The sequence below is a fragment of the Pleurodeles waltl genome, chromosome 7 (genome assembly GCF_031143425.1).
Source record: "Pleurodeles waltl isolate 20211129_DDA chromosome 7, aPleWal1.hap1.20221129, whole genome shotgun sequence".
NCBI classification, from domain to species: Eukaryota; Metazoa; Chordata; class Amphibia; order Caudata; family Salamandridae; genus Pleurodeles; species Pleurodeles waltl.
In genome coordinates, this window is record NC_090446.1 from 343,355,148 (window position 1) to 343,427,236 (window position 72,089).

The window sequence follows — 72,089 nt, forward strand, 5'->3', positions numbered from 1 at the left end:
GCCAAGAGTGACGGCTCACTGGGCAGAACCAGCAGGGTGGACTCGAGCTATGGTGCTGGCCAGTGAAGTCAGTCTCAGCAGTTGTAGGAGAATGCCAGGCACCGCTGGTTGGGTTTTTATTGGGACTGAGATTTTGGAGTGACAGGGCACGCCACAAAGCCCAGTAGTCACCTTGACGATGTCTTGCAAATTGCGTGTTCATGGCAAAGGTTAGCTGGCCACAGGGCAGTGCAGGGCAGCAGAGCAGCAACTGTGGGAATAGGCAGCACTGTGCCAGGGCCGTCCTGGTGGCCGCAGCAGCCTGTACTCCTGGCAAGGTCTCTCCTGGGTTCAGAAGCAATCTAACAGGGTGAAATGCATGGGGGAAAGGAGGGGCACACCACGCCAACCCTGGAGACAGCAGTGGGGCCAAAGGGCTGCAGGGCACCCACTGCAGGCCAGCCAAAGGGCTAAAAGGTGGAGGCAGTCCCTCTCAGTGACCTAGCCGGTCACAGGTCAGCCCCACAGCAGAACAGTCCCAGGGTGGTTCCTGGCGAGTCCTTACAGTCAGGGTCAAGACTGATTTCCAACTGGCTGGGTCCAAAATGGAATGGCATGGCAAGAAAAATAACTGAGGGATTAAACCTAGATCTGTGCCTGGGGATGAATGTTTGATTGGCTCTGAATTCTGTCCATCATCTGTTGTTTTTGCATTTGTCGCCCCAAGTGGGAAGGGTATGTGCAGATGTGGGTCCCATGATTGCTATGCCACCCGATTCAAGCTAGCCTGTCTGATGAAGGGTGATACTCTGAAACCGGTTCTAGGATGTTTGTTTTTGGGCCAGGGAAGACCTGGCCTTGCAGTTTGGGCTGGACTGTTCCCATAGGGAATAGGGACAAGACTGATTTGCATATGACTGGGTCCAAACTGGAATGGCATGTCAAAAAGAAATGATGTATTAAACCCAGATCTGTGACTGGGGTGAATGTATGATTTGCTCTGCAATCTGTTGTTTTTGCATTTGTTGCCCCAAGTGGGAAGGGTATGCTCAGACGTGGGTCCTGTGCTTGCTTTGCTACCAGATTCAAGCTACCCTGACTGATGAAGGATGATACTCTGAAACCGGTTCCAGGATGTTTGTTTCTGGTCTAGGGAAGACCTGGTCTAGCAGTTCAGGTTGGACTGTTCACATAGGGAACAGGGTCAAGACTAATTTGTATATTTCTGGGTCCAAACTGGAATGGCATGGCAAGCAAAAACAGTGATGGATTCATCCCAGATCTGTGACTGGGGGTGAATGTTTGATTTGCTCTGCATTACGTACATCATCTGTTGTTTTTGCACTTTCTAAAAGTGGCATTTTTGTAATGGTAAAAATAAATCCACCTACACCAATGAGCAGCATTTCTCACTACCATTACAACCATACTAAACATACCTATGCCACCTCTCATAGATTAGACAATACCACTTAGACATAGGGAAGGGCATTTCCAATGCAATTCTATGAAAGAAGCAGCACTCACAGTAGAGAGAAACCAAATAGGCTGTTTTTCATTACCAGGGCATGTAGTACATAAACACATATTTCCTACCTTTTACATACACAGCACCCTGCCCATACGGCTAGTTAGGGGCTATCTAAGGGGTGAGTTATATGTACTAAAAGGGGAGTTCTAGGCCTGGCAGGTAAACTGAGATGCCAGGTCCCTGTGGCAGTAAACTGCGCACGCAGACCCTGCGGTAGCCGGCTTGAGACAGGTTTGAGAGACCACTTCCGTGGGTGGCAGAAGCTGCGCTGCAGGCCCATTACTAGTATTTAATTTACAGGCCCTGGGTATAGCGATACCACTGTACAAGGGACTTACAGGTAAATTAAATGTGCCAACCAGGTATAAGCCAATTATATCACGTTTAGAAGGGAGAGCACTTGCACTTTAGCATTCATCAGCAGTGGTAAAGTACCCAGAGTCCTAATGTCAACAAAAAGGGTTAGAAAAAAATAGGAGGAAGGCAAAAAGTTTGGGCATGACCCTGTAAAGGGGGCCAGGTCCAACACTTTTCTACTGCACGACACTCCATCCTACACCACTCTACTCTACGCTATTCCACTATATGCCACTCCACTCTACATCACAACACTACACACTGTAACATTCAATGTTATTCAACTCTACACAATTTGACTCTACCCTACTCCACCGGTGCACTCCACATACCGGTGACTACAGGCACCACTGGTCCCGGAGATGTTTTGGCTGAGGTGCTACTTTGGGACCTATAAGATGGACGGGGTGGGGGAGGTGTGGGAAAAAGGTCAACGGTGGACAGGAAAAGTTTTTGGGACACACTGTGACGGGTAGCTGGAGGGGGTTTGGGAGTGGAGGAAGAGGTGGTAGTTGTAGGAGGTGTTCGTTTGCTGACTTTGGGTGAAGGTGCATGCGCTGGAGGCTGTTGTGAGGTGGATGGCTGTTGGGTGGTTGTGTGCCTGCCTTTGTGTATCGTGGGAGGGGGCGTCACAGACACACTGGGAGAGGACACAGGGGACGTGTGAATGGTAGTGGGGGTGGTGACTGCACGTGAACGGGGTGTGGTGTTGGGTGTGCTGGAGAGGGACGTAGTGGCTGTAGAGGTAGTGCATGCAGGTGTGAGTGTAGACGAGACTGGGAGGGAGGAGGGAGATGACAAGGAGGGGGACACAGTGGAGGCAGTGGATGTTGGTGTGTCTCCATGTGTGTGTTGCTTGCGTGAGTGCCTGTGGGATGTGTGGTGCTTATGTTTTCCTGAGCTTCCCTTGTGTGTTGAGTTGTGTGCAGGCTGGTCTGATGGTGTGCTTGGGATAGGCAGAGGTACAGGGGATTGGGTCTGGGTGGAGGAAGTTGGAGGGGGGAGGCTAGAGATGGGGACAATGGCTGCCATCGGTGCTGAGGCCAGAGTTTGAAAAGCTCGGTGACGGGCCGCCTGACCAGAATGAATGCCCTCCAGGAATGCATTAGTTTGTTGCAACTGCCTTTCTACACCCTGGATGGCATTCAAAATGGTAGACTGCCCAACAGTGAGGGACTTGAGGAGGTCAATGGCCTCCTCACTGAGAGCAGCAGGGGTGACTGGGGCAGGGCCTGAGGTGCCTGGGGCACAGGTGATGCCCACCCTCCTGGGTGAGCGGGCACGGGGCGAAGGCTGAGGGGCTGCTGGGAGGGCGGTGCTGGTGGGGGGGTGGCGGCTGTACCTGTAGATGCGGGGGCACAAATGTTGCCGCCACCACAAGGGAGCTCCCATCTGAGGACGAGTCTGTGTCGCTGGTGTCAGCTCCTGTCCCCGCCGTGGAGCTCCCCTCGCCCTCCGTCCCACTGGTGAATTCCGAGTCCGTAGTCTCGCCCTCCAGGGCCATGTGGGATGCAGCTCCCCCCTGCTCCGGTGCCACTGCTCCTCCGCCTGATGATGCTAATGCACACAAGAACAGGGAGACCACAAAAAGGGGGGAACGACAGAAGAAAGACATGTTGAGTGCATGGATTACCGCTACCGTTGGCGGACACGACAGATGCAGAAGCCCCCAGCACTATGCCGCGCTCTTGGGCTCCACTGTTCAATTCCTGGGAAATGGCCTACAAGGCTATGGACGACATCTGCACACATAGATGACACAGGGGCATGACTACCTGTACTTGGCACTCTACAGAGGTTGGGTGGGGTGCCACATGGCCTGCCTTACGGAGGGGCCTTGCCTATGGAACTCGCCCTGGCCTAGGGAAACCCACAGCCCTCCTCCCCCACCCAGACACCTCCACTGGGCGCAAAGTCAGCAGAATGAGAGTGTACTCACCCCCTTGTGTCTGCTGTGATGCCCTCAAGTGCCCGTCCAACTCTGGGTAGGCCACCGCCAGGATCCTGAACATCATGGGGGTCATGGTGTGATGGGCACCCCTCCCATGTTGGGAGGCCATTCCCAGCTGAGCCTCCGCCGTCTTCTTGCTCCAGCGGTGAATGTCCTCCCATTTTTTCCGGCAGTGGGTGCTCCGTCGGTGGTAGACCCCCAGGGTCCGGACATCCTTGGCGATGGCACGCCAAATATCTTTCTTCTGGTGGACGCTGATCTACATGAAATGTACAGGGGAAGAAGAGAAGTCATTACCAACTGCACCATCAAAGTGATTAGCCCCCATCCCTACCCTTGCCATGTGGCACTTGCATTCACCGTCTTTCATGCACGCAGCACTCTGCCCCCTTCTTTCTTACATCCAGCCCTCTCCACACAGGCATAGTCCATACAACATGCTCCCTGTGTACTTACCTGTTTGTCTGGAGGACAGTAGAGTAGCGTGTACTGGGGGAGGACCCCATCCACGAGCTTCTCCAACTCCTCCGATGTGAAGGCAGGGGCCCTTTCCCCAGACACTCGAGCCATTGTCTCTTCCAGACCGAGGTCACAGCAGCACTTGCAGTCTAGGTCCTCTCCTGTCGAAGATCAAGTATAGAGTGATTAAACAGATAGAAAATGGCAAGTCACGTCCACGGTGGTGCGTACCGTCACCATCGGTATACATCGTCATTGGCTCCTGGGACCCATAGGGTCCAATGTTAACCAATGCAGCATTGCGCCGCAGTCTTCGACCGCCTACCACAACGGTGTACAACGCCAGCACAGTTACCTCACATCCCATTGTCCCACTTTACAGGTCAGGCAGCTGCCATTTCAGGGACCCACATGGCTTCATTTTCAACTGCGTCACACATACCTAGGCCTAGACTCAACACACATACAGGCCACCTTTTGGGTATGATTGGTGTTCTGGGTAAACTGTGGGTATGTACCTTGGAGTTGTTTGACTCTGTGCTCGCTGTTGTCCTTCATAGGCACCGTCTGCTGGGACATGTGAGGAGATGGTGGCATCCTCCGGTGTACTGACCTGTCGACAATGGAGGTGCGACATTTGATAATCACCTACAGGCTTGACCGTGCCACAATCCAGGAACTGTGTACCCAGTTGGCGCCAGACCTGATGTCAGCAATCCGCTATTATGACCCACAGTTCGGAATCCGCCAAAAGTCAGACACCCACACAAGTCCGCCACACCAAAGGTCAGTGATAAACTGGCGAAAACAAATCCTCCACCATCACACCAACAGAAATACGCCCACACTATCACGACACACAAATCCACGCGGCGGTCTTTCAACCGCGGTATTCCATTGGCGGTACACACCGCCGTGCTCAAAATACACACACTCTTACAAAACACTACCACATTGGACAATTCACAATACACACACCTGGTACACATACACACACCACTCCCACACACCCATTACAATATAAAATACACACCCACATCACCCACAAACCCCTCCGAAAAATTTACCGAGAGAAGGCCAGAGAGAAACACCACCAGCAAGAACAACAGCATCCACAGGCACACAATACCATCACCCACATAACTTCCACGCACCTCACACAACACACCACTAAATATCACCCCACTTATCACTACACACACCACCCGCCATATCACCAACACCACCCTATGGCACGGCAAAGACACCCCAGGTTCTCTGAGGAGGAGCTCGGGGATCATGGTGGAGAAAATCATCTGGGTAGAGCCACAGCTATTCGGATCACAGGTGCTGCACAACTCCATAGCTAGGAAGATGGAGCTATGGTGAAGAATAGTGGACAGGGTCAATGCAGTGGGACCGCACCCAAGAAATAGGGATGACATCAGGAAGAGGTAGAACGACCCACGGGGCAAGGTGCGTTCCGTGGTCTCAAGACACCACCTTGCGGTTCAGCGGACTGGCGGTGGACCTCCACCTCCTCCCCCACAACTAACAACATGGGAGGAGCAAGTCTTGGCGATTCTGCATCCTGATGGACTCGCAGGAGTAGATGGAGGAATGGACTCTGGTAAGGCAAATCTTAACTATTACATCCCCCACCCTACTTGCATGCTATCACATACCCCCACCCTCGCCCTCACCCCCATCACTCCAACTCCTCAAAAATGTCCCAATATCACAAACCACACATCCTAACACCAAGCCCTGCATGCAAAAACAAAGCATGGACACCCATCACCAAAGCATGGCCACTGCACATACCCATACACCCCCCTAAAACACCATCACACAAGGTCCCACACAGGAATGCAAGCACTGGGGTACACGGTCACCCACCCATTGCACACCATGGCACACACAGATGCAATAAACATCCTTTTATACCCCTGCAGGATCCCTACCCAACGTCCCCGGAAAGGAGGGTCCACACATGCCCACACCACCAACAGAAGAGGTCCACAGTGATGACAGCAGCTCTGTACAACTGGATCCAGATGACCAGCCCGGCCCATCGGGGACCTCTAGACAGTCAGTTCCCCTGACACAGTCACAGGCCACCACAGAGCTTCCCCCCTCCGGAAACACCAGCACAGCACCCACCCAGCGGGCCCATACCTCTGTCCCCAGGACACGTAAATCAGCAGTGTGTCCACCACTACAGGGAACCCAGGCTAACCCACCACCCCAATAACAACAGGGACCTGGGGGCAGTGGTAGTGGGCACACGGTCCAGGGGACAGAGGCCCAGGAACACAGGGGAACTAGGAGGGCTGCTGTATGACAGGGGGAGGACAGGCCAAGGGAACCCACTCTCCACAAGGCCCTCTCCAACATCATGGGAGCCTACCACCATTCCCAGGAGATGATGGCAACGGTACTGGCCAAGTTTCAGGAGACCCAGGGGCTGCAGGAGGAACAGTATTTGGGGTTCAGGGAGGAACTCAGATCCATCAATTCCACCCTGGGCACCATCAGAGGGGTGCTGAAGGAAGTCATCGACACCAGGAGGGACACTGTGGCACAACAAGGGGCCCCTGACACTAGCCTGGACAATGAACTGCCCACCACCTCCGCCGGCGCTAGTGGACAGGAGGCACCGCCACAGGACCACCACACCAGCATCCCACACCCTGCAGAGGGAGAACCACCCCGCAAACGGTCCCTGAGATCCAGGACAAAGACAGAGAACGATGCCAAGACCCAGCCAAGAAATGAGACCACCCTGATTGTCATCCTTCTGTCCCACCTTGTCACCCTGTCCATCCTCAAACTGCCCCAGCTCCACTTCCTATGCCCATTTGGGCAATGCACCTGTGAGACTAATAGACTGGACCTTGACATGGACATTCCTCCACCATCACCCCGCACCATTTTACACTCTCATTCTGCTGATTCAGCTTGCAGTGGAGGTGTCTTGGTGGGGGAGGTGGGCTGTGGGTTTCCCTAGGCCAGGGCGAGTGTGCTAGTTAGGTCCCCTTCTTCTGGAAGACCCTGTGGCACCCCACCTGTGTACAGTGCCAAATACACCTAGTCAGGCACCTGTGGCATCCATGTGTGCAGATGTCGGCCATAGCCTTGTAGGCCATGTCCTAGGGATGGAACAGTGGACCCCAAGTGCACGGCGTAGTGCAGGGGGCTTCTGTGTCTGTCGTTTCCGCCAACGGTAGCGGTAATGCATGCACTCAACAAGTCTTTCTTCTGTCGCCCCCCCCCCTTTTGTGGTCTCCCTGTTCTTGTGTGTATTAGCATCATCAGGCGGAGGAGCAGTGGCACCGGAGCAGGAGGGAGCTGCCTCCTACATGGCCCTGGAGGGTGACACTACGGACTCGGAATTCACTAGTGGGACAGAGGGCGAGGGGAGCTCCACGGCGGGGATAGGAGCTGACACCAGTGATACGTTCTCGTCCTCTGATGGGAGCTCCCTTGTGGTGGTGGCTACATCTGTGTCCCCCGCATCTACAGGTACAGCCACCACCCCCCCTACCAGCACCGCCCTCCCAGCAGCCCCTCAGCCTTTGCCCTGTGCCCACTCACCCAGGGGGTTGGGCATCACTTTCGCCCAAGGCACCTCAGGCCCTGCCCCAGTCACCCCTGCTGACCTCCTCAGGTCCCTCACTGTTGGGCAGTCTATCATTTTGAATGCCATCCACGTGCAGTCACCACCCCCACTACCATTCCCACGTCCCCTGTGTCCTCTCCCAGTCTGTCTGTGACACCACCTCCAAAGATACACAAATGCAGGCACACACCCACCCAACAGCCATCCACCTCACGACAGCCTCCAGCGCATGCACCTTCACCCAAAGTCAGCAAACGAACACCTACAACCACAACCTCTTCCTTCACTCCCAAACCCTCTCCAGCTACCCGCCCCTGTGTTCCCAAGAAACTTGTCCTGCAACCCTTGACTTCTTTCCCTCACCTCCCCCACCCCGTCAGTCTCCTAGGGCCCGACTCTCCAGGTCCCAACCTAGCACCTCAGCCACAACATCTCCGGGACCAGTGGTGCCAGTAGTCACCGGATTCTGGAGTGCACCAGGCAGCATGGCAGCCAGTGTGGCAAGGAGTTGCAACACGGACAGTCCCCCACCTGTCAAGCATCAAAAGTTGGCCAGTGCCCGGTGGGAGAGGGGGACGACTCCAGCTACCAAAGCTGCTCCCAGGGGTACAGGTGGGAGTGTGGAGTCAGCTGCAACACCTTCCAAGGTGGGGAAGGGACACAAGAAACTCAGCAAGTCTGGGAAGAGCAGCACGGCGGAGAAGACCGCCATCAGCCCCGCTGCCCAGTAGGCAACCGCCATCATCCCCGCTGCCCAGGAGGCCACCGCCATCAGCCCCGCTGGCCAGGAGGCCACCGCCATCATCCCCGCTAGCCAGGAGACCACCGTCATAAGCCCCGCTGGGCCAGAAAGGACCGCCAGCACCAGTCCCGCTGGGCCAGAAAGTACCACCAGCACCAGCCCCGCTGGGCCAGAAAGGACCGCCAGCACCAGCCCCGCTGGGCAAGCGAGAACCACCAGCACCAGCCCTGCTGGGCCTGAAAGGACCGCCAGCACCAGCCCTGCTGGGCCTGAAAGGACCGCCAGCACCAGCCCTGCTGGGCCAGAAAGGACCGCCAGCACCAGCCCCGCTGGGCCTGAAAGGACTGCCAGCACCAGCCCCGCTGAACCAGACAGGACCGCCAGCCCTGCTGGGCCAGAAAGGACGGCCAGCACCAGCCCCGCTGGGCCAGAAAGGACCGCCAGCACCAGCCCCGCTGGGCCAGACAGGACCGCCAGCAGCTGAGTCACTGCCAAGGACCCCGCCGCAACAAGCACCGCTGAACAGGACACTGCCGCCACAAGCTCTGCTGAACAGGACACTGCCGTCACAAGCACCGCTGAAAGGACACCGCCGCCACAAGCACCGCTGCCAAGGACACCCCCCAACAAGCACCGCTGAACAGGACACCACCGCCACAAGCACCGCTGCCAAGGACACCACAACCACAAGCACCGCTGGCCCATGAGCACCAAGGCCACTGATGCTACTGAGTCCGCCACGAGCAGGATGAAGCACTCTGGGCACAAAGCCCCCTCCAGAACCAGTGGAGAGATACATCCACTACCTCTGTCCTTGGCAGGATGAAGCACTCTGGGCACAAAGCCCCCTCCAGATCCAGTGGAGATATACATCCACTACCTCTGTCCTTGTTAAGATGAAGCACTCTGGGCACAAAGCCCCCTCCAGAACCAGTGGAGATTCACATACTCTACCTCTGTCCTTGGCAGGATGAAGCACTCTGGGCACAAAGCCCCCTCCAGAACCAGTGGAGACTGTTATCCACTTGTGAAACTGTGTCTTTGCACTCCCCAGGATTGAACAGTGGGCAAACCACCCACTGTAGAGACTTGAGAGACTGTGGCTTTGCACTCCCCAGGATTGAACAGTGGGTAACCCACCCACTGTAGAGACTTGAGAGACGGGGGTGAGGGTGATTGAGGGTTCCCTTTCCATCCTGCGAGCTGCCCAGAAAAAGAAAAATTGGCCCCAAAGGTAGGTTACTGATATGAGGGGTGGGAAAGAGGGGAGCCAGTACACCAGCTAGGCTCTGCTGCACCCTCATGGAATCTTCTCATATTGGGGGTGTCTCCAGCAAGGAGATGACAGGGGGGCCTCCTTGGACCTTCCCGTGCAGAGGGCTGAAAAAGGGACCACTGCACACAAAGGTGTAGTGCAGCAGCACTAGGAGAGGTGGCTCCTGGAGGCCACCGCCATCAGCCCCGCTGGTCAGGAGGCCACCGCCATCATCCCCGCTGGCCAGGAGACCACCGTCATAAGCCCCGCTGGGCCAGAAAGGACCGCCAGCACCAGTCCCGCTGGGCAAGAAAGTACCACCAGCACCAGCCCCGCTGGGCCAGAAAGGACCGCCAGCACCAGCCCCGCTGGGCAAGCGAGGACCACCAGCACCAGGCCTGCTGGGCCTGAAAGGACCGCCAGCACCAGCCCTGCTGGGCCTGAAAGGACCGCCAGCACCAGCCCTGCTGGGCCAGAAAGGACCGCCAGCACCAGCCTCGCTGGGCCTGAAAGGACTGCCAGCACCAGCCCCGCTGGGCCAGACAGGACCGCCAGCCCTGCTGGGCCAGAAAGGACGGCCAGCACCAGCCCCGCTGGGCCAGAAAGGACCGCCAGCACCAGCCCCGCTGGGCCAGACAGGACCGCCAGCAGCTGAGTCACTGCCAAGGACCCCGCCGCAACAAGCACCGCTGAACAGGACACTGCCGCCACAAGCTCCGCTGAACAGGACACTGCCGTCACAAGCACCGCTGAACAGGACACCGCCGCCACAAGCACCGCTGCCAAGGACACCCCCCAACAAGCACCGCTGAACAGGACACCACCGCCACAAGCACCGCTGCCAAGGACACCACAGCCACAAGCACCGCTGGCCCATGAGCGCCAAGGCCACTGATGCTACTGAGTCCGCCACGAGCAGGATGAAGCACTCTGGGCACAAAGCCCCCTCCAGAACCAGTGGAGAGATACATCCACTACCTCTGTCCTTGGCAGGATGAAGCACTCTGGGCACAAAGCCCTCTCCAGATCCAGTGGAGATATACATCCACTACCTCTGTCCTTGTTAAGTGAAGCACTCTGGGCACAAAGCCCCCTCCAGAACCAGTGGAGATTCACATACTCTACCTCTGTCCTTGGCAGGATGAAGCACTCTGGGCACAAAGCCCCCTCCAGAACCAGTGGAGACTGTTATCCACTTGTGAAACTGTGTCTTTGCACTCCCCAGGATTGAACAGTGGGCAAACCACCCACTGTAGAGACTTGAGAGACTGTGGCTTTGCACTCCCCAGGATTGAATAGTGGGTAACCCACCCACTGTAGAGACTTGAGAGACGGGGGTGAGGGTGATTGAGGGTTCCCTTTCCATCCTGCGAGCTGCCCAGAAAAAGAAAAATTGCCCCCAAAGGTCGGTTACTGATAAGAGGGGTGGGAAAGAGGGGAGCCAGTACACCAGCTAGGCTCTGCTGCACCCTCATGGAATCTTCTCATATTGGGGGTGTCTCCAGCAAGGAGATGACAGGGGGGCCTCCTTGGACCTTCCCGTGCAGAGGGCTGAAAAAGGGACCACTGCACACAAAGGTGTAGTGCAGCAGCACTCGGAGAGGTGGCTCCTGCAGGCTCTCTCTTGGGAAGGGGCCCAGGACCAGCCCACACGATAGCTGCCCACGTGTTTGAGAGGGTACCAGTAATGAAGGCCCTTCTCCTCAAATAAATATGGGTAGACGGTCTTTGGATGCGTTTTGCCTCAAATAAATATGGGCAGACAGTCAGTGGAGGCATTTTGCCTTAGGGGATTACAGCTGTGTCCCCAGCCACGCGTTCTGTTCTCTAGCAGCCGGGAAAGGGCATTGTGGATGGCCAGTGCTGTGGCTCCCATGATGAGGGCGCGGGGAGTCTGCCAGCCCCCAATGGTGCAGGCGGTGATGGCGACTCCTCAGGTCGAACCTGGCCGTGCCCCAGATGCACCAACCTGAGTGGGTGACAGCCATTGAAGGGAGCTGTGCCTTAGGGGTTCCGGAGGGTGCAATTGGACTGAGAGTCCCCCTGCCAAGAGTGATGGCTCACTGGGCAGAACCAGCAGGGTGGACTCGAGCTATGGTGCTGGCCAGTGAAGTCAGTCTCAGCAGTTGTAGGAGAATGCCAGGCACCGCTGGTTGGGTTTTTATTGGGACTGAGATTTTGGAGTGACAGGGCACGCCACAAAGCCCAGTAGTCACCTTGACGATGTCTTGCAAATTGCGTGTTCATGGCAAAGGTTAGCTGGCCACAGGGCAGTGCAGGGCAGCAGAGCAGCAACTGTGGGAATAGGCAGCACTGTGCCAGGGCCGTCCTGGTGGCCGCAGCAGCCTGTACTCCTGGCAAGGTCTCTCCTGGGTTCAGAAGCAATCTAACAGGGTGAAATGCATGGGGGAAAGGAGGGGCACACCACGCCAACCCTGGAGACAGCAGTGGGGCCAAAGGGCTGCAGGGCACCCACTGCAGGCCAGCCAAAGGGCTAAAAGGTGGAGGCAGTCCCTCTCAGTGACCTAGCCGGTCACAGGTCAGCCCCACAGCAGAACAGTCCCAGGGTGGTTCCTGGCGAGTCCTTACAGTCAGGGTCAAGACTGATTTCCAACTGGCTGGGTCCAAAATGGAATGGCATGGCAAGAAAAATAACTGAGGGATTAAACCTAGATCTGTGCCTGGGGATGAATGTTTGATTGGCTCTGAATTCTGTCCATCATCTGTTGTTTTTGCATTTGTCGCCCCAAGTGGGAAGGGTATGTGCAGATGTGGGTCCCATGATTGCTATGCCACCCGATTCAAGCTAGCCTGTCTGATGAAGGGTGATACTCTGAAACCGGTTCTAGGATGTTTGTTTTTGGGCCAGGGAAGACCTGGCCTTGCAGTTTGGGCTGGACTGTTCCCATAGGGAATAGGGACAAGACTGATTTGCATATGACTGGGTCCAAACTGGAATGGCATGTCAAAAAGAAATGATGTATTAAACCCAGATCTGTGACTGGGGTGAATGTATGATTTGCTCTGCAATCTGTTGTTTTTGCATTTGTTGCCCCAAGTGGGAAGGGTATGCTCAGACGTGGGTCCTGTGCTTGCTTTGCTACCAGATTCAAGCTACCCTGACTGATGAAGGATGATACTCTGAAACCGGTTCCAGGATGTTTGTTTCTGGTCTAGGGAAGACCTGGTCTAGCAGTTCAGGTTGGACTGTTCACATAGGGAACAGGGTCAAGACTAATTTGTATATTTCTGGGTCCAAACTGGAATGGCATGGCAAGCAAAAACAGTGATGGATTCATCCCAGATCTGTGACTGGGGGTGAATGTTTGATTTGCTCTGCATTACGTACATCATCTGTTGTTTTTGCACTTTCTAAAAGTGGCATTTTTGTAATGGTAAAAATAAATCCACCTACACCAATGAGCAGCATTTCTCACTACCATTACAACCATACTAAACATACCTATGCCACCTCTCATAGATTAGACAATACCACTTAGACATAGGGAAGGGCATTTCCAATGCAATTCTATGAAAGAAGCAGCACTCACAGTAGAGAGAAACCAAATAGGCTGTTTTTCATTACCAGGGCATGTAGTACATAAACACATATTTCCTACCTTTTACATACACAGCACCCTGCCCATACGGCTAGTTAGGGGCTATCTAAGGGGTGAGTTATATGTACTAAAAGGGGAGTTCTAGGCCTGGCAGGTAAACTGAGATGCCAGGTCCCTGTGGCAGTAAACTGCGCACGCAGACCCTGCGGTAGCCGGCTTGAGACAGGTTTGAGAGACCACTTCCGTGGGTGGCAGAAGCTGCGCTGCAGGCCCATTACTAGTATTTAATTTACAGGCCCTGGGTATAGCGATACCACTGTACAAGGGACTTACAGGTAAATTAAATGTGCCAACCAGGTATAAGCCAATTATATCACGTTTAGAAGGGAGAGCACTTGCACTTTAGCATTCATCAGCAGTGGTAAAGTACCCAGAGTCCTAATGTCAACAAAAAGGGTTAGAAAAAAATAGGAGGAAGGCAAAAAGTTTGGGCATGACCCTGTAAAGGGGGCCAGGTCCAACACTTTTCTACTGCACGACACTCCATCCTACACCACTCTACTCTACGCTATTCCACTATATGCCACTCCACTCTACATCACAACACTACACACTGTAACATTCAATGTTATTCAACTCTACACAATTTGACTCTACCCTACTCCACTGTTTGCCACTACAAAATATGACACTACACTCTACACCACTCCACTCTACACTATTCCACCTTACTTCACTCCACTTTACAATACCCAACTCTACGCCACTCCACAGTACACTATTACCCTGTACATCACTACACTCTCCTTCACTATACTGTACCCTGCTCCACTCTACAAAACTTCACAGGGAGGTTCCTCTCTACAACACTCCATCCTATATCACTAGTCTGTATTCCACTCCACTCTACACCACTCCACTCTGTGCTATTCCATTGTATGTCACTACAGTGTACCTCACTCAACTCTACACCACACTACTCTACACTACTACACTGTATGCCATTCTACTCTATGCTATTAGACTTTATTCCTCTCCACTGTATACCAATCCACACTCTCCCACTGTAGTGTATTCTGCTAACTGTATGCCACTCAACTCTACATCATTCCACTCTACACCACTACACTCTACTCTCTTCTAATGTACATCACTATACTGTACTAGACTCCATCTATGCCTGTCAAATGTACAACACTCCACTATATGCTACTTCACTTTCTGCCACTCCACTGTACATTACACCACTCTACTCTGCTACTCCACTGTATGCCACTCCACTCTAACACATTCCAGTGTACCCCCACAGCAACACATTCCATTGCACAGCTTTCCATTGTATGCTGCTCAACTGTATGACACTCAAGTCTACAACACTCCACTGTATGCTACTGCACTATACCTAAATACTCTCTACACTGTTCCACTGAGTACAACTCTACTGCACAACACTCCACACTATGCTATTCCATTCTATATCACTCCACTCTATGCCACTCTAGTATACACTATTGCACCATACCTTGCTCCACTGTATGTCACTCCACTCTTCCCCACTATACTCTAGCCCACTCCACTCTACACCACTTCACTCTAGGCCACTCCACTCTACTCCGCTCAACTCAAAGCCTCTCCAATCTATGCCACAGCACTGTACACTACTCCACTCTACGACAATTCACTGTATGCTATTCCACTGAACATCTCTCTATTCTACACCACTCCACTGTATGCTACTTCACTGAAAGCCAATGCACTCCACACTACTTCACTCTAGCCTATTCCACTGCAGGACACACCAATCTGTGTCACTCTACCGTACATCACTACACTATGGCGGTCATTACAACATTGGCGGTAAAAGCCGCTTACCGCCGTGCAGAAGAACGCCAACACACCACTGCGGCCGCGGAAATCCGCCACAGCTATTATGACCCACAGCTCGGAATCCGCCAAAATTCAGACACCCACACAAGTCCGCCACACCAAAGGTCAGTGATAAACTGGCAAAAACAAAACCTCCACCGTCACGCCAACAGAAATACGCGCACACTATCACGACACACAAATCCACGTGGCGGTCTTTCAACCGCGGCATTCCATTGGCGGTACACATCGCCGCGCTCAAAATACACACACATTTACAAAACACTACCACGTTGGACAAATAGAAATACACACACCTGATACACATACACACACCACTCCCACACACACCCATTACAATATAAAACACACACCCACATCACCCACAAACCCCTATGACCAGAATTACAGAGAGTAGGCCAGAGAGAGACACCACAAACAACTACCAAGCATCCACAGGCACACAATACCATCACCCACAGAACTTCCACGCACCTCACACAACACACCACTAAATATCACCCCACTTATCACTACACACACCACCCCACACATCACCCACACCACCCCATGGCATGGCAAAGACACACCAGGTTCTCTGAGGAGGAGCTCAGGGTCATGGTGGAGGAAATCGTCTGGGTAGAGCCACAGCTATTCGGATCACAGGTGCAGCACAAATCCATAGCTAGGAAGATGGAGCTATGGCGAAGAATAGCAGACAGGGTCAACGCAGTGGGACAGCACCTAAGAAATAGGGATGACATCAGGAAGAGGTGGAACGGCCTACGGGGGAAGGTGCTTTCCGTGGTCTCAAAACACCACCTTGCGGTTCAGCGGACTGGTGGCGGACCCCCACCTCCTCCCCCATAACTAACAACATGGGAGGAGCAAGTCTTGGCGATTCTGCATCCTGGGGGCCTCACAGGAGTAGATGGAGGAATGGACTCTGGTAAGTCAATTCTTAACTATTACATCCCCCACCCTACTTGCATGCTATCACATACCCCCACCATCACCCTCACCCCCATCACTCCAACTCCTCACAAATGTCCCAATATCACAAACCACACATCCTAACACCAAGCCCTGCATTAAAAAACAAAGCATGGACACCCATCACCAAAGCATGGCCACTGCACATACCCATACACCCCCCTAAACCACCATCACACAATGTCTCACACAGGAATGCAAGCATTGGGGTACAAGGACCCCTACCCAATGTCAGCGGACAGGAGGGTCCACACATGTCCACACCACCAACAGAAGAGGCCCACAGTGATGACAGCAGCTCTGTCCAACTGGATCTAGATGACCAGCCCGGCCCATCGGGGACCTCGGAACAGTCGGTTCCCCTGACACAGTCACAGGCCACCACAGAGCTTCCCCCCTCTGGAAACACCAGCACAGCACCCACCCAGCGGGCCCATACCTCTGTCCCCAGGACACGTCAATCAGCAGTGTGTCCACCACTACAGGGAACCCAGGCTAACCCACAACCCCAACAACAACAGGGACCTGGGGGCAGTGGGTGTGGGCACACGGTTCAGTGGACAGAGGCCCAGGGAAACAGGGGAACTGGGAGGGCTGCTGTGCGACAGGGGGAGGACAGGCCAAGAGAACCCACTTTCCATGAGGCCCTCTCCAACATCATGGGAGCCTATCACCACTTCCAGGAGACGATGGCAACGGTACTGGCCAAGTTTCAGGAGACCCCGCGCCTGCAGGAGGAACAGTATTTGGGCTTCAGAGAGGAACTCAGATCCATCAATTCCACCCTGGGTACCATAGTAGGGGTGCTGAATGAAGTACTCAACACTAGGAAGGACACTGTGGCACAACAAGGGGCCCCTAACACTACACTGGACGATGAACTGCCCACCACCTCCGCCGGCGCTAGTGGACAGGACACCCCACCACAGGACCACCACACCAGCATCCCACCCCCTGCAGAGGGAGAACCACCCCGCACACGGTCCCTGAGATCCAGGACAAAGACAGAGAACGATGCCAAGACCCCCGCCAAGAAATGAGACCACCCTGAATGTCATCTTCTGTCCCACTTTGTCACCCTGTCCATCCTCAAACTGCCCCAGCTCCACTTCCAATGCCCATTGGGCAATGCACCTGTGAGACTAATAGACTGGACTCTGCCATGGACATTACTCCACCATCACCCCTCTCCATTTTACAACCCCCTCCAATATTGAGAACTAAAATAAACACCCTTGAAGCACAAAACAATCTGGAGTCAGTCTGTGATTTTGAAATAGTGTATTAGCAATTACAGTGTCAAAATCCTCTTTCAAATGTAATGTCAACATACCTATGTCACACAGCTCTAGTCCATGAGGAAACAAAGCAGATGTCACACAGTGGGACCCACATCTGTGAAATCGTAAGGGAAAGTGACAACTCAGTGACCATACACTGGGTGAAAACGACAGACAGTAGAGTAGTGTAAAGTACATGTAGTAGGCAGGTTTGTATTCTTATCTGTGTCTCACTGGAAATATTGCAGGTTCACAGAGTTCCTGTTGTCGATGTCCTCTTCTTCTGCTGCCTCGTCTTCATTGCCCACAGGCTCCACAGCTGCAACAACACCTCCATCTGGACCATCCTCCTGCAGAAAAGGCCCCTGTCGTCGTAAAGGTAAGTTGTGAAGCATACAGCAGGCCACGATGATCTGGCACACCTTCTTTGGTGAGTAGAATAGGGATCCACTTGTCATATGGAGGCACCTGAACTAGGCCTTCAGGAGGCCAAAGTTCCGCTCTATTATCCGATGAGTTCGCCCATGGGTCTCATTGTAGCGTTCCTCTGCCCTTGTCCTGGGATTCCTCACTGGGGTCAGTAGCCATGACAGGTTGGGGTAACCAGAGTCACCTGCAAATGGCGAGGGACAACTGTTAGACACACACTAACCTGTAGGGATATCCCCAGACCCAGACCCAGACAACCATTCCCACTGACTTGCTTCCAGGTGCTCACCTAATAGCGACACACGTGTGCCTCTGGAGTTGCCCCATCACATAAGGGATGCTGCTATTCTGCAGGATGTAAGCGTCATGCACTGAGCAAGGGAATTTGGCATTCACATGGGAGATGTACTGGTCTGCCAAACACACCATCTGCACATTCATGGAATGATAACTCTTGCGGTTTCTGTACACCTGTTCACTCCTGCGGGGGGTGCCAAAGCCACAGGTGTCCCATCAATGGCGCCTATGATGTTGGGGATATGTCCCAGGGCATAGAAGTCACCTTTCACTGTAGGCAAATCCTCCACCTGAGAGAAAACGATGTAGCTCCGCATGTGTTTCAGCAGGGCAGACAACACTCTGGACAACACGTTGTGAAACATAGGCTGGGACATCCCTGATGCTATGGCCACTGTTGTTTGAAATGACCCACTTGCAAGGAAATGGAGTACTGACAGCACCTGCACTTGAGGGGGGATTCCTGTGGGATGGCGGATAGCTGACATCAGGTCTGGCTCCAACTGGGCACACAGTTCCAGTATTGTGGCACAATCAAGCTTGTAGGTGATGATCACATGTCTTTCCTCCATTGTCGACAGGTCCACCAGCGGTCTGTACACCGGAGGATGCTGCCATCTCCTCACATGTCCCAGCGGACGGTGCCTATGAAGGACAACAGCGAGCACAGAGTCAACCAACTCAGAGGTACGTACCCACAGCTTACACAGAACACGAATCCTAATCCGAAATGTGGCCTGAATGAGTGTTGAGGCAAGGCCTAGGTATGTGTGACGCAGTTAAAAATTAAGCCATGTGGGCCCCTGAAATGGCGGATGCCTGACCTGTAAAGTGGGACAATGGGATGTGAGGTAACTGCACTGGCGTTGTACACCGTCGCGGTAGGCGGTCGAAGACCGCGGCGCAATTCTGTATTGGTTAACATTGGACCCTATGGGTCCCAGGAGCCAATGAGGATGTACGCCGGCGGTGGACGTGACCGCCGTTTTCTATCTGTTCAATCACTCGATACCTGATCTTCGACAGGAGAGGACCTACACTGCAAGTGCTGCTGTGACCTCAGTCTGGAAGAGACAATGACTCGTGCGCCCTCCCCCAGTACACACTACTCTACGGTCCTCCAGACAAACAGGTAAGTACACTGGGAGCATGCTATATGGGCTATGCCTGTGTGGAGTGGGATGGATGAAAGATGGTGGGGGAGATTGAGGCGTGCATGAAACGACGGTGAGTGCATGTGCCACATGGCAAGGGTAGGGATGGGGGCCAATCAATGTGACGGTGCAGTTGGTAATGACTTTTCTTTTCCCCCTGTACAATTCCTGTAGGTCAGCGCCCACCAGAAAAAGGATATTTGGCGTGCCATCGCCAAGGACGTCCGGACCCTGGGGGTCTACCACAGACGGAGCACTCACTGCCGTAAGAGATGGGAGGACATTTGCCGCTGGAGCAAGAAGACGGCGGAGGCCCAGCTGGGGATGGCCTCCCAACGTGGGAGGGGTGCCTGTCGCACCATGACCCCCCTGATGTTCAGGATCCTGGCCGTGGCATACCCGGAGTTGGATGGGTGCTTGAGGGCATCACAGCAGCCACAAGCGGGTGAGTACACTCTCATTCTGCAGATTTTTCGCGCAGTGGAGGTGTCTGGGCGGGGGAGGTGGGCTGTGGGTTTCCCTAGGCCAGGGTGAGTTTGCTAGTTAGGTCCCCTTGTTCTGGCAGACCCTGTGGCACCTCACCCCACCTGTGTACAGTGCCAATTACACCTAGTCAGGCTCCTGTGTCATCCATGTGTGCAGATGTCTTTCTTCTGTCCCCCCCCCCTTTTTGTGGTCTCCCTGTTCTTGTGTGTATTAGCATCATCAGGCGGAGGAGCAGTGGCACCGGAGCAGGAGGGAGCTGCATCCCACATGGCCCTGGAGGGCGACACTACGGACTCGGAATTCACCAGTGGGACGGAGGGCGAGGGGAGCTCCACGGCGGGGACAGGAGCTGACACCAGTGACACGTACTTGTCCTCTGATGGGAGCTCCCTTGTGGTGGCGACAACATCTGTGCCCCCCGCATCTACAGGTACAGCCGCCAACCCCCTACCAGCACCGCCCTCCCAGCAGCCCCTCAACCTTTGCCCTGTGCCCGCTCACTCAGGAGGGTGGGCATCACCTTCACCTCAGGCCCTGCCCCAGTCACCCATGCTGCCCTCAGTGAGGAGGCCATTGACCTCCTCAGGTCCCTCACTGTTGGGCAGTCTACCATTTTGAATGCCATCCAGGGTGTAGAAAGGCAGTTGGAACAAACAAATGCATTCCTGGAGGGCATTCGTTCTGGTCATGCGGCCCTTCAGCGAGCTTTTTAGACTCTGGCCTCAGCAGTGATGGCAGCCATTGTCCCTGTCTCTAGCCTCCCCCCTCCAACTTCCTCCACCCAGACCCAATCCCCTGTACCTCTGCCTATCCCAAGCACACCTTCAGACCAGCATGCACACACGTCAACACACAAGGGAAGCTCAGGCAAACATAAGCACCACACATCCCACAGGCACTCACACAAGCATCACACACATGCAGACACACCAACATCCACTGCCTCCACTGTGTCCCCCTCCTCCTCGTCTCCCTCCTCCCTCCCAGTCTCGTCTCCACTCACACCTGCATGCACTACATCTACAGCCACTACTTCCATCACCAGCACACACACCACCACACCCCGCTCACGTGCAGTCACCACCCCCACTGCCATTCACACGTCCCCTGTGTCCTCTCCCAGTGTGTCTGTGGCGCCACCTCCCAAGATACACAAACGCAGGCACACACCCACCCAACAGCCATCCACCTCACGACAGACTCCAGCGCATGCACCTTCACCCAAAGTCACCAAACGAACACCTCTTACAACCACAACCTCTTCCTCCACTCCCAAACCCCCTCCAGCCACCCGTCCCATTGCTCCCAAGAAACTTTTCCTGTCCAACCTTGACCTCTTTCCCTCACCTCCCCCACCCTGTCCGTCTCCTAGGGCCTGACTCTCAAGGTCCCAACCTAGCACCTCAGCCACAACATCTCCGGGACCAGTGGTGCCTGCAGTAACCGGAATCTATAGTGCACCGGCCACCAGGGCAGCCAGTGTGGCACGGAGGCACATCACGGACAGTCCTCCACTTGTCAAGCATCAAAAGTTGGCCAGTGCCTGGCGGGAGAGGGGGAAGACTCCAGCCACCAAAGCCGCTCCCAGGGGTAGAGGTGGGAGTGTGGAGTCAGCTGCGACACCTTCCAAGGTGGGGAAAGGCCACAAGATGTCAGCAAGTCTGGGAAGAGCAGCACGGCGGAGAAGACCACCATCATCCCCGCTGCCTAGGAGGCCACCGCCATCATCCCCACTGCCCAGGAGGCCACCGCCAGCACCAGCCCGGCTGCCCCGGAGGCCACCGCCAGTACCAGCCCTGCTGCCCAGGAGGCCACCGCCAGCACCAGCCCTGCTGCCCAGGACAGGGCCGCCAGCACCAGCCCCGCTGGGCCAGACAGAACTGCCAGCACCAGACCCAGCCAGACAGGACCGCCAGAACCAGCCCCGCTGGGCCAGATAGGACCGCCAGCACCAGTCCCGCTGGGCCATGAAGGAGCACCAGCCCTGCTGGGCCAGACAGGACCGCCAGCACCAGCCCCGCTGGGCCATGAAGGACCGCCAGCACCAGCCCCGCTGGGCCAGACAGGACCACCAGCCCCGCTAGGCCAGACAGGACCGCCAGCAGCTGAGCCACTGCAAAGGACCCCTCCAACACAAGCGCCGCTGAACAGGGCACACCCGCCACAAGCACCACTGAACAGGGCACCGCCGCCACAATCACTGCTGAACAGGGCACTGCCACAACAATCACCGCTGCCAATGACACCACCGCAACAAGCACTGCTGGCCCATGAGCGCCAAGGGCACTGATGCTACTGAGTCCGTCACGAGCAGGATGAAGCACTCTGGGCACAAAGCCCCCTCCAGAACCAGTGGAGTATCAAATCCACTACCTCTGTCCTGGGCAGGATGAAGCACTCTGGGCACAAAGCCCCCTCCAGAACCAGTGGAGAAAAACATCCACTACCTATGTTCTTGGCAGGATGAAGCACTCTGGGCACAAAGCCCCCTCCAGAACCAGTGGAGACAAACATCCACTACCTCTGTCCTTGGCAGGATGACGCACTCTGGGCACAAAGCCACCTCCAGAACCAGTGGAGAAAGGCATCCACTACCTCTGTCCTTGGCAGGATTAAGCACTCTGGGCACAAAGCCCCCTCCAGAACCAGTGGAGAAAAACATCCACTACCTCTGTCCTTGGCAGGATGAAGCACTCTGGGCACAAAGCCCCCTCCAGAACCAGTGGAGTATCACATCCACTACCGCTGTCCTTGGCAGGATGAAGCACTCTGGGCACAAAGCCCCCTCCAGAACCAGTGGAGAAAACACATCCACAACCTCTGTCCTTGGCAGGATGAAGTACTCTAGGCACAAGCCCCCTCCAGAAACAGTGGAGAAAAACATCCACTAACTCTGTCCTTGGCAGGATGAAGCACTCTGGGCACCAAGCCCCCTCCAGAACCAGTGGAGTATCACATCCACTACCTCTGTCCTTGACAGGATGAAGCACTCTGGGCACAAAGCCCCCTCCAGAACCAGTGGAGGAAAACATTCACTACCTCTGTCCTTGGCTAGGGATGAAGCACTCTGGGCACAAAGCCCCCTCCAGAACCAGTGGAGAAAAACATCCACTACCTCTGTCCTTGGCGGGATGAAGCACTCTGGGCACAAAGCCCCTCCAGAACCAGTGGAGACAAACAGCCACTACCTCTGTCCTTGGCAGGATGAAGCACTTTGGGCACAAAGCCCCCTCCAGAACCAGTGGAGAAAGGCATCCACTACCTCTGTCCTTGGCAGGATGAAGCACTCTGGTCACAAAGCCCCCTCCAGAACCAGTGGAGACTGTTATCCACTTGAGATACTGTGGCTTTGCACTCCCCAGGATGGAACAGTGGGCAAACCACCCACTGTAGAGACTTGAGAGACTGTGGCTTTGGACTCCCCAGGATGGAACAGTAGGCAAACCACCCACTGTAGAGACTTGATAGACTGTGGCTTTGCACTCCCCAGGATGGAACAGTGGGCAACCCACCCACTGTAGTAGAGACTTGAGAGACTGTGGCTTTGCACTCCCCAGGATGGAACAGTGGGCAAACCACCCACTGTAGAGACTTGAGAGACTGTGGCTTTGCAGTCCCCAGGATGGAACAGTGGGCATGTGGCCCCCTAGTGTATTTGGCATTGTGCACCTCAACTGGCTGAGGTGCCCCCCCTTTCCCTTCCCCCTGAGGTGCCTGTTTTATTGCTATCTGATGCCCCTGCAGTGTTCTCTCCGTCATTTCGGGGATTTAGTGTGGGCCTCGCCCATATCGTGTGGGCCCAGTGTTGCACGGACTTCAATGGAGCACTACCTGGACTACTATTCTTGGTGTATATTTTGTGTATAGTGTACATATATATTTTTGCATACTGGATTTTAATATATTACAATGGTTACACTCATTTCCTTTTGTCCTTGCATTCTTCCCGGGGGGTTGGAGGGTGTAACTGTTATGTATCATGCTTTATTAGTGTGTGTGTTGTCGTGGGTGAGGGTGGGGGTGTTGCGTGTTGCGTGTGAGTGTCCCTGATTTTTCCCTCTCCCCTCCCCTGTGTTGTAGGTGCAGTACTCACCGTGGTTTTCGCCACTGGCGTTCGTGCTCCTGGTAGAGGAGCAAGATGATAAGGCCTGGCAGGATGTGGAGTTCGGGTTCCATGGCGTCCGGATTCCTCGTGGGGTGTGTAGAGGTGAGCGTTTTCCCTTTGAAGTCCTGTTTCCGCTGTGTTTTTGTTCGTGGTGAATCAGCCCTGGAAAAGGTGGCGCATTGGTAGGTTGTGATACTGTGGGCGGTACATTGTCCTCCGCTTGTCTGTTTGCGGTGACCACCAAGCTGTTTGTTTGTACCGCCATGGCGGTCGGAGTGTTAATGTGGCTGTCTTTGTTGGCGGTTTCCGCCACGGTCGTAATTCAATTTTTTTTACCGCCGGCCTGTTGGCGGTCTTACCGCCGCTTTAACACCGACCGCCAGGGTTGTAATGACCACCTATACGCCAATAATAATCAATGTTATTCTACTCTACACTACTGCACTGTATGCTACTTTACTGTATGCCACTACCATCTGCCCCACTACAATTTATTTTACTCTATGCCACTCCAGTCTACACTATTCCACTGTACCCACTACACTGTACCTCATTCTACTCTACATCACTCTAATCGATGCAACTCGACTGTATGTCACTCGAATCTGTGTTAATCCACTCTACTTCACCCCACTCTTCACCACCCCATCATTCCCCACTCCATTGCACGCTATTCCACTGTATGCCTCTCCAGTGTACAGCACTTCACTATGCCACTCCACCATATACTATTTCACTATATGCCACTACACTGTACTTCACTACATTCTGCGTGCGTCACTCCACTATAATTTACTCCACATTATGACTTTCTGCTCTGTTCCAGTCCACTGTTTGCCACTCCACTCTTTGCTATTGCAATGCATGCTAGCCCACTAACACACTCCAGTGTATTCCACTGCATTGTACACAACTCCATTGTAAGCTGGTCCACTGTATGCTACTCAAATGTATGCCAATCCAGTTTACACTAGTCTATTGTACACTACTATACCTTACTACACTTTACACAACACCTTCAAATGATTACAGCTCATCCACCGACGTACAGTGTATTCAACTCAGTAGTCACACACCATTAGATATAACTTGTGCCTTCATCCTGCCCTGCTTATACCCTTTTATATTATATCAGTTCTATCATCTAAAATAATATTATTTACAATAATAGTTATGATGTCACAAATCATATCTCTTGTAAGAACATAATGCATGGTAGAGTGGCGAGTTATAGGTAAAATAGTGTGACTATCAAGTTGACTACACTATGTATGAAAGTGTGCAAGTTATAGTCATTTGAAGATCTTGTGTAAATTATAAATCGGAGGTATACATCTAGAAATTTTAATTCTTGTCTACTTTAACTTATGTTAGTAGCTGAAGAATAGATAAAGTTATATAAATTTGAAGGTGGTCCATAATTTGGAAATTTAAGATGTAACTACAACTGAAGAATTTCTAACGTTTGTATGTGGTCTGTATATAAAGTGTAAATAAAGTTTTCCTAACTATAACAAAAGTTTAACCTTTTGTATAAATATATGTGTGTATGTGTGTGTATGTGTGTGTTCGTGAGTTTGTGTGTGTGTGTGTGTGTGTGTGAGTGTGTGTGTGTCTTTGTGTGCGTACATGTGTATATAGATAAGATATATAGATCTATATGAAATAAAGTTACACATGCCTTACATTATAAGAATATTGCAAGTCACAGAGGAGTTTCAGAGCCATATAGAGGAACAAGGCCGAGGGCCGAGTTCCTTTATAAGGTTATGGAATTCAGAGGTGGCTTGCCTTATCCTTATCATGTACATCTAGGGGTAATTTCTCCCAAAAATTACATGGTGACACCATCACCTTTCCTGTAAACCACTTAAAACCTTGGTGTCTCACTCTTTCATATGAAAGAGCGAGCATTTCTGAACAATGAAGAATAAAAATAAATCCTCTGGTGCAAAATTAAACACAGCAAAAACCTTTTAGATGTTATACAAACAGATATAAACAATTCAATACAAGTTAGTTTTTTTTTTTTTTTTTAATCTCTAGAAGCTCAGAATGTGTAGAAATATACAGAAAGATACCTGCTTTGTATTATCTAAGGATTGCAATAATATAAAGCTATTCTCTCTGCTTGTCATTATGAGCTATTAAATTAGATCAGAAGAAAGAAAAGCAATGTTCAGTTTTCCTTGCTTTAAACAGCTGCTTCAAATCTGCCCTGTGACCCGACCTGCCTCTCACCTCAGCTACTGGCTCTGGCAGCAGGCGTTGTGACATCAGAACTGGACTGTAATGGCTTATATTGGTCAAGTTCTGGCATCTTTTCTTTATAATCAGTGGCTGGGTGTGTCATAAATCATTGATTATAAAGGATTTCAAAGTTGCCATTTATTCGGGGATTATAGAATATGTTACACAGTGGAGGTTACCATGGTGTAGTTATATTAGTTATAGTTAGGTCAGAGTTTCTACAAGAAGAGCATTTTTTGTTTTGCTGACTTTGCAGCCAAATATTCACAAAAGTTTTTTAAAAAAGGTCACTCACCTCAGCTCCTTCCTGTAATCATTTGGACTGATCTGTCAAATGATAAAGAGAGAAAAGTGGTGTCCCAAAATGTGTTTTTTCCATGAAATTTGCCATTGGACTTTTAGAAAGCATTTAAGAGAACAGCTAAACCGAATTAAACCAAACTTGGCAGAGAGCTAAATCTTTATTTAGAAAGTGTGCTTTTTGTGATTTCATTTAAATCTGTTCAGCTGTTTTCAGAAATGAAGGCTCAAAAGTTAGTATTATTTGGACAGTTGTTCCTGCCGGAATACTGCGGTACTCTGGCAGTATAGTAGTTCATAAAAATAGAGTGAACCCACTGGCTGAGAGGGATTTTTCCCCACCTAAAGAAGAATCTGATTGGCTGGTTGCGACTTAATCAGAAATCTTGCCTCTGCCGTTATATGTCAACTTGGTCCTTGTGTCTTGAAGTTATAAAAAAGATACAAGTGGTCAGTGAAAAGGTACCCTGACCCCAGACCTGTCCACTGCCAAAATTATTTTTGTTTTTGTGCTGCATGTCCTGCGTGTCTCCTGAGGGCCCAATGCAATACCGCAAGACTCTTGTGGAACCAAGCCCCACCCTCCCATCCTGTGGGAGTACCTCTGTACATAGAAAAAAATTAAAAATGAGAGGTAGGTGTCCATGGGGACTTGCATGAGTGTGGGGTTACTCAGCAATGGGACGTTGAACACCCACAACAGTTGGTGAGCTTTGTGGGAGGGTGTAAACCTCCCTTGGGGCATTGGTGTATTGCCTAGATGCAGGCCAGCCTGTGTCCAACCCTACACTGTTCATAAAGTGTAAAGCTTTACTCAGTGAGGGAGTGGGGTCTGTTAGTGAAGAAGTTGGATGAACATGACAAACCAATGGTTAAACTGGAATTATAGTTAAATATGTTCAGGGCCACTGGAATTATGTGATTCTGCGGCCGCTGCACTTTCGGCATAGTTATGGATTTGGTGCATTTGCCCCATAATCCATCATCATCTGCATAATCTGCTTATTCTAACAAAAAATTATTTCTAATTCAAACAGATCACAAAATACTAAAACCACATCAACCCATCTTGCTGTATGATGTAAACCCATTTGCAAAGGTAGACTGGTCACTTTTCTTTTGCTTCCTGCTGTATTTGGAAGTTAAACTGGTTCTAATGAAGTGAAACGTTTGCCCAGACAGTATTACCATCTGTAAAAGTGACAAAAGTATGAAGTAATACTATCACAAATTGTGCTGCAGTAGGCCACATAATTTACTTTTTCTTGCCAGCCAATTAGTCAACTCTGCCACATAATCTGGTACTCTCAGGCCGCATAGTTCTAATGGCCTTTGGCATGGTAATTAGATGTCACAATAAATTAAAACAACCTTAGAAATTCACTGAAAAAACTAAAGGTTAAAGTGCTGTTATAGTTAGGGCTTGTAATAATATAAAGTCTATGGGTTTGAAAAAAAAAATATTTCTCTAGTTATATCTTGCTGGTCTAACTATAACTTGTGACCATGCCATGCACTGCTTACAACCTCACATATTACATCACTCATGGCATGTTGAGGTGATTATAAAATTGTCCACATTGTAGTGTATACAATTTATTTCTATGTCACAATGCTATTGGGCAGTGTCACAATGATTGTGGATTTCATCAGTAATGCCATCCTTGATGTAATTGGAGATGCCATCAGTGATATCTTCAATTATTTTGTTTTGAGGTTACTTTAGCTATTACACAGGCAGGTTATTTTAGCCTGGGCCTTCAGCTCGTGCCCTTTCACTCCAAGACATGCATATTTAATCTTCATACTATTTTAGAAAAAGCTTTATTTTAGTGGAGATGTTTTTATTATTTTATCGGGTTGTCTTTTTGCAAAGAATTCTGTTATTCTTTTCTCTGCACAACATTTTCATTCTGTGTTCATTCAAGCCTGAAACGTGATAAGTTACAAGTTATTGCAGGCACAAAGCATTAATCATGTCCCCAACTCTTATACACAGAAATATACATGTTGTCACATCAGGGCAGTTTTCTCAGAACACCAGATGTTTTATTATAAAACCCCTCACTGCCCCCTACATGATAGAGGGAAATTCCAATCAGATTGCCATTGTACACTGCGCGTCGCCATTGCAGTTTCTGCGGAGACCTGATGCATTTTCCCCCTCCAAGTGGGAGTATTCTCAGTTGATCAACAGACCTCTTCTCTACCTACAACTACAGGTATGGGAATAGGGTTCTACCGGGGGGACCGATGGGCATATTAGGGCTTACACTGCCATGGTCTTGTATAGAAACTTAATAGTGCAGGTAGGGATTCAAGAACCATTGTTGGGACAGTATTGTGGGACTCTTCCGATGTTTCACTTTCCTTGTCACTGCCTTGCTTTTATTTTGTTTTATCATCCGTATAATTGCAATACATGCCTTGTTACATAGAATGCAGTTGATTCAATAAAACATATTGAACCTAGTCCTCCTTCTGTTTAGCCTTTGTATGTGTGAAACATATGTGACTAAGAAAAGGGGGTGAGATCTTTTCCACCACAATTTTCCTGAGAAATCCAGATGTCATGTGAAGAGCTGCCACAAATCACCTTTTACTTGTTGGTACTGATGAGGTAATGTTAGCTGGCCATAAGGATTAGGCCAGCAGCTGCCTCATGGCACAGGATCAGACTCAGTTCCCCGTGCTCGGTGGTGCTGCTGCCCAAATCCAGCAGTCTTTTTATTACAACAACAGTCCAAACAACAATGTCATTTAACATGTCATGAGTAATGTAATATGTGAAGTCATAAGCAGTGCATGGCAGAACCACAAGTTATAGCTTGCTCAGTGAACTATAAATGGTGAATTGCCAGTGTTTCATATTTTAAAAAGATAGCTTTTATATTACGACAACTATAATGCCACTTTAACCTTTGTTTTTTTCTGTGAATCTCTAGAGTTTTTCTAATGTAAAGTTGTATATTATTGCTATACCTAATTATAATGTCACTGATTTTTGTGTAATGTAACTATTAGCACACTTAACTACAACACCTCTTTAACCTTTGTTTTTTCAGTTAATATTTTACTACCAGAATTTGCAATACCAACCACAAGCTGCACACCGCCTTCAGCCATGTACGGTGTGTGGTTTTCGTGCAAGGCTGGATCCCATTGCTTCCAAACTAGCCCCCAACATGTGTGCCCCACTCTTTATTGGTGGCAACCCCCACGGTCTTGCTTTGCCCCTATGGCCCCCACTAGTTTTTTGTGGTGCGGCAGTATTGCAGTACATCTGTGAATTTTAATGGGGGCCTTCCATTAGTACCAAAGTATTTTAGCGCCATTTTTATTTGACCCAAATGCCGGTCCTTCTGGGATTTCCCACAAGGGCCTTGGGGTCAGTGTTCCCTTACTCTTTATGCTTATTCCTTATTTTGCTTTTCCTACAACACAGAGACTGAGCCCCTGAGTCATAAAATTGTCATCTGCTACGGTTTCTTCACTTTGCAACAAGCTAATTAGATTGCGTGTTTTGTGCTTGGAGTACCACAATGGTACCACGTCACTATCGCCCTCATTATGACTCTGGCGGTAAATCCCGCTTACTGCCACGCTGACAGGTGCCAACTTACCTCTGCGGTGGCGGATATCCGATCACCATATTATGACACACACACACACACCAATCTGACAGAATACAACAACATACACAAATCCAGCAGATCAAAGGTCATTGATAAACTGGCGGTACTAAACCCCACACCATTACGCCAACAGAACAACGCCCATCACATTATGACCTACGAATCACCACAGCGGACATTCAACAGTGGTAAACCGTTGGCAGTACATACCGCCGCACTCACTATGGACACCCACAGACAAAACAACACTACATTGGACAATTCAAGCAAAACACACCTGACATCCATGCACACACCACACCCACACACCCACACCACTATAAAAGACACACCAACATGACACCACAAAGGCACCCCTGTTTCACTGAGGAGGAGTTAAGGGTCATGGTGGAGGAAATCATCAAGGTAGAGCGACAGTTGTTTGGAGCACAAGTGCAGCAAGTATCAATAGCCAGGAAGATGGCGCTATGGCGGAGAATCGTGGACAAGGTCGACACTGTGGGACAGCACACAAGAACAAGGGACAACATCAGGAAGAGGTGGAATGACCTAAAGGAGAAGGTACATTCCTTAGCAGCAAGACACCAGCTCGCTATACAGAGGACTGGAGGTGGACCCCCACCTCCTCCCCCACAACTCACAGCATGGGAGGAGCAAGTCTTGGCAATACTGCAACCTGAGGGCCTGGCCGGAGTCAGAGGAGGATTGGACTCTGGTAAATCAACTTTTATAAATGATCACTACCCATACCTGCATGCCATCACATGCCCTCCCACTCACTCCCATCACTCCACTCCATCCCCCACACTCAAACATCACATCTAAGTAATACCAATGCCAAGCCCTGCATGCTGTACCAATGCATGAACACCTCTCACTGCCCTGCATGGACACTCATCACTAAAGCATGCACAGCATAGGGAACTAACAATCTCACCATACACCAACATACACAAGTAAAAGCTGGCAGGGCAACACCAACCATAGAGGGGAAGCCAGGGATGTACAATATGTCATACACATGAAGCATACTACACCATTTACATGCCCACAGGTACAACAGCCAATGTCACTGGAGAGGAGGTGCCAGCACTATCCAGTCCCCCCACAGAAGAGGCCCACAGTGATGACAGTAACTCTGGTCTTCAGGATCTGGACGATCTACTTGGCCCATCAGGGACCACTGTACAACTGGTTACCCAAGTCCAGTCACAGACCACCACAGAGCCTCCCCATCAGGAAACAACACCACAGCACCCACCCAGTGTCCCCAAACCTCTGTCCCCAGGACACGTCAATCAGCAGTGTGCCCACCTCTACAGGCACCCTAGGCCACACGTCACTCCCAAGACAATCAGGGACCTGGGGTCAGTGGTAGTGGGCACACGGTTCAGGGGACATAGGAACAGGCCAACAGAGAAACTGGGAGCATTGCTGTGAGCCAGGGGGAGGACAGGAGCAGGGAAACAATTCTCCAGGAGACGCTCTCTGAGATCCTGGAAGCCTATCAACATTCCCAGGACATGATGGGCCAGATCCTAGACAACGTGCAGGGGAACAGGCACTGCAAGAGGGAACAGCATCAGGGGATCAATCAATCAATCAATAATATTTATAAAGCGTGCTACTCACCTGTGAGGGTCTCAAGGCGCTAGGGGGAGGGGGTTACTGCTGCTTGAAGAGCCAGGTCTTGAGCTGCCTCCGGAATGCGAGGTGGTCTTGGGTGGTCCTGAGGTTGGCGGGGATGGAGTTCCATGTTTTGGCCGCCAGGTAGGAGAAGGATTTCCCACCTGCCGTGGTGCGGCGGATACGAAGGACGGCGGCGAGTGCGAGGCTGGCGGAGCGAAGTTGACGGGTGGGCGTGTAGAAACGGAGACAACGGTTGAGGTATTCAGGTCCCTTGTTGTGGAGGGCTTTGTGTGCGTCGGTGAGGAGCCTGAAGGTGATCCTTTTGTTGATGGGTAGCCAGTGCAGGTATCTCAGGTGGGCGGAGATGTGGCTGTGGCGGGGTATGTCGAGGATGAGGCGTGCAGAGGCGTTTTGTATTCGCTGAAGACGTTTCTGGATTTTTGCGGTGGTTCCTGCGTATAGGGTGTTTCCGTAGTCCAAGCGGTTTGTGACGAGGGCGTGGGTCACAGTTTTTCTCGTGTCGGCGGGGATCCAGCAGAAGATCTTTCGGAGCATGCGGAGAGTGAGGAAGCAGGAAGACAAGATGACGTTGACTTGTTTTGTCATGGTGAGGAGCGGGTCCAGGATGAATCCGAGGTTGCATGCGTGGTCTGAGGGGTTTGGTGCGGTGCCCAGGGCCGAGGGCCACCAAGAGTTGTCCTAGGTGGACGGGGTGTTTCCGAGGATGAGGACTTCTGTTTTGTCCGAGTTCAGCTTCAGGCGGCTGAGTTTCATCCATTCTGCGACGTCTTTCATTCCATCCTGCAGGTTGGTCGTGGCGATGGTAGGGTCCTTGGTGAGGAAAAGTATCAGCTGGGTGTCGTCGGCGTAGGAGATGATGTTGATGTTGTGTTTGCGTGCGATGTCGGTGAGGGGGCTCATGTAGACATTGAAGAGAGTCGGGCTGAGCGAGGAGCCCTGTGGGACGCCGCAGATGATCTCAGTGGGGTCCGAGCGGAACGGCGGGAGGTAGACTCTTTGGGAGCGGTTAGAGAGGAAAGGGGTGACCCAGTTCAGGGCCTGTTCTTGGATACCGGTGGAGTGGAGGCGGGATGTTAGGGTGCGGTGGCAGACAGTGTTGAAGGCAGCCGAGAGGTCGAGGAGGATGAGGGCGGCTGTTTCTCTGTTGTCCAGCAGAGTTCTGATGTCATCGGTGACTGCGATGAGGGCAGTTTCCGTGCTGTGGTTGGCTCGGAATCCGGACTGGGAGGGGTCGAGTAGGTTGTTGTCTTCAAGGAATTTGGTCAGTTGCTTGTTGACGGTCTTCTCGATGACTTTGGCAGGGAAGGGGAGGTGCGAGATGGGGCGGAAGTTCTTCAGGTTGCTGGGGTCCACCGTAGGTTTCTTCAGGAGAGCGTTGACTTCCGCGTGTTTCCAGCTCTCAGGGAAGGTGGCAGATGCAAACGAGCTATTGATGATGGTCTGGAGATGGGCGTCGATGATGTCGTCGGCTTTGTTGAAGATGAAGTAGGGGCAGGGGTCCGAGGGGGCACCGGAGTGGATGGTGTTCATGGTAGTTTTGGTCTCTTCCCTGCTGATGTGTGTCCAGGCGTTGAGGGTGATGGCTGGGGCTGTGGGTTCTGTGGTGGTAGGCTGGGTCTGAGGACCAAAGCTGTCGTGTAGGTCGGTGATCTTTCGATGGAAGAAGGTAGCGAGGGAGTTGCAGAGTTCTTGTGAGGGCGTGATGGAATTGGAGTTGGCATTAGGATTGGAGAGCTCTTTGACGATGTTGAAGAGTTCTTTGCTGTTGTGAGTGTTCTTGTCCAGTCTGTCTTTGAAGGGTGTTTGAAGGGATCAGGGAGGACTTTCAGGCCACCTACAACATCCTGATCCTCATGGCCAACATCATGAGGGAGGCAGTGGCACACCAGCGGGTCTGTGCCACTAGCCAGTCATCTGAACAGCCTTCCACTTCCGCTGCCGCTAGTGGCGGGGGGCCCTGCCACAGGATCCACAGGCCACCATAACCCCTCCCGCTGCAGAAGGTGAACCACCCCGCAAGCGTTCCCTGCAATCCAGACAGAAGCCAGAGACACTTGCCACGACCTCCACCAGGAAATGAGACTCTCCTGATTGTCCCCCTTGTGTCCCACTCAGTCACCCTGTCCACCTTGAACTGCCATTGCTCCCCTTACTATGTCCCCTTGGACAATGCACCTGTGCTATGAACAGACTGGAACAATACCCTGGACTTTCCTCCATCATCACCCCATCCCATTGCACTTTCCCATCTATATATTAGTACGACAATAAACACCCTTTGATATAAATCGATTTTGTGTATGAATTGTATTTCAAATATGCATTGATTGAAGCAGGTACAACCATTGCAAATGAACTGTACATAGAATGAGCATAGAATCAATGACCTATAGCTGGCTGGTGTGATCACACCAGGAGTATTTGTCAAATCACCAGCATCTGCAAAATGAATAGCCAGAGGTAACAGTAAGTGGGCACTACCAGCATGCCAATGCCACGCAGAATACAATCAAAGTAATTTAAATGTAAAGTTGCAGTGTCTCACCTGTGTATCATTGGAAGTACTGACGGATCACAGATGTTCTGTTGTCCACATCCTTATCCTCTGCCTCCACATCCTCACTATCCACAGGGTCCACTGCTGCCACAGGGGCATCTCCAGTCAACTCCTCCTGCAGAAAAGGTACATGGCGTCTGAGGGCCTGGTTGTGCAACATGCAGCATGCCACACTATATGGCAGACTTTCTTGGGTGAGTAGCACAGGGATCCACCTGTCAGATGGAGGCACGGAAACCTAGCCTTCAGGAGGCCAAAGGTTCTTTCAACGATCCTTCTGGTTCACCCATGTACCTCATTATAACGTTCTTCTGCCCTTGTCCTGGCATTCCTCACAGGGGTCAGCAGCCATGATAGGATTGGATAACCAGAGTCTCCTGCAAATATTGAGGGACAACATTTAGCCACACACTATCCTATATGGTCAGCACCATAGGCATACACCAACATATACTGAGTGGGAACCAGGGCTCACCTATTAGCCCCCCTCTGTGTCTCTGTAGTTGGGCCATCACATTTGGGATGCTTCTATTCCTTAAGACAAAGGCATGATGCACCGACCCAGGATACTTAGCATTGACGTGGGAGATGTAGTGGTCCGCCAAGCACACCATCTGCAGATTCACGGAGTGGTGACTCCTTCAATTCCTGAACACCTGTTCATTCTGGCAGGGGAGACAAATGCAATATGTGTACCGTCAATCTCACCAATTATATTGGGGATATGTCCTATTGCATAGAATCCGGCCTTCAGAGTGGCCAAATCCTCAACCTAGGGGAATGCAAAGTAGCTGCACATGTGTTTTGTGAGGGCAGACAACACTCTTGTCAGCACTATTGAGAACATTGGCTGTCACATTCCTGCTGCCAAGCCCATTGTCACTTGGAAAGAACCAGTTGCCAGGAAATGGAGAAATGATAGCACTTACACAAGAGGGGGTATCCCAGTGGGCTGACGGATAGCAGATATCAGGTCAGGCTCCAATTGGGCACACAGCTCTGTGATTGTGGCCCTGTCCAGTCTATAATTGAGGATAATGTGCCTGTCCTCCAGTGTAGCCAAGTCCATCAGGGGTCTATACACGGTGTATGTCTCCATCTCCTATTCATCCGCAGTGGTAGATATCTAAGGGACAAAAGAGTGAAGAGGCTGTCGCAAACCGAATAATGTAGCCTCAACAGCAGTCCGCAATCTGCAAGCATGTTATAGGATAGTGTAGTTTGTCAAGTATGTGCCTATTTATCCTGTGACGCAGCATTAATCCATAGGCCTCTCCCCCCCTGAAATGGCATCTGCCTGTCCTGTGTGGAGGGACAGGTGGAAGTGAGGTAATGCCGCTGATGTTGTGCGCCTTGGCGGTAGGCAGTCGTGAACAGCCGTGCAACTCCTCATTAGTTATAATTGGGCCCTAAGGGATGCAGGTGGCCAATGGTGATCTACGTCAGCGGTGAGGGTATGCACCGCCGAGGACGTGACCCCCTTTTTCTATCATATTCCTCACTTGTTTCCTGACCTTACATAGGAGAGGACCTACATTGCATGTGCTGCTGTGACCTGTGTCTGGAACCTACCATGGCCCATGTGACCGGGGCAAGGGCTCCAGCCTTCACTTCTGAGGAGTTGGAGAGGCTGGTGGATGGGGTCCTACTCCAGTACGGACTGCTGTATGGGCCTCCAGACCAACAGGTGAGTACACTGTGGGCACGATGCATGGAGCTTGAATGCATGGAGTTGTGTGTGAAGGCATCGTGTAAGGGGGTGGGTGGATGTCCTCTTGGCGGTGTACAGGTTGTGTGCTGGGCTATGTATTTGTGTTACTGGCTGGACTGTTTATCTAATGGTGTTCTCCTGTCTGTATTGCTTCTGCAGGTCAGTGCCCATCAAAAGGGTATATGGCGTGCCATCGCCAAGGTGGTGCGGACCGTGGGGGTCCATGGCAGGCAGAGCACCCACTGTCGCAAACGGTGGGAGGACCTGAGACGCTGGGCATGGAAGACCTCGGAGGCCCAGCTGAAAATGGCCTCCCAACGAGGATGGGGTGCCCGGCAGACCCTGACCCCCCTGATGGCCTGCATACTGGAGGTGGCCTATCCTGAGCTGGATGGGCGCTTGAGGGCATCACATCAGCCTCAAACGGGGTGAGTACAGTTGCCATCATTGAAGCTCACGGCTGGAGGGGTGGTATCCGGGAGGTGGATGTGTGTCAGTGGGTGTCCCTAGGCCAGGCCAGACCTAGCAGCATAGGTCCTCTGGTGGCGAAGGGTCTGAAGGGGAAATACTGTCTACCTAGCTTGTTAGCATACACTACTGGTCAGGACTGCGTGGGTCCCAGGTGTGCTGCAGTTGGCGGTGTGTGCTCCTCCTCATGCCTTGGTGGCTAGCAATATCACTGGTAGTGCAATGCATAGTGCGTAGGCCTGTTCTCTGTGTGTGACGGTGCTGTGCACACCAACGGTGTTGTTGGTGCAGTCATTAACCCAGGGTATCCTTTGTCTCTCTCCCCCTTTTCTTGTTTTGTCACCCTGTCCTTATGTTCATGAGCATCATCTGGCGGAGGAGCAGAGGCACCAGAGACAGAGGGAGCTGCATCCCACAGGACCCTGGAGGCAGAATCCACTGATGCTGAGGGCACCAGTGGGACGGAGGGCGAGGGGAGCACCACGGTGGAGACTGGAGGGGACAACACAGACTCAGATACCTCCTCCGATGGGAGCTTCCTGGTTGTGGCGGACCCTCAGCGAGTTGCCCGTGCCTGCTCACCCAGGAGGGTGGGCATCTCCTTCACCCCAGGCACCTCAGGCCCTGCCCCAGTCAGCCCTGCTGCCTAGATGCAGCAATTTAGTGCATTCCTGGAGGGCATTCACGGTGGATTGGCAGCCCAACAGAGATCGATACAGGCTCTGGCCTTCTCTCTGATGGCAGCCATTGTTCCTGTTTCAACCATTCCCCCCTCCAACTACCACTTCCCAGTCCCATTCTCCTCAACCCCAACCCATCCCAAGCACACAGCCGGACGAGCATGCACACAAGACAACACCCAAGAGTGTCAGCGGCAAACACAAGCACCACACTTCATCCCACAGGCACTCACACAAACACCATCCAGTTGCAGACACAACAACATCCACTATTTCCACAGTCTCCCCCTCCTCCTCCACCTCCCACCCAGTTACGTCCACACTGTATGAACTACATCAGCATCCACTACCAGCATCATCACCACACCAAGCAGAACACACACACCTCACTGGCAGACACCTCCACAACAGCCATGCACACATCCCCTGTGTCCTCTCCCACCATGTCTGCCGCCCTCAATGTACACAAATGCAAGCATTAAGATACCCAACAGCCATCCACCTCACAACAGCATACAGCCCATGCACCTGCACCCAAATCCAGCAGACAAACACCTCCAACAATCACTCCCTAATCCTCCACTCCCATGACTAATCCCTCTCCCCCCCAATGTCCCTAAAAAGCTTTTCCTGTCCCAGATTGACCTATTCCCTACCCCTTCCCCCCCCATCCTGCATGTATGGCCAGGGTATCAATGGCCTAGCCAAGCATCTCAGCCAAACAGTCCACAGGTCCAGTGTTAGCAGCACTTACTCATGATGGAAAGGATTCCAGGCAACAAATACTGAAGGGGAAGGAGCCTGCACCAGCCACAAGAAAGGGGAAGGAGCCTGCACGAGCCACAAAGAAGGGGAAGGAGCCTGCACCAGCAGCTGTTACTGAGCCCCCACTACCAGCCGTGGTTGTGCAGCCATCAGAGGGTGCAGGGGCTGAGCAGGAGCCTCCCACAACCACCACCACAGTGCAGCCATCGGAGGGTGCAGGGGCTGAGCAGAAGCCTCCTACAACCACCACCACAGTGCAGCCGTCACCGTCTGTGGAAGCCATATAGTCCACCCTCCATGGGCTGCTGTGTGGCCTGCCCCCACCAGAACCAGTGGGGTATTCTCATACTCAAGGGATTGTGGCCTTGAACTCCCCAGGACCAAGCAAAGGGTATGTTGCCCCCTCCAGAACCAGTGGGGTATTCACCCACTCGAGAGACTGTGGCCTTGAACTCCCCAGGACCGAGCACAAGGCATGTTGCCCCCTCCAGAACCAGTGGTCTTGTTTCCTCATCCCTCTGAGTTGCGTCCCCCAAGGTGCCTACCTATTTGCCAACTGATGCCCCTGCAGTGTTCTTTCGGTATTGGTGCAGGAATCAAGTGAGGCCTTGGACTTTGCCCTGTGGCCATGTGGGCCCTGTGAACTATGGACTGGGCAGTGTCCCATTTTTTTTACGTTTGTACATATCTGTTGCATTGCCACATTGACTTATTTTTTTTAATGTTGATCTTATTACAATCACTTTAGTCAAATCCTGTTGTCCTTGCATTATTCTGCCGATTACCGGGGACAAATTGATTTTCTTGTGCATCTGCTTGTGTATATGGTGTGTGGGTGTGTGTGTTGTGCATGTGTGTGTCACTCTCATTTTTCTACCCATCCTCCCTTGTGTGCTAGGCAGCTGTAATCACCGTCGTCATCGTCGCCGGCGTTGGTGTTCGTGGTGGAGCATGACGTAGAAGATCATCGGGAAAACATGCAGTTCGGGTTCCATGGGGGTGTGGTTCTTACCTGTGTCTCCAATGGTGAGTCCTTTGACTTCCGTGCTCTGTTTCCACCAGGCTTTTGATGGTGTTGGTACCACCACAGAAAAGGTTGCTGATTGAAGGGTCTTACTATGGTGGGCGAAACTTTGTCTTCCGCCTGGCTGTAGGCGGCTCCGCTGTGGTGACTGTTGTTTCCACCCAGGTGGTCAGTGTGGTACGTTGGCTTTCTTTCGGAGATATCACCGCTGTGATTATAATTTGGTGGTAGTTACCGCCAGACTGTTGGCGGTATTACTGCCACTTTATCACCCACTGCCAGGGTCGCAATGAGGGCCTATATATGCATACATTTTGAACCTTCATTTTCAAAACATATTCACACCAAATCACAAAAGTGTGCTTTCTCAATCAAGATTTAGCTTTCTGCCAAATGTGGTGGAACTCAGTTCATCTGTTTTGGGTGTATTGCTGTTCAATTTTCCTATGGAAAATTGCATGTGGGAAACATGTTTTGCTAAGCCCCTGACCTTCTTCTCATCCCCTTCTTGACTGATCACCTGAAACTTTCCAAGAAGGACCTGAATTAGTTTAACCCTTTCTGTGGAAAGATTTATGAAGATTCATCAAACTGTGCCAAAGTTATTAGCAAATAAAAAACGTACACTTCTTTCCATGGGGAATCTGTTTTTATACCCTTGACACAATATATATTTGTAGAGCTTTTAGAGGTACCCTGGCACTATAGGCAGAAAGCTGATGTTTGCTCTTATCTATCGCAGTGTAATTCACTTTAAAAACATGAGTAATAGCCAAGTCTGAGTAGATTCAAACATGCCATGATAGAGTCAATCACTGGTCCCAGGACAGGAAGCATTAGTCCACCAAAACCTTATTAACTTTTTTCCTCTTTGACCGATTTGAACCATACCTGGGTGAAATAGCATCAAAAGTTCCAACCTGGTATATTTGGTGCATATTGATCAAACTGTTCAATAGTTAGAGGAAAGCATCTAAAACGTGTCACTTTCGATTTTAACACAGGTTTCCCACAACAATGTGTTATTGTACAGACATATAAGAAAGTGCACCATGTTTTAATGGCACCATTTTAATGGCTTGATGGCCTTTGCATCATTCGGTGCCTTTTTTAGTTTGGTGAAGTTCTGTTAGACTGTTTTCAACATATGAGCCGAAATGCTACTGTCCAGTGTACTTAGGCCAGCTGGGCCGGACTGGCCATGGTGGGCATCAGGCATTTCCCCGGGTGGCTGGAAAGGTGGGTGCCCGTTTTGCAGTGGTGGGGACCGGTTTTGTTACTGGGGCCAGTTTTGCAGCAGTGCTGCAATATCACCTCCCAGTAACAAAAGCAGCAGTGCTTCCCACTTGCACCCCCTACGCCCGACATGTGGCTAGTTTTGCTTTGGGTACCCAATCCAGCCCTGCAGATCAGCCCTGTATATGACATAACAAGTTCATAATCGCCAAGTAAAAACCAAAAAGGAAATGAGGACAATTTTTAGGTGCACTGGGGCACCTAACCACTAACTTGGTGCCATTGCACACCTGTGGACTTGCCTCAAATTGTTCTACAGCAGGGGAATAGTTTACAGTCTCACCTTGCCCAACAGCAATGGGGTTATCTACAGTCACCTCATCCTCACATTTACCTCCTGCCTTGCCCCAGTGTAGCGATGGGGGGGGGTTGTAAAGAAAATGGGTAGCTGATTGATGCTGTGTTTCTCTGTGACTTGTCAAATGTTGACATCGTAAACCTCACAGCCCTACTGACCTTCTACTTGTAATTGTGAGCAAAGCATCGGGCAGTTGTGTGCTGACTTTTTCCTCATGTTTCTATTGCATTTGTCAAGCAGTTGAGGAACTGAGCAGATGACAGCTGCATCCGCATATTCTTCATAATGTGGAAGTGGACTCTGGGGCACCTGTAACTCATAATCTGCATTACATGAAGGAGAGAGGGCAGCTCACACTGCAACAAAGTTCTGTTCACAACTGTGACAGAGCACTAGGACATCTTTGAGCAGCCCGCCTATTCTTGGCACATAGCATTTGGAGGGCTAAAGAGGAGCAGGGAAGCTGACAGCTGTCCATTCTCTTATTTGTGCAATTAGAATTTAATCCTCACACTTCAGCAAAGCATGGGAATAATGATTCAGTGTTCTATGCCAGTGCCCTTGAGTAAGTTGAGCAAGTTGATGGGTCAAGGATCCCCATGCTGTAATAGCCACTGGCTAAAGGAACACCCCTACTTCTGCACTCACATTTTTATATCCTTGTCACTGTTAAACCACCTTGGCTGAAGGCAAGATGCACTGGGAGTACTAAACCCACTTTATGTTTAGGTCTGGGAAACTCTTTTTAGAATCCATGTGCTTTAAAAAAAACATACTGGATGATTGATTGATTGATTGACGAGTGGAGTGTCACATGAGATAATATAAACACACAATGATTAATATAATACAACAACAGTCATCTTTTTCAAGGAGGTTTCAAGGTTTACCGAAGCATAGGCCAAACAAAAAACTAAACAACTCTGGCCCTTATTTATACTTTTTGACGCAAAACTGTGCAAATGCAGTTTTGCGTCAAAAAGTATAATGCTGGCTTGCGGCATTCTGGAGTGCCAGCCGGGCTCCAACTTTATGGAATCCCTCAAGCCAGCACAAAGGGTGGGCTAGCGTCTGGAAAAATGATGTTAGCCGGGTGGGGATGGTGGTATGGGGTAGGGGGGTTTTACACCAGAAAATGATGCTAGGCTGGTTAGAGGCACAAAAAATATCTTAAACCATCCTAGTGTCATTTCCTGATGGAAAAACATCCATACCACGATTCCTGTCTTATAAAACACAGGAGTCATGTCCACCACCCCTATGGCGAGCATAGGGGACCAGGGTCCCCTGGGCATGGTCATTGCACCCAGTGCCACGTAGGGGGGCCCATTTCAGGGACCCCAATGACACTTTGAAAAAATTATTAAAATACTTACCTCTACTTACCCTACTTACCTGGGATCAGGTCCCCCCCCATCCTGTGGCATCCCTCTGGTGTGGGTGGGGGTGTTCTGGGGGCTTGGGGTGGGCACCTGTGGGATCTTTCCATGGTGTTTAACTACGTAAATGGGTCCACAGGTCCCCTAACGCCTGCCCTGACCCAGGCGTTAAATAATGACGCTAAGTAGGCTTTATCATTTATACTAAATAGTGTCATTATTTAGGCACGCTTCCCCCCGTACACCATTTTTTCAAGGGAGGATAAATGAGGCGCTAGGGTCTTTTGAGTCATTTTTTAGACGGAAACGCCTACCTTGCATCTCATTGACGCAAGGTGGTTTCACACATACAAAAAATGACTTTAACTCCAATATTTTGGCGCTAGACAGGTCTAGCTTCAAAATATAAATATGGAGTTAAATTTGCGCAGAATTAGTGTAAAAGAAATTACGCTAATTCAGTGCAAAGAAAGCATAAATATGCCCCTCAGTGTATTTGTTTCAATTGCAATTAGTTCATATTATTATGCACATATGATTACAGTCAGTTACTAGTTCCAAAATGTTTAAGGCATACAGTGCACCCCCTTGCCACTGTCTAGGCATAATTCAAACCTTTTTCCACACCTTTTTGAAATATGTCAGGGATTTACATGCATATTTTTTTTTAAAGCCTGAGGTCAGGAAGGTAGTTTGCTCCATCTCCCCACCTTGGTCCTTGGTCAGTGACAAGGTGGGTATTCACCCTTTCCAGGTATCAGGTACCCACACACATTGTCAGATAGTTATGAACACCATCAGACACAACAAGTGTCTTTAGATACCCAACCATGAGACCCCAGTATACCCACTCACATATCCACCATTAGATGTACAACCATTATCAGATACCAACATACTCATCAGTGGAGCAGCATTTGATCTCTGAGCATTACTAAATGCCCCACCACACACACCATCAATCAAACACCAGCACACCATGAGACACCCATACATCTCATCAGACACCCAAACATACCTCAAATGACAATACTTATCCTATCAGACGTCTGTACACAGATAGACATAGTCACATTCACACAAGCTCAAACACCATTACACACACCATTTTATACTGAAAGATGCCTTGAGACACACACACACCATCAAATGCTTACGCACCCACCATTAGACACCCAGGTGTCTATAATCAAACGCCAGAACACCCTGCATTGATGCCTTCAGATATACACACATGCACACTTACCATCAGATGTAAACCCACCTACTATCAAGCACACCAACACACTCACCATCGCACACACACACCATCAGGCATTGACAAACCTAATGCCTGATGCCCAAAGTATCACCATTACATAGTAACACGCACATTATCAAATATCTGCTTACGGCATGAGATGTCTAGATGCACACTGTCATAAGATGTAAATAAACATTCCTTCTGAGGTCAACACACCCACCATCAGGTACCAACACACCCACAATCACACACCATCAGGTGCCCACATAACACCTGAAATATACCTATACACCTATTAGATGCCCCCCAAACACACCATCCGATTCTCATGCTTATAATTCCATGAATGTTTTAAGATGCCAACACACTCACAATGATACACCCACATAACCACCATTCCAATGCTACCACACCTCCCTTCATTGCTCCCACACAAATCATCGCACTTCCCTGGACATGTCATTGAATACACACATTCCACCCATCAGACCCATATACTCCATCATCATATGCCCACAAAACCACCATCATACACTCACACACCCAAAAGCATCTGACCACTCACTCATTCAGTTGACCACCAGAAAACCACTAGACGGCACACATATGACACCCATGGACACAAGAAGACACCCAGACAGGACACCACACAGTCAAGCTTGCCATCAGTTACCCTTGTACAACATCAGACACCTGGATGCACCATCACAAACCACTGAATACTCCCTTCCCTCAGACCATCAGACACAAACCCATATGAAATTAACATGGGTGAAAAAAATTATCATTATTTCCACAACGTAAATTTGCTCCTCCTTATGCTATATGTCTCTCTTTTGCCCCCTTCCTCTTTACTCTAAGTAAATAACACTGTGTGAACAAACAGAGCACACCTTGCTCATGGTCCATAGAAAGGGAGGATAGAGTTGCAGAGCTGGTGGCCCGTGATGGGTTACAGCTGTACTAACTGTATACAACAAAAATGGGACACAAGAGTATGCTGTCTTACTCTCCTTGTCCTTCTATGAGGCTGATGGCAAATTGCAGCTGTCAAGTTGCCTTGTTTGCAATTATAAATAGTGCAATCGGAAAGCTGTCAGCTGTGCCATGCGCTCTTCAACATCATAAAAGAGGATGAATGAGATGTAGGATAGTTGACTGATGGTTCACCATCCTCTTCGTGGGAGTGATTATGGCGCCAGGGCAGTTGTAAGCTGCCCAATTTTCCTGGGCTGGCACCAGTTTACAGCTCCAAGTGGCCTGGACGAGGTAGCATGCTTTCAATTGCTCGCAGGGGACTGCCTCAGCTGTTCCAGGCTACCTTCATCCTCCGAAATGCACAGTGGATAAGGACCAGCTCAGCTGACGGGTAAACTAGGCACACTGATCGCAATGGAGGACAGGCCTCCGGGGTTTATTCTCAGCTGCTGAACCATTACTAAAGCTGTTTATCTATAAACACCAATGAAAGTGGAAGCAATGTTAAAGTTCATAGGGTTGCTAGTGTCTACAGTTCAAGACCTAAAAGTACTATACAGACCTATGTTAAGCTGCTACTTTTCTCTAATGTTCCTCTCCACCGTACAACCTAAACCTTAATCCCGCAATTAAACACCCTAGAAATGTGAAACACATTTTCAAATATAAAATAGCACAGTATCATGAACTACATCCATATTAGTTGCACATGGATGGAATCCAAATTTTGAATGGCAAGGTCAGGAAACACTCCAATACAAAAACTCAAGTGTTATCACACATTGGCATCTGAAGAGTATATTGAGACGTCTGATAACGCCCTCCCCTGAAATATATTTTTAACAATGAGAAACACGTTCCACACACAAAATCGCACATTAGACAAACACAGGGCCTATTTCACATAGGTAAACGTACACGTTCATGTAAGTTTACGAATGTTTGCTATTCCCAAAGGGATTTACGAGTAGTATATTTTCGAGTGCGACGAGTAGTATCTTTGAGTGTGGAGTCTCCGGATTTAAAAAATGGGACTTTTATGTGAGGAGACTCTGCACTCAAAAAGATACTACTCGTAAATTCCTTCGTGAACAGCAAACATCCAGTTTATCTTTGTGATTCAATACCATGTCTCTTAAATGTTATCTATTCTGATTACATGGGGGTGGAAACCAAATTTCGAATAACAAAATCGTGCAATACCACCATACAATATGCCAAGTACTGTCATATCCTGACACTCAAGGAGCATGTTATCACACATGATAACACCTTACGACCATAACATCCACTGAGGTCCTCAGTGTCAAACACTTTCAAACTTTTCATTTCTATTCAGTGTCAATCCATCTACTAAGGAACACAATCGTGTAAATAATCTTTACAAACTCAAAAACATGTTCGGTCCCTTGATCATGTCTCATTTCCACCTCTCACAACTGATAGTGTGTGGGAAGTGGGGAAAGTTAGAACAGATAGAGACATAATTGAAGGTGGCAGTCTAACGTGTGACTTTCTGGCCTTTTAGGTTTTATGCCGTAACTTAAGCATAAACATTTTTACTGGCTGAGAATTAGAAATGCAGTTCCTCGAGGATGGGCATTTGAGCACGTTTAACTAAACCCAGTGTTTTTGGCACTGAGCGAGTTTCAAGAGTGGGGTGTGGGCAAAGGAGAGTAAAAGGCCTGCATCAACAGAAACTTAAAGAGTTTTGGACTTGTGTGAGGATTGAGGGAGATGACAGAGAGATGCATGGTGATCAGAAGCAGGTCTGATGTGCCTGCCGTATTAGCAGTTTTAAGTCTCATGCTGGCATCAACAGTGCACTAGGTCCTGGTAGGATATGGAGCATTACACATCTAATCTTGCTTGAGTGGGGCTGGCAAGGACTTGTGGCACAGGCCTTTGCCCAAAAACAGGCAATAAGCAAAACCTTTGCTTTTAAAAGGTTGCAGAGTTTGTGTACATGCCAACAACTGGATTCAAGTGACACACTACACTCTTATGCAAACACTTAGAAATACGTACACTAGGGAACCCACACTTCCCCATTGTCGTCTTGGATCGGGTCTTGAGGAGGAGATCTCCTTTCTCAAGCACATCTGTCAGAAGGTGTGAGCTCCTCTCTAGTGTCAGGGCTTCTCATAAGGTGAGTATGAGGTTGGTCGCTGTCATCACCGAGATGGTTGTTCCTACCCATGCCCAAGGAGAGATCTGGTCTGATACAAAATCTCTAGGCCCAAGAAACTTCTAGTCATTTTGCCTCATTAACTAAAACACAATTATGATACGTTTTGATAGTTAATGATCCAAAATCCCAGTTACCCACTTCCCCTTCAACAATCAGGCAGCAATACTCGACGGGCATAATTATGCAAGGGACGTGCCTGGAAAGGGCGGAGCGTCCACTTGCCAATAGAGCACCATCCCTGTAAGGGGGCCGAGCTCATACGATAGATAAGGGATTCTTTGAATGTTTCACAAGTGTTCATTCAGAACTCCCTATGGAAATTGTATCTAGAGACTATGGGGGTCATTCCAACCCTGGCGGTCGGTGTTAAAGCAGCGGCTAAATCGCCAACAGCCTGGCGGTAAAAAAAATGGAATTCCGACCCTGGCGGAAACCGCCAACAGAGACCGCCACTTCAACACACCGCCCGCCACGGCGGGACAAACAAACAGCGTGGCGGTCACCACCAACAGACAGGCGAGAGTCAAAGTACCGCCCACCCTATCACAACCTACCAATCCGCCACCTTTTCCGGGGCAGTAGCCCCGCCGATAAAAACACGGCGCAAACAGCCATTTCAAACGGAAAACGCTCACCTCCATATAACCCACGAGGAATCTGGACAGCATGGAACCCGAACTACACATCCTCTCAGCGATTGTCTTCCTGCTCCTCTACCAGGAGCACGAACGCCGGCGCAGAAGACAACGGTGAGTACTGCACCTACGACACAGGGGAGGGGGGAGGCAAAAAATTACGGGTACACAAATACGCGACACACCCACCCCCACCCTCACCCACTACAACACACACATCAATGCATAGCAACAACTCAGAGTTACACCACCCAAACCCCCCGGAAGAATGCAAAGACAAAAGGAAATGATTCTAAACATTGGAATATATTGTATCACTGGCTTAAAAATATATCACACATCTAAAACCTTTATATACATAAATTTCAAAGTCCGATCATTGTAGCAGGCATTGTCCGTCGGCCACTGGGCCCAAATCACATGGGCAAAGCCCACACAGGATACCTGACTCCAACGGAGAGAACACTGCAGGGGCATCAGATAGGAAAACTACAGGCACCTCAGGGGGAAGGGAAGGGGGGGCACCTCAGCCAGATGAGTGCACGACGCCAGATCCACGAGGGGCCTCCATGGCCACTGTTCAATCCTGGGGAGTGCAAAGCCACAGTCTCTCAAGTCTCTACAGTGGGTGGCTTGCCCGCTGTTTAATCCTGGGGAGTGCAAACTCACAGTCTCTCAAGTCTCTACAGTTGGGTGGCTTGCCCACTGTACCATCCTGGGGAGTGCAAAGCCACAGTCTCTCAAGTCTCTACAGTGGGTGGCTTGCCCACTGTTCAGTCCTGGGGAGTGCAAAGCCACAGTCTCTCAAGTCTCTACAGTGGGTGGCTTGCCCACTGTACCATCCTGGGGAGTGCAAAGCCATAGTCTCTCAAGCCGATAACAGTCTCCACTGGTTCTGGAGGGGGACTGGTGCCCAGAGTGCATCGTGCAGCCCTGCCCGACACAGATGCGGGCCAGCCCCTGCCGCTAATGGGCCAGCGGTGTTTGAGATGGCGGTGCCCTGTTCAGCGGTGCTTGAGATGAAGGGCCCAGTGTAGCGGTGCTTGAGACGGCGGTGCCCTGTTCAGCGGTGCTTGAGACGGCGGTGCCCTGTTCAGCGGTGCTTGAGATGAAGGGCCCAGTGCAGCGGTGCTTGAGATGAAGGGCCCAGTGCAGCGGTGCTTGAGACGGCGGTGCCCTGTTCAGCGGTGCTTGAGACGGCGGTGCCCTGTTCAGCGGTGCTTGAGATGAAGGGCCCAGTGTAGTGGTGCTTGAGACGGCGGTGCCCTGTTCAGCGGTGCTTGAGACGGCGGTGCCCTGTTCAGCGGTTATTGAGACGGCGGTGCCCTGTTTAGCGGTGCTTGAGACGGCGGTTCCCTGTTCAGCGGTGCTTGAGACGGCGGTGCCCTGTTCAGCGGTGCTTGAGATGAAGGGCCCAGTGTAGCGGTGCTTGAGACGGCCCATGGCGTGGAGGTCATTCGCCACCTGACCTGTGGCTGGCTGCGCCTTCCTGCCCACCTGGGATGGGGCTGGCGGGGCCCTCCTGGGCTGCAGTCCCGGCCCTGTTGGTGTCCTCCTGCCCACCTGGGATGGGGCTTGCGGGGCCCTCCTGCCCAGCTGGGCTGCTGGCGGTCTTGTCGGGCGTGCTGCCCTTCCCAGCCTTCCCTGTACGCCTGTGGCCCTTCCCCACCTTTGGCAGTGTGCCAGCTGGCACCACACTTCCTGCCGGAGCCAAGGTAAGGATTTTGGTCCCTGGTGTTTTAGGCCTCTCGCGCCGGCCACTGCCAATCTTCGGATGTTTTTGCGGGGGTGGGCTGGCCGTGCCTTGGCTCCCGACTGAACTGGCTGCCCTTGAGGGTGGGGGACTCCACAGTCCATGGCAGACTGTCATCACAGGGCCCGCTTTTGTGGTGGCAGAGGTGCTGACAGGAGTCCTATGAGATGGACGGGGTGGGGGAGTTGTTGGAAAGAGGTCAAGTTTGGAAAGGAAAAGCATTTGAGGAAGAGAGGGACGGGTAGGTGTAGTAGGTATGGGAGTGGAGGAAGAGGTTGTGGTTGTAGGAGTTTTCAGTCTGGTGTCTTTGGGTGCAGGTGCTTGGGCTGGAGGCTGTCGTGAGGTGGATGGGTGTTGGGTGGGTGGCTGCCTGCGTTTGTGTAGCTTGGAAGAGGGGGTCACAGACACACTGGGAGAGGACATAGGGGACGTGTAAATGGTAGTGGGGGTGGTGACTACACGTGTGCGGGGGCTCTGGTAGGTGTGCTGGTGATGGACGTAGTGGCTGAAGATGTTGTGCATGCAGGTGTGAGTGGAGACGTGACAGGGAGGGAGGAGGGAGACGAGGAGGAGGGGGACACAGTGGAGGCAGTGGATGTTGGTATATCTGCATGTGGATGTTGCTTGTGTGAATGCTTGTGTGATGTGTGGTGCTTATGTTTGCCTGAGCTTCCCTTGGGTGTTGAGGTGTGTGCAGGCTGGTCTGATGGTGTTTCTGGGATAGGAAGAGGTACAGGGGATTGGGTCTGGGTGGAGGAAGTTGGAGGGGGGAGGCTAGAGACAGGAACAATGGCTGCCATCAGTGCTGAGGCCAGAGTGTTGAACGATCGCTGAAGGGCAGCCTGACCAGAATGAATGCCCTCCAGGTATGCATTACTCTGGTGCACCTCCCTTTCTACACCCTGGATGGCATTCAAAATGGTAGACTGCCCAACAGTGAGCTTCCTCAGGAGGTCAATTACCTCCTCACTGAGGGCAGCAGGGGTGACAGGGGCAGGGCCTGAGGTGCCTGGGGCGAAGGAGATGCCCACCTTCCTGGGTGAGCGGGCACGGGGCAAACGCTGAGGGGCTGCTAGGAGGGCGGTGCTGGTGCGCTGGGTGGCGGCTGTACCTGTTGTTGCGGGGGCACGGATGTCCCTTCAGAGGACGAGTCCGTGTCACTAATGTCTGCACGAGTCCCCGCTGTGGAGCTCCCCTCGCCCTCCGTCCCACTGTTGTATTCGGAATCCGTTGCATGGCCCTCCAGGGCCATGTGGGATGCAGCTCCCACGTACTCCGATGCCACTTCTCCTCCGCCTGATGATGCTAATGCACACATGAACAGGAAGACCACAAAAAAGGGGGGGGGGAGAAAATAAAGAAATGTTGAGTGCATGCATTGGCGACACCGTTGGCGGACAGGACAGACACAGAAGCCCCCTGCACTACGCCGCACACTTGGGGTCCACTACTCAATCCGTGGGACATGGCCTACAAGCCTATGAGCGACATCTGCACATATAGATGACACAGGGCAATGAATAGCTGTACTTGGCACCCTACAGAGGTGGGGGGCGGGGCACAGGGCCATGCCTTACGGAGGGGCCTAGCCTACAGAAATCGCCCTGGCCTAGGGATACCCACAGCCCTCCTCCCCTACCCAGACACCTCCACTGCACGCAAAGTCAGCAAAATGAGAATGTACTCACCCCCTTGTGTCTGCTGTGATGTCCTCACGCGTCCATCCAAATCGGGGTAGGCCACCGCCAGGATCCGGGACATCAGGGGGGTCAAAGTCCGACTGGCACCCCTCCCACGTTGGGAGGCCATCCCCAGTTGAGCCTCCGTCGTCTTCCTGCTCCAGCGTCGGATGTCCTCCCATCTCTTCCGGCAGTGGGTGCCCCATCTGTGGTGGACCCCCAGCGTCCGGACGTCCTTGGCGATGGCACGCCAAATGTCGATTTTCTGGTGGGAGCTGACCTATGTGACATGTACAGGGAGAGAAAAATATTCATCACCTTCTGCATGCTCGATGTGAGTGGCCCCCCATCCCCACCCTTGCCATGTGGCACATGCTCTCATCTGTAGTTTGATGCATGCCTCAATCGCTCCCCTCCCCACCATCTCTCATCCCCCCCTCTCAACACAGGCATTGCCCACAAAGCATGGTCCCAGTATACTTACCTGTTGGTCTGGAGGACCGTAGAGTAGCGCATACTGTGGGAGGACCCCATCCACAAAGTTTCTCCAATTCCTGAGCAGTGAAGGCAGGGGCCCTTTCCCCAGTCGCATGAGCCATTGTCTCTTCCAGACCAAGGTCACAGCAGCACTTGCAGTGTAGGTCCTCTCCTGTGGAAGATCAGGTATCGAGTGATTAAGCAGATAGCGGTGCGTACCGCGGCGGTGCGTACCGCGACCGCCGGCGCACATCGTCATTGGCTCCTGAGACCCATAGGGTTCAATATTAACCAATGCTGCTTAGCGCCGCGATCTTCGACCGCCTACCGCCACGGTGTGCCACGCCAGCGCATTGACCTCACATCCCATTGTCACACTTCACAGGTTAGGCAGCCGCCATTTCAGGGGCCCATATGGCTTACTTTTAACTGCGTCACACATACCTAGGCCTTGCATCAACACTCATACAAACCATTCAGTGCATTGAGATTCGTTTTTTTGGCAAACTGTGGTTACATACCTGTGGGCTGATTGACTCTGTGCTCGCTGTTGTCCTTCATAGGCACCGTCCGCTGGGACATGCGAGGAGATGGAGAAATCTTCCTGTGTACAGACCGCTGGTGGACCTGTCCACAATGGAGGAAAGACATGTCATACTGACATACAGGCTTGACCGAGCCACTATTCATGAGCTGTGTGCCCAGCTGGAGGCAGACCTGATGTCACCAATCTGCCAACCCACAGGGATCCCCCCTCTAGTGCAGGTGCTGTCAGTACTCCATTTCCTTGCAAGTGGGTCATTTCAGACAACAGTGGCCATATCATCAGGGATGTCTCAGCCTATGTTTTCCAAGGTATTGTCCAGAGTGTTGTCTGCCCTGCTGAAACACATGCGCAGCTACATCGTTTTCCCTGAGGTGGGGGATTTGGCTACAGTGAAGGGTGATTTCTATACCCTTGGACATATCCCCAACATCATAGGTGCCATGGATGGGACCCATGTTGCTTTGGTCCCCCCCCCCAGCAGGAGTGAACAGGTGTACAGGAACAGGAAGAGTTATCATTCCATGAATGTACAGATGGTGTGTTTGGCAGACCAGTACATCTCCCATGTGAATGCCAAGTTCCCTGGCTCAGTGCATGACGCCTACATCCTGCAGAATAGCAGCATCCCTTACGTGATGGGTCAACTCCAGAGGCACCGTGTGTGGCTATTAGGGGACTCTGGTTACCCCAACCTGTCATAGCTACTGACCCCAGTGTGGAATCCCATGACCAGGGCAGAGGAACGGTACAATGAGGCCCATGGGAGAACTAGGAGGGTGATCGAGCGGACCTTCGGCCTCCTGAAGGCCAGGTTCCGCTGCCTCCATATGACTGGTGGTTCCCTAATGTACTCACCAAAGAAGGTGTGCCAGATCATCGTGGCCTGCTGTATGCTTCACAACCTGCCTTTTCTGCAGGAGGATGGTCCAGATGGTGGTGTTGTAGCAGCTGTGGAGCCTGTGGAGAGTGAAGACGAGGAAGACGAAGAGGACGACATAGACAACAGGAACACAGTAATAAAGCAGTATTTTCAATGACACACAGGTAAGATTCCAACCCGGCATATTACATATACTTAACCCCTACTACCTCTCTACTGTCTGACCTTTTCCCCCTGTGTATGGTTACTGAGTTGTGACTTTCCCTTCCAATTTCAGAGATGTGGGCCATACTGCGTGACATCTGCTTTGTTTACCCATGGACTACAGCTGTGTGACAGTGGTATGTTGGCATCACAATGTAAATATGCATTTTGTGACGGTAATGTCTAATACATTCAGACTCCTGATTGTTTTGTGCAATAACTGTGTTTATTTCAGTGCTCTATATTGGTGGGTGGTTGCAAATCGGTGAGTGGTGATGGTGGAGGATTGCCCATGGCAGAGTCCAGACTGTTAGTTTCACAGGTGCAAGGTCCAAATGCCTGTGGAAAATGGAGCATGGGCAGGGTGTCAATGTGGGGCAGTGGGATGACATTCAGGGAGGTATCCTTTCCTGGCGGGGGTCTTGGCATCTTACTCTGCCTTCTTCCTGGATCTCAGGGCCCACTTGCGGGATGGTTCTCCTTCTGCAGGGGGTGGGGTGCTGGTGACCTCTTGGTCCTGTGGCGGGGCCTCCTGTCCACTAGCGCCGGCAGAGGTGGTAGGCAGTTCTTGGTCCATGCTAGTGTCAGGGGCCCTTTGTCCTGCCACAGTGACCCGCAATGTGGTGACTACCTGATTCGGAGCCCCTACAATGGTGGCCAGGGCGGAACTGATGTTTCGAAGTTCCTCCCTGAACCCCATGTACTGTTCCTCCTGCAGAAGCTGGATCTCCTGAAACCGGGCCAGGACCGTCACCATCGTCTCCTGGGAGTGGTGGTATGCTCCCATGATGGAGGAGAGGGCCTTGTGGAGAGTGGGTTCCCTGGGCCTGTCCCCCCCCTGTCGCACAGAAGCCCTCCCAGTTCCCCTGTTTCCCTGTGCCTCTGTCCCCTGGACCGTGTGCCCACTACGACTGCCCCCAGGTCCCTGTTGTTGTTGGGGTGGTGGGTTAACCTGGGTGCCCTGTAGTGGTGGACACACCGCTGATTGACGTGTCCCAGGGACTGAGGGATGGCCTGCTGGGTGGGTGCTGTGCTGGTGTTCCCAGAGGGGGGAAGGTCTGCTATGGCCTGTGGCTGTCTGAGGGGAACCGACTGTCCAGAGGTCCCCGATGGACCGGGCTGGTCATCTAGATCCAGGTCGACAGAGGTGCTGTCCTCACTGTTGGCCTCTTCTGGGGGTGGAGTGGACATTTGTGGACCCTCCTGCGCGGTGACGTGGCGTTCGGGTCCTGCAGGGGTATAAGAGTATGGTTATAGCATTTGTGTGTGCCATAGCGTGTAATGGGTGGGTGCCCTTGTACCCCAGCGCTGACATTCCCATGTGGGGGCTTTAGTGACGGTGATTTGGGGGGGGAGGGCTATGTGCAGTGGGTATGCTTTGGTGATGGGTGTCCATGCTTTGTGGTCGCATGCAGGGCTTGGTGTTGGGATGGGTGAGTTGTGATGGTGAGACATTTGCAAGGAGTAGGAGTGATGGGGGTGAGGGTGAGGGCGGGGGTATGAGTTAGCATGCTGGTGGGGTGAGGGGGATGAAGTAGTGAAGATTTCACTTACCAGAGTCCATTCCTCCAGATACTCCTGCGAGGCCCTCAGGATGCAGGATCGCCAAGACTTGCTCCTCCCATGTTGTAAATTCTGGGGGAGGAGGTGGGGGTCCGCCGCCAGTCCGCTGCACCGCGATGTTGTGCCTGGATACCATAGAACGTACCTTCACCCGTAGGTCGTTCCACCTCTTCCTGATGTCGGCCCTATTTCTTGGGTGCTGTCCCACCGCGTTGACCCTGTCGACTATTCTGCTCCATAGCTCCATCTTCCTGGCAATGGTGGTGTGCTGCACCTGTGTCCCGAAGAGCTGTGGCTCTACCCGTACAATTTCCTCCACCATGACCCTGAGTTCTTTGTTAGAAAACCTGGGGTGTCTTTGCGGTGCCATGGGGTGGTGTGGGTGATGTGTGGGGTGGATTGTGTGGTGCCAAGTGTGGTGATGTGTATTGTTTTGTTGTGTGAAGTGCGTGCTGATATTGCTGGGTGACAGTGAAATGCGCGTCTGGGTGCTTTGATGTCTTTTCTCTGTGGATGGTTCCGATTCTCTAGAAGTGGAGGTTTGTGGGTGATGTGGGTGTGTGTTTTATATTGTATTGGGTGTGTGGGTGTGGTGTGTGTATGTGTATCAGGTGTGTGTATTTGTAATTGTCCAATGTGGCAGCGTTTTGTTGAAGTGTGTGTATTTTGAACGCAGCGGTGTGTACCGCCAATAGAATACCGCGGTTGAAAGACCGCCGCGTGGATTCGTGTGTCGTGATAGTGTGGGCGTATTTCTGTTGGCGTGACGGTGGAGGTTTGGTCATCGCCAGTTTCTCGCTGCCCTTTGGTGTGGCGGACTTTTGTGGATATCTGTATTTTGGCGGTTTGCCTGTTGTGGGTCAGAATGACCGTGGCGGTTTACCGCGGCCGCGGCGGTGTTCTGGCGGTCTTCTGCACGGCGGTAAGCGCCTTTTACCGCCAAGGTTGGAATGACCACCTATGTTTGGCACATTTTGTTGTAAAGTCCATCATTTGACCTCAGACCGCCTAAAGAGATTCAGGCAAGCTTGCCTCACTCACTCAAATGGTACAATTCAGACTCGGCTGTTAACGGTTTAACTCTTTAAAAGTATAGGTCTATAGTATGCTGGCACAATTTAACTCCCATCGTTATGACTCCAAAGCAGCATCGCCAAAGAAATTAAATATAACTCATATAAAAATATCAATAATCTCGGTGATAGGTGAATAAATAAAGTGAGAAAAGATTAACTTTATTCTGAAGCACAAATATATACTCCTCATTTCTACTCTGCTCCCTCCAGCTTCTTCACTCTTAAAGCACGCCAAAAGCATCAAAACACTGGATCCCTATAAAAGTGGCAAACAGATCTATGATTGTTGAGTGTTCTTGAGAAATATGTTTGGGCTGACATATTGACGATGCGTTTGGGTGTTAAAGTTTAAAATGTGTGTTCCTTTGTGATCCCTCCATCGGATCCTTCATTCTGGGGTAAAATTATGTGGGAAGCGGATTAAAGAGTATGGGCTGAACTCGGGAAATACATCTTCTAAACATCGTTTATGATAATAAACAGCTTTCTACACAGTTCCTGTACGAGGAAACCCAAATCTAGGCGCTGTAATAACAAGCATGAAAAGTGCCCAGTTTCAAGTAGTTTATAAAGCTCAGTCGTTCGAAAGGCGATCACCCTTGTGATGTCTTGCGCGCTCACAGACTTCTACAGCAGGCGGTCAAGCCCTGAGTCCTTTTAGTGAGGCGAATTAGCTCCAGGATGGCGGTATACACCACTGTACTAAAAGGTTGTGTCGTAAAAGCCAAAGCTGCTTATTTTTGGAGCTGGGGGACCAGGTTCGAGCCTCTGCAACTGTTCAACATCCTGTGATTCTAGGCAAATCACTTATGGCCTGATTTAAGAGGCCTTAGTGCTGCCATAGCGTCATTATTTTGGCGCTAAAGTCGCTTTTTATACAAGCCATATGTCCAAAGTGCATTGTGCCACTTTGTAAACCCTTGTGCCACATTATGCCTGCTCCAGGCATAATGCATGCACGGGGGCTGAAAAAATGGCACAAGGAAATCTAAATTGTTTCCTTGCGCCATTTTTTGTCAGCACTTTTAACACCTGCTTGGAGCAGGTGTTAAAAGAGGGCATACCAATGAATACAATGGGCCCTAATGTACTCTGCAGCAGTAGCGTCAATATTTTGACGCCTTTCCTGCAGAGTACATCAAAAGCATCAGGAATTCTGTCACTATTGCCCCCTACCCTGTGCCAATACTTGCGGGTCGAGCTTGCACTATATAAAAAACAAACAAACAAAAAAAAACCTGTCTTTCCATGTCACTTAAATTTGAAGATGAAATAAGGACACCCCCCCACCCTCCCCCAGGCTCCTGCTGTGCTGGTTGAATCTCTTCTACTGAAGACTCCGAGCGCCCTCCTTTGCACCGTTTGTTAACTGACTGAGAATCAATTCCGGTGGCACCTCGAGACCTTTGTATTAATTCACATCGACTGTGGAAAGAACTTGTCAAAGATAAAAACAGCCTTTAATCCAGAAGGTGCTATTCTTAAAAGCACCTTGTGGTGTGAGCACTGCACAGATGTGGTGGGAATTCATGAAGAATACAGATTGCTGCTAATTGTTCAGATAAATTACACTTTCTTTGAAGCATAAAACACAAATCATGCTGTTGCCGGCAGTCAGTTTCCCTTTATGGAGTAGGCTACTTTTACAATCAGGAAAATAAATCTCCAAGAGAGGGTGTTACCTTGAGATTTAAATGTGTTTTCCTAGCTCTGTGGGCAGGAGGTGCTGAGCTGAATTTATTCTTACAGACCTCTCATCAGCACAGGAAGCAGAGCTACAGCCTTGGGGCAATGTGATGTAGTGGTTAATTGTCGGGCCCAGATTTTATAAGAATTTGCATGAGGTTTGTGCCACTTTCTTGAGTGGCTTTGTCAAGAAAGTAATGCAGCACATAGTTACCTTGGGTCATTGCTTTGGGGAGGCGTTACATGGGTGGAGCATGGTCATTCCAATACACCCACTGTACATCTGACACAAACCATAGTTGCTAAAGTCAGCAAACATGGGTTTTCACCAGAATAGCAGGCTGGTGTAACAAGGAGAAATATTTTTATTTTTCCTTGATGCTCCCTCTTTGCATGTGTGCTGCGTTCAGCAGTATACATGCAAAGAGGAATAAGCCTCTAACTGTTGTGGTCAAAGGGGTTTTTTTTGGAGGAAGGGGCACCTTCCTACACAAAAACTATTTTGACCACAACACAGACATGTTTGCATCAAGGCACTATGCAGCCAGAAGTATACCTGGACTGTGGGTGAGCAGAACTGCATCATATCTTAGTAGATATGATGCATTTCCGCTCTCTAGTTTAGAGGTAGCGCAGCAACTTCCCTTGTGTTGTGCCAAGTTTAATAATTCCTGGCCTTGATTTTTAGGAGGATCAAAGTCATGTTGTTTTCACACTAACCAACCATTGAACCAATCTGTACCAGCTGTATGCATAAAAGCACAACCAAACAACCATTCACAACTAATTGATGGAAATCTCAGTACCATACAACTAGGACGCACAGATTAAGAAATCGCTTCAGTGCCATACTAATGGTAGAAGGTGCTACACCACTGCAGATTTCATCACGTAATGTTTCAAAGCCAGGATACCTAGCTTTTGATCCTATTTAATTATGTATGTAGTTTTATTTATTCATTTTATACAGTGTTGCCACAAAAAGCAAGCTGTAGATTGGTCCACAACCTCACAGCGATAAATACTAGCAAAAGTAAAACTAATAAAACTACACCATGAGATATAAAACAAGAATAGCTATCGAAGGTCAGAACTGAGCACCATCTACTCCTTAGTGATAGTCTCTCCAGTTGATAAGTATAACCAATTACAAAATGCCAGTGATCTGCCAGTGATCTGCCAGGTGTGAGTGTAAAACTACACAACTCCCAGTAATGTTAGCTAATGTGTCTTGCTGCATTTAGCTTCCAAAGGGGAGGTGCAGACAAGAGTAGTGTTATTGCCGCTAGTTCCTTCATTTTCTTGACCAAGGCCATACTGGCATTTCCCCCAGGAGAGTGCAGGTGATGTGACTGTTTTCAAAGCTGGGTGTGTTGTGGGATATCATGACCTGGTGACCCTAACATATCATATGCCCATATTCTAGTAGCGGTCTCCCTCAGTGTTGTGCTGGACTGAACATTTTGGCAGTGCTGATTTTAAATTTCAGTCTGGTTCACTTCCTGGCTAGTTTCTAAATATGGAGGAAATTACTGCTTTCAATGGCATTTTCAATACCTGTGCCACCACTTCTGCTGTGTTTAACATCACGTTCTTGATAAGGGCTAGATGATTTGAATATACATACATATGCATACAACACCGACTGTTAGGAACCTCCAGAGTGAATCACTGTGGTAGACTGTGTAAGAGTAAGAGAGTGTTCCCCAGCACCAGAACATACATGAAACCTTTGTGTGTTCCTTAAAATAACTTGCTTATAACATAGACATGTTGTCTTGTGGCTAACTTCCCGGCTATAAAACCTGAAGGGCTGAGCTGTAATGTCTGCATCTGCAAAAGTCTGAGGACATATTAGGGACTAAAGGTTAAAAAAAAAGTATATCTGGGGATATATGCATGACTGGAAGCCATTTCCATAATTTTTAGAACCTGGCTATAAAAAGCAGGAATAACTGGCAGAAACATTGGTACCACTGCAGTTTTCTACATCTCCAGACATTTAAAAAAACATGACTGGGAGGTTTCTAGTGTTACTGTTACAGATTCTGGAAATTTCCATAAATGTTGCAAAGTGGCAGAATGGGAAAACCGTAGGGTATCCATGTGGCTGGTCATTGTTTTATCTATTGCATTACTGATGAGGTCTAAGTGCTCAATTTGTGTGATTTTAAGAAAATAAGTTACCTCCCATTTACTTACCTCCTTGGCCCTCATTACTAGGTGACAGGGTGTTATCCCCAGAAGGGATATCATTCCAGGCAGCTACAAGTTTCACGGTGTTTCTGAGCCATTGATTTATTTTGTCTGCAAAATCTGAAACCTGTAACTACGGTAACGTTGTGGAATTTGTGAGTAGCTGCTGTGCCTGGTCACTTCTCATCTACATACTTCTGCATGGGGGAGCAACAAAATGTTCCCCAAAGGTGATCAATAATCCTCTGTTCTCCAGCCCCCCACATAAAGTGCCACAGACCAATGAAGGCACATTATTTCTTTTGGAAGGAAGAGGAATATAAGGAATTCGAACCTACATTCCTAAGCACACATGTTATTTCCCATTCTATGGGAAATAACTTGTCCTATACAGATGCAGAGATACCGGCCAGATTCAGAGATCCTTGTGCACTGAAACACAGCAATTCTCTCTCATCAAAATTGGGTAAGGAAACCAAGAAGTGGTCGGACAAGACAACCGCTGATTTGCCTACCTCTACATGAAAGTCTAAATGTGCTCTTTCCCACTTGTAAATGCCTGTGATGTATTATTTCCTTTGTTAAAAATTGTTACAATGGTTCAATAATTAGATTGTTGAGTGCAACAGTGGAGGAAGACCTCACTGTTAGCTGGGTAATCAATATGTGTGAATACATTAGGAGGTTTGATAAGGCACACCACTGCCTTGAGACTTGCCTCCCGAGGATTGTGACTCAGAGCGATTGGCAAAGAAAGGAGCCAAGGACGGCTGTAACATTAATCCATTGGCAGTATCTGGTCAAAGGTGTGTAAGATATTTAGGGAAAGTGGCATGAACTCCACATCTCATAAGGGATCACTGGAGCAATATTGGATCCTGAAAGTATTTGCCATTTTCTATCAACCTCAGCTGACAAGGAAAGTGGAGTAAATGGGTGCCACTGGGATAGGGTTGTCTGAACATCAGAAAGAACTGCTATTGCCAAATCCCCATTAAGAGGAACGCAACTTATTCCAAGAGGCCACCTTAGTGGTAAAGTTTGTGTCATACAATCGCCAATAACAATGATGATATCATCAGCCATAATAGAAGTCAATTACTATGACAAAAACTGATACTAAATGTTTTTCATCATTATCGCAAGGGGGGACCCAGCTCCAAACGAAAGAGGGAACAGTTCAAGGGGCAGAACCAGCAAAAGGGTTGGGAACACAAATTTCGACGGGTAACAAAGCTGAACATAGTTTAATATTAGTACATCAATGCACAACATAGATGAGTAATTGAAGTGAAAAGGAGTCTGAGCGAGAAGAATAATAGCAAATCCGGGGTAGACAGTCTTAAAGAAATGTAAATCATGACAAAAGAAGAGGTATTATTAATGTCTAGTAGTCCTTAAACACTCTTTGCATATGTCTAAAGTCACTGTTCATGAATCCTGAAGTTGAAGTGTGCAGAAAACTTCTCATCCATCACAGGTCCATCATACTGTATTCTGACAAAGATTGGAGGTCTTGGGTCCAGAGGAAAAGTGAAGAAAGCTCCAGTGAGGCCATACTGTGTTGGCACCCTTTTGTGGTCAACACCATTTTGATTTCTTTTGACCAAAAACTGTTGCTGGCAGACTGGAGAGTTACTTGCCCCTTAGACACACTCTCAGGGACCCACACAGAACACATGTGGATTTAATTTAAAATAAATAGGGACATTCTCCTACAGAGAGGTGTGGATGATAGCCCGCCATAGGCTCTCTGACTGTGGAGAAGCAGCTTTTTGTAACTCTGAGTATTCCCTGTCCCTGGATACTAACAATTACTTATTAATCAAAGCCTTGTCCACACACTTCGAAAGGTACAATGACCTTACTTAGGCTTATAGGAAACTTATGTAACATATCATTATGACACGGACAATTTCAAGAGTTCACTGAAGCAATGAACCATTGGACTAACTGTTGAGTATTATTGTGAACAAGGAAAATAAGCGTAGAACAAAATACAAGTGATGGGCCACAACAAGATGCTGAGTACATCATTAAATATAAAAAAGGACTGTACAAAAACCAAACTATTTTCACACGATGGTACCCATTTCTACAGTAATGTACATCAAGGTAATAATGGAATATTGTGGCGTTACAGCATAAGGGGCATTATGCTTGTAATACTGAAAAGGCAGGCAGGTGATTTGGAAAACAGTGCTGAAAAGTGTTGACAATGCCTGTTGGATAAGTAGTATCATGGTGTTTCCAACTCGCTGAGAAAGGTGTATGAAATGATCCATAGATGTCCCCGCACACAGTCTTGAGTAAGAGGTGCAGTGAAAAATGCTTCAAGACCTATGGTAGTTGCAACATACCACGAATCTATGTCATTTGACTGCATCCCTTGTGAAAAACATAAATGACAACTGAAAGAATCAGAGGCCCATTTGCAAAAAATAGCTTAGGGTATTCTGTTTTCCGCCTGTGAAGCTCTAAAATGCAAACAAGAAAATACATACAATTCTTGACTCTGTGTAAACTCTGTGCATAATAAACTTTTAAAAATTAATGTAGGACTGCACGAGCACACCAGGTACCAAAAGTTCAACATCAAAACTCCAGTCCTGCCTTGCCATCTCACCAAGCACCAACCACAGACCTTACAATTTTACTTTCTTGACTGAATCCCTTTTGTTGTTGTATAATAAATAGGTATTCCACATGAGACACTAATGCGCCATTAAAGCCAGATCTAAAAAAGCAGAAAGATCTTCTGATAGCTGATGGTAGCTTGGGTTCAGCTGCGAATCCAAGGGTGCAAACTCATAGTCTGAGAATGCAAGGAGTCGTTTGGCTGGACCACTTTCCACAGCGTGGCCTACACCCTGCACACAGCAGTGCACTTCACTCGGCCTGCAAAGCCTGAGTGAGGTAATTGCTCGCTAGACACCTGAGGACAATACGTCTGATAAGATTCAGTGGCTGCGATGAAGCAGACAGGCCAGATAACCAGGCAATAAATCACCGTGATATTCCTGGAGAAGGTGGAGCCGGCTGCAGGTAGCAGACTTCAGTCCAGAGCCAGCGGGCGTGACCGAGCCTGAAGCTGGCGGCACTCCCTTTCACTTTTGGAACCCGGCCAGCAGACATCATGATGCAGAGCCGCGCAGTCATGTCGAACCAGATGTGGAGGAAGGGTGTGTGGGTAGGGAGGTTTCCTAGAGCCGTACACCACCAGCCTCGACATGTCACCTGAAGGGTGGGGGAGGCTGGCAGACATCACAACCCCCTCCCAGCACCTGGGCAATATTCCTGCAACCGTCCGCCATTAACGAGGCTACGCTGCTCCTGGCCTCGCTCAAGTAATCTCAGTGTGAGAAACTCTCCCAGACGCACTTCAGCAACAAAGCCACCCTGTAATTGTGTTTTATAACCTGTAATTACATTTTAATTTACAAAAGCAATATGTTCTGTTTCTATAAATGAGTAACTTATAGTTTACCATTGGTGAAATTCTGCAAGTGATCGTACTATGACTATCTAACCACCACCTCATGGCGTGACTGTCACGCCTAATACACCGTTTATACTGCAAGAACAATCTCACAAGCGCTTTATCTTGCAACATATTCAGCACCATAGAAGGGGACTCGTAGCTCCTGTACGTATACCCACTAGTATCATTGTAACAGAAAGCGACTCTCGCACTTTCTTTACCTGCTCATCACTGATATCACGTTCAACAGCATAGGAAAGTTCTGTAGACGCTGTGCTCCACTGTTAGCGCCTTAACAGGTAGTGGCCCTCATTCGTTCTGTACCTGTGCAGCACTGATCACGCCACAACAGGTAGTGACTCTCACACCACCTGTGCATCACTGGTGCCATGCAACATGAGGTGACTCCACACCTTCTGCCCCTGTGCTGGAGCGGTAGCGTCACCATAGGCAGTGGTTCTGACACCGTGTGCACCTCTGATATCACATTGAACACTACACGCAGACACTGTCACACCTTCTGTAAATGTACAGAACTAACGCTGCTTCCACAGGCAGCAACTCTCTCATCTTCTGTTTCTGTGTACCACTGTTCACACCACAACAGCTACTGACCCTCACACCATCTGTGCCCGTTCAATAATGATATCACACCTTCTTCACAGTTGCACTACTGAAACAACACCAATCTGGGTGCCTCTCACAGCTTTTGAACTACTGTACACATCATAACAGCTAGTGACACCATCTGTGCTTGTCAGATAATGCTACTACGCCACAAGAGGTGACTCCCACACCACCTTCACCTGTGCACCACTGAAACAACCCATAAGGAGAGTCTGCCACATCTGCTCTACCTGTGAACCATTGATCACATCTCAACAGCTAGTGATTCTAACACCATCTGTGACTTTCAAGTAATGGTACCACGCCACAAAGGTGACTCCCACACTTTCTCTGTCTGTGTACCAGTGAAACAACACCACAGTGAGTGCCTCTCGCATCTTTTGTACCTGTGAACCAGCGATTACATTTCAGCAGCTAGTGGCTCTCGCATTGTTTGTGTCTGTCCCATAACATGGTATCATACCACATGAGCTGACTCGCACACCTTCTCCCCCTGTGCAACACTGATAGAACCACACATGGAGTGCCTCTCACATCTTTAGTACTATTGCACCACTGAACACATTCCAACAGTGGGTGACTCTCTTTCATCTCACTGCAATATGATCCTTTAGTGTTTTTTTGTAACTTGTATACAGTATTAAGGAAGCGCTGTTTACTCTCCATTTTAAAATAAGGTAACTAAAGGCAGTGCGGTGCTTTTTATACTGTCATTATCTTCACTTCATCTATGTCATGCAGTAGCAACCTGCATACAAAGTTCTGTACATAGGAAGGACTCTTTTACAATAATGCTGTTCACAGATTTCGCAGATATATTGAAATATTTCCTGTTTATTAATATCTGTGTTAGAACTTTTTATAATTGTATAAAATAAGTGTCCTCTGGATCATACTCTGCACTTTTCATGAATACTGGTGTTGTCTGAATACCCTGTTTTTACTTTTTATAGTAAAATGTGTTCGACTCTTCTTGGATGAGTGCATATTGGTTGTGTTTTTTGACTGTGGATTTGATTCTCACTCTGTGTGTTGAATGAATGTTACTTGGTTTTTTTTTTAAATGTATGTTATGTAGGATTTTTTTTGCATAATTATTTGAACTGAGGCCCATATTTATACTTTTTTTGCACCGCATTTGTGCCACTTTTTAACACAAAAGTGACGCAAACTTACAAAATACAATTGTAGTATGTAAGTTTGCACCGCTTTTGCGTAAAAAAATGAAAAATTACCCAAATGCGGCGCTAAAGAAGTATAAATATGGGCCTGAGTATCTTTTGGATTGTGCTTTACACTTTTTTTGAATGTTGGTGTTTTCTAATTTCGTTCTTTTTACTCCAAAAATAATAGTAGGGTTTGTATATTTTGTGTAGTCCGTTAATTTGACTCTTACTCTGTTTGTTGAATGCATTTTACTCGTTTTTAATTATATTATTTATATTAATTGCAGTATCATTTTTTATATTTGTTGCATCTTTATGGTCACTTTGATTGACTGAATAAAAATTAATTGACTGATTGACACTCACACCACCTAATCCTGTGCATCACTGGTATCAAAGCACACAAGTTAACTCCCACACCTTCTGCAACTGTGCACCACAGAAACAACCGTATAAAGAATGCTTCTCACATCTTCTGTACCTGATATAACATTCACTGTCACAGCTTGAGAGTCTAGAACCTTCTGTACCTTTGGTAGCCCTGCCAAAGAGATTGGTTCTCACACGTTCTGTACAGGTGCACCTCTCACAAATCATACTCAACCCAACAGACAGGAACTGTCATGTCTTCTGTAATTGTGTTGTACCACCGCTGCTAATAGTGGTGGTAGGCAGTTACTTTCCCTCCTTCTGTGCCTGTGCACAGCTGATCACACCCCAACAGCTAGTGACTCTCACACTGTCTATGCCTGTCCAAAACAGGTACCCTACCAGATGAGCTGATTCCCATGCCTGCTCTAACGGTGCACCACAGAAACAACCGTACAAGACTTGCCTCTCACAACTTCTATACCTGAAATAGGATTCACTATCACAAGCTGAGACTGTAGAAACCTGTGCATCTTTGCAGCTCTGATGTCACCCCAAGAACAGTGGTCCTAATGTGTCTGTACCTGTGCATCTGTCACATCACATTCAACACCAAGGACAGAACCCGTCATACCTTCTTTAAATGTACAACATTGCCACTGCTTCCACAGGCAGCACCTCTCACATCTTCAATGTCTGTGCATAACAGGGAGCACAACCATCATCACAGTCAGATAATCACACACCCTTTGTCACTTTACACCACAGATCACATACCAACAGGCAGTAAATCTCACATCTGTCTCTCTAGTGTTGGAAATTGTGATTTTTGCAGGGTTATCCCCAAATGTTTTGCCTCTGACCTCCTATTTTTGACTGTGTGCTGCATTTCATTCTTGCTGGCTTTCGCACTCTGAGCACTTTACCACTGGTGACCAGAGCTAAAGTACAAGTGATCTCTGTCTAAATTGTATCAATGATTGGTTCATTCATTATTGGCATATTTGATCTACTAGTAAGTACCTAGTATATTCCACCACCTGAGTAGCGCTGTAAACATGTCTCAGACCTGTCACTGCAGTGTCTGTGCATGTAGTTTTAAACTGGCATTTCTACTTGACAAGGGCACCCACTTGCCATGCCCAGACCTTCCCTTTTAAAACTTGTAAGTCACCCCTAAAGTAGGCCCAAGGCAGCCCCATGGACAAGGTGCAGTGTATTTAAAAGGTAGGACATGTACTGGTGTGTTTTACATGTCCTGATAGTGAAATACTGCTCAATTCGGTTTTCACTATTACAAGGCCTATCTCTCCCATATGGTAATATGGGGATTGCCTTGAAACATCTTTTAAGAGTAATTTCCCATTGGGAGCAGATGACAATATGGAGTTAGGGGCCTCTGAACTCACAAAAAATACATCTTTTGGTGAAGTTGGTTTTTGAATTGGTGTCACCTTCAGAAAGTGTGCATTTTCTTGCTTAACAATTCTGTGCCTCTACTTATCTGTGGAATACATGTCTGGATAAGAATGACAGTTAGCCTGTTGTGAATTCACTATAGACAGTCACACAAAGGGAGCTGAGGTGTGCCCTGCAAATTCTCATGGGTCTCCCTTAGCTAGAGTGGTGGGAGTAGCTGACACTAGCACATGACTAGGGCTGTGCCTGTTCTCACAAAAATCAGTCTTCAACCCTCTGAAGTGTGTCTGGAGCAAGGGTAGGGAAAGGCAGGGTCTGGTGCACATCAAAGACTTCTCTTTGAAGTTTGCCTACGTCAAAGACAGAAATGGTATACGTACTGGACCTCAGACACCACCTAGTTAGAGCACTTCTAGACTGAGCACTTTCTGCCAGGAAGAAGAGCTGGAACTGTAGGAAGGACTGCCAATCTGCCTGTTGCTTTGTTGTGCTGGCCTGCCGCTTGCTGCTTCTGTCCTGGAAGTGAAAGGACTCAACTTTGCTTTCTACATCCTGCTTTCCAAGGTTCTACAAGGGCTTGGGTTGAGCTTGCCTCCTGTTAAGAAGTCTCAGGGACTTCAAAGACTTTATCTGCCACCATCTAGACTCCTCTGCTGATAGCCCTGTCCTGCCAAGTGGTGCCATACCCAGTCTGGGCCTTTGAAGGAGGTTTTTAGTGCTGCAAGAAGAAAATCCATGCATCAACTCACTGCGTTATTCTCAACCAACGCATTGCTGCAAGAATTTGATGCATCAGAGCTGCCCGCATTGTAGCGTGGTTCCTGCTTGGTGAAATAACTGCGGTTTTCCACACAGGCTCCAGGTTTCCATTGCAGTGCATCAAAAGAACCACTGCTGCATTTGAGCACAGCATCATTGAAGCCCACGACACACCACCCTGACTCCGACTCAGAGCCTGCTTCATCGCTCTGAGATCAACGCATCACAACTTGACTTACAACGCCTCATCAACACATTGTCCCTTGGTGCCATTTTCTTCATCGACACCGCACCGCAGTAAGAAAATGACTCTTCATGCCTCAAACAACACATCACCTTCCCTGTGGCAGTAAGAAACTGAAGCATCACCTCCCTTGCCTAGCAGTAAGGAGCCGACTCAATACCTCCCCTGCAACAGTAAGGAACCAAAGCATCTCTGGCTCTTTCGATACATAACCTTCCCTGCAGTCTGCATCTTCTTTGTTTTTGACACATCTCAGTACTTTGCCTCAGTCAAGCACTTCATTGATTTCAAGGAACTACAGTTACATTTAGGGGGTCATTCTAACGACGGGGGCACCGCCAACAGGCTGGCGGTGCCCCGCTGGGCATTCTGACCGCGGCGGTTTGGCCGCGGCCAGAAAGGGAAAACCGTCAGTCTCCCGCCGGTTTTCCGCTGCCCATTTGAATCCTCCATGGCGGCGCAGCTCGCTGCGCCGCCATGGGTATTCTGACAGCCCATACCGCCATCCTATTCCTGGCGGTTCGCCCGCCAGGAACAGGATGGCGGTATGGGTTGTCATGGGGCCCCTGGGGGCCCCTGCAGTGCCCATGCCAATGGCATGGGCACTGCAGGGGCCCCCGTAAGAGGGCCCCACAAAGAATTTCACTGTCTGCATTGCAGACAGGGAAATTCGCGACGGGTGCCACTGCACCCGTCGCACCTTCCCACTCCGCCGGCTCCATTCGGAGCCGGCGTCCTCGTGGGAAGCTAGTTTTGCACTGGGCTGGCGGGTGGCCTTTTGGCGGTCGCCCGCCAGCCCAGTGCAAAACCCAGAATACCCTCAGCGGTCTTCCGACCGCGGAGCGGTATTTTGGAGGGGGAAGTCTGGCGGGCGGCCTCCGCCGCCCGCCAGACTTAGAATCACCCCCTTAATCTTTTAACATTTTCTACATTTAGGGGGTCATTACAACCCTGGCGGACGGTGTTAAAGCGGCGGTAAGACCGCCAACAGGCTGGCGGTCTTTTTTTGAGTATTATGACCATGGCGGTTACCGCCATGGTCATCCGCTGCTTCTCCGTTCCGCCCGCTGGGCTGGAGACCTGGGTCTCCAGCCCGGCGGCCGTCACAATACCGCCACCGGTATTTTGACCTGGCTTACCGCCGTGGATTTCCAGCGGTAGGAACCGCCATGAAATCCATGGCGGTAAGCACTATCAGTGCCAGGGAATTCCTTCCCTGGCACTGATAGGGGTCTCCCCCACCCCCACCCTTACTCCCTCCCCTACACCCCCCACCACCCCTGCCACCCCCCAAAGGTGGCAGGGCCCCCCTCCCCACCCGACCCCCAACATCACATAACTCACACACACACACGACACACACGCAGGCACCACCAACACACATACAAGCATACACACCGACATACATGGCAACATCCACACACACAGTCAGACACGCACACCCACATTCAAACATACACGCACACATCCATACAGACATACCTACAAACATACACGCACTCATTCCAAAAACACGCAACACCCCCGCAAGCATACACGGACTCACACACCCCCTCTACATACACAGACGCACACCCCCATGCACCCACACAACACACAACACCCCCCCAGCCACCCTCCCCTAACGGACGATCGACTTACCTGTTCCGTCGATCCTCCGGGAGGGGACGGGAGCCATGGGGTCTGCTCCGCCGACACCACACCGTCAACAGAACACCGCCGCGCCGAATCACAGGATGTGATTCGCTGGGCAGTGTTCTGTTGGCGTGGCGGTGGAGGTGGAGCAACCTCCACTTCCCCGCCGCCCGCCTGTATGGCTGTTGGCGGCTCTCCGTCGGAAAAACAACGGAGAGCAGCCAACAGTCATAATACGCGAGCGGAAAACCGCCCACTACTGGCGGTCTTCCGCACGGCGGGCCCTCAGCGGTCTTGTTAAAAGACCGCTGAGGTTGTAATGACCCCCTTAATCTTTTAAAAGTATAATTTTTGCCTGTGTATGTTGGAACTTTGTCGTTTTGGTCTTGTTTTACTCAGTTAAACATTGTCTTCTTTGTAAACTGGTGTGGAGTACGTTTGTGGTGTTTCCACTGTGTTACTGTGTGTATGTACAAATACTTTACACATTGCCTCTGAGATAAACCTTACTGCTTGAGCAAAGCTACCAAGAGAGGCGAGCAGGGGTTATCTTAGCTGTGTGTCTCCCCTACCCTGACAAGTGTGAGGGTCCCTAGGTGGACAGGGTGCAAGCCACTGCCAAATAGGGACCCCTTTCCAACAACCCAACAACATATTGATCATCACAGTCTGAGACTCCAGCACCGTTACCATTAAATAAGCATTATTTGACAATTATGTCATAAAAGCACAAAAGAACAAGATATATACATCAGTAAAACAAAATAAAAACAAATATACCAACATGAGAGTAAAAACATCACAATGAACAAAAGGTAACGTACATCAATAAATGAATTAAGGGGCAATATTGTGCTATCAACACAAATATATATACCAAAAAAACATCAACCAAACATACAAAAGGAGTAACTAAGTCTAAGCAATAAAACAGGTGCAGATCCTGGTCATGACGTTGTTTTAAAACCAATTCATTACTAGCTAAAATTATAAAACAAGGTATCATTGAGAAAATAGTGATTAGTTCACAGTATGTTTCACAGTCTACAGCCCTGGTTCCAATGATTCAGATCCACCCCAAAAACGTGGCAACAGCAGACGCACAGTTGAGCTTAGGGTTTGTCCGGGGAATTCTGAGTGCAGTCCGGCTGCTGTGAGTTCCTAGTAGTCTATATATGAGTTTGATCAATTTCTTGTGATCAGTGACATTGCCTGAACATGCAAAAATAACATGGCCAATTGACTCTATATGAGCCTTGCATACTGAGAACAGAGGATCACTATTTGTGACTCACTTAATAGTGAATGATTTGAAGGGAAGAGTGCCAACTCTGAAGTGAAAATATGATTTGTGATCCAGTGGGATAGTAATGGTGTCCCAATAAGCTCAAAAAGACTCTCACACTCGAAATCCAAGAACTTCCCATTTAAGAATGAAGTGATATCTAGTTGTGATTCCAACTGCCTAACCTAAATCCAGTAATGCTTTTTTAGCGTCTGAGCTGACGTCGGTTGCCAGAGGTGGATCATCCCATAAGAATCACAGGAAAATGTGCGTTAACTACTTTTTGATTTGACATAGCCAGGTGGTTTCGTTAGATGTGTCAGCCTCCATCACATCTTTAAGAGCCAGCGTATACCATGCCAGTTCAGGTTGAGACCACAGCCTTCTCCAGAACAGCAAGCGGCGGAGTATGGCTTTGTCAGCAATTTAATTTATGCTTAGATCAGGCAATAATGGCACTGGAGGGGTGCTACTATCGAGACAAGCAATGCTTCTCAGAAATTTGTTTTCAGAGTGGGTGAGAGAAGATACATTAGCAAAACCCCACAATTTAGAGCCATACAGCACAGAGTTTATTGCGTTCACCTCATTAATTTGCATGACAGGGGCAAATGGTTTGAAAAGGAAGAGCTATGTTCGTTCACTATGGCACCAGAGGTCTGCTTGTGTTTTGTGCTCATTAAACTGACCTGGCGTTTCCATGCAATGGTTGAAGACAATGTGACACCTTGATAGGTGAAAGCATCTACCCTTTCTAATAACGTACTCCCAACTCTAATCTATACTTGGCCAACTTGTGCCTCTTGAGAACCATAAACAGGGTCTTTGTGGAACTGATCTCTAGTTCGCAGGCTGTACAGAATTCTTCTAATTGAATAAGGGCTTGCTGAAGCCTGCTAGTCCTCTTAGAGATCAATAAGTTGTCATCCGCAAACAACGAGATAGGTGTTTTTACGCAGGCCTAGGTTGGAGCATCAGTAGGTAGGCCAGACAGAAAGGAGACAGCATTATTAAGAAACAACAAAAATAGGGTTGGAGCTAAAACACAGACTGGACGTACCCCCTTGACAACAGGGATAGGTTTTGTCAATTTTCCCTGCTTACCCCATCAAACCTTGGAATAATTACCCTCATGCAATAAAATTAGTACTCTCAGCAACTTTTATGGCATATCCACGGCACACAAAACCTGCCAGAGCTTATTCCGGGGTACAAAATCAAAGTCCGATTTAGGATCGATGAAGGCAACATACAAACTGCCTCACCGATCTCCACCGTCCTCCACTATGCTAACAAAAAGCAAGAAACCTGGTCCGTGGTGCTTTTTTTTCTACAGAACCCACTTGATAGGCAGGCAAAACATCATCGTCATCAATCCAATGATTAGTCCGACCAGGAAGAAGGTGAGCAAAATTGTTCTGTAGAGAATCTGTTAAGCTGAATGGTCTGTAATTCCCTGGCAGCGATTTGTCACCTTTTTCGTATATTGGATCAATATTGGCATCCATTCAGGAATCAGACATTTGGGCTCCTCTGGAAATACCGTTTGCCAGAAAGAGGCTATACCTAGACTAATTGTCTCTGTCATACAAAACACATCAGCTGGGGTGCATTGGGGCTCTCGGGCCCTACCTCTGGTTATATCATCCATAGGGAGTGTAACATCTGAGAGATCAAACATAAACTCTGGTATGGTTGGTGAATCACCATCTGGTAAATCAAGGGAAGATTCAGGGGTACTATCTGGATGATCAATACAGATAATTCCCCCTACATCTTCAACCAGGGTAGTAAGATGAATAGAACACTATAGGGCTGAAAAATGCTCAAACCAAGCACAAGGAACTATGTGATTTTGGGGAATATCTGAGCATCCTTTGCTAGTCCACTTTACAAGGTAGAAGAATTTAGTAGAATTCCTGGTAGAACAAACCAAGC